Below are 72,089 nucleotides of genomic sequence, written 5' to 3'. Positions count from 1 at the left end.
TGATTACAAGGTTAAGGTAACTGACAGGTCTCAAATGCAATGATGAGGTAGGGGTAAAGTCTACCCCAAGCATGTGAAGACAGTCTTTGGGGGAGTGGATGGAATCCAAGATGAGGATAATTTGTTCCAATGGGACACGAAGGCAGCTGAAGCAGGAGCTGTGGAACACTTAGAGCTTTGTCAGGCATTGAGGATGTGAATGATATGCACTGAATCCTGAACCATCACCAATCATCTTGACTTTTGCCCTGCTACTGGATTTGGATGACTCTGGAATAGAGAATGAGACTGATGACTTCTCACCATTCTGCCTCATTTAAATCCAATTACATGCAAGTCAAAAAGACATACATCTCTGAGACTCGGTTCCCTCATCTATAAAATGGGAACAACAATTGCCTCACAGAGTTCTATGGAGGCTAAAATGAAATAATAAATATAAGATGTTTTACCAATGTTAAATTGACCTAAAATGTGTCCTGTTATTTTTCTACAAAAGTATGTAAATAGCTAATAAAATATACAAGTGGATTATTATACAATTTATGTATTGAAAATGAAATCTTGCACAATCTTGTGAAAATCTTCATGAGCTTTAAAACTTGATAGGCTAGTTATCCAGAACTATTACCAATGTAGAAACATTGAGCTCTGTGCCTTCAAAGAACTGTGAGGCTGCTCTGGCATCAGGGAAGGTAAGGAGAAATGGAGACATCAAGGAATTCTGAGGGAGAAGAGATGACAGGTAGGTCTTAAGGCTGGGACCCATAGCCTTCCTTCATTGCTTTCTAGGTATAGTTTCTAGTTAAGTCAGCAAGCATGAATTACTATTTTCCAAGCACTGTGTTAAACATTAGGAATAAAAATATAAGTCAAAAAGACATTCCCTACCCTCAAAGAGCTTACATTCTAATGAGGGAAGACGAGCCATAAAATGATGTAGTAAATGATTTGAGAGGGATGACAGGTTATCATTTTGGAGACATGGTAAAGTCTGAAGACTCAGGACTGGAGTCTGGAGAGGAAGGAAGACATGACCTGGGCACTTTATTAAAATGGTGGTCCTGCCACAGTGTGCGAGAGTTTTTTCTGGTAGACTTGGAATTTCATAATAATGCAAGTTCTTAAAAAAAAAAAAAATCCCAGTGGTGGTTTTCTAAGGCAAAATGCCTTCCACACTCAGAGAAAGAAATATGGAAGTCATTCACAGAATGTAGCAGATCATGTTTGTGTGTGTGTGTGTGTTTTTGTGTATCACGTTTTGATTTGTTATATGATTTCTTCCATTTATTTTAGTCCGACTACATAGTATGACTATAGTGAAAATGTGCTCAATAGGAAAGTATATGTAGAACCTATACAAAATTGTATGCAGTCGTGGGGAGGGAGGGGGGTAGTGGGGGGTAGGTGTGGGGGGGGATAAAATCTCAATTGTATGGCAGTGATTGTTAAACATTAAAAAATAATAATAAAAAAATAAAAAAAATAAAAAAATAAATAAAATGGTGGTCCTGGGAGAAAGCAACTATTCAGAGGAAGGGACCCTTCCTGTGGGAAAGTTATTCTAATTTGAGAAGTCTAGAAGTGGAAAAAACTTCCAGGATGAAGAGGCTTCTGTAGAGGCATGGTAGAGAAGGTGCAGAAAGTCAGGAGTAGAGCAAATGGAGAGGAGAAGAGTAATGAAGCTTGTTCACTGTTATAATTGAGAGCATAATATATTCTCTTTAGTTATTTTCTTCTCAGCAGCAGAGAGTATTCCAGGGTAGTAGTATTCCAGTAGAGAGTATTCCAGGCTCTTATTGGTCAACCAATCTGACCAACAACAAATATCCCTAGAGATCAAGCATTAAGGTTTTTCTTTAATGCAGTTCTGAAATCTACCCTTTCACTTCTCTTCTTTTTCTGTGGGCTGACTCTGGATCCTCTCTATAAACAATCCAACCTTCATTTATGGTTAGTAACCAAATTCTTATCTTCTGTCTATAATCAGGTAAATGTCTTGTTTCATAACTGTGGAACAATTCTGATATTCCTATTTTCCCAGTTATTAACCTAAAAGTTCTCTTATCCTTCACGTTTTCATATGTGCAAATCACTGAAGAATTCTGTGCTTTCCATTCTACAGTTTTCCAGTCCACTGTTCTACAGCTTGTTACATTCAAAAGAGCAACTTCTCTCTCACAATTCCGCATAAGATTGAACTACAGCAAATGCTTCTCTTAGAACTATAGGCAAGACTGTGACCCAGACAAGTGAGTTATCATGACCTATTTAATTCTCAGCAACTGGTTTTCTCAGGCATGCCCCAGAAAAATGATTTGACTCCCTTAAAAGAATCACTTCATTAACTATATTTACTTATCATTATGTTAAATATGATAGCAGAGATTAGCCATTATTATTATTATACTTGGCAGCTTTAATAAGGCAATTAATACTCCCTTCACATTTCAGCACTATACTTAATTGAGAATGTTTTCGTAATGAATAAGGGACCTGTGGAATACTTTCCAAATATGAGATATTATGATTCCAAGACTTTTATTTCACTTCTTACTGAATCTTTGCTATATTTTACTATTACTTGACATTAACTTACTTTTACTTTATTCCAATTTTCATTTTCTTCCATTACCTGATCAGATGAGTATATGACCCACTGTGGCTGCTCCTGGACACTAATTTAGAGTGTGGTGAAGGGGAAATGTGGCCAAGGGGCATGGAAATGATTTTTGCCCTGGTGATAAGGCTATAGACATGAGTATCCCCATGTCCTAAATGTCCCCAAGCCAAAGGAGTGTTCCTTTCCTTTCCCTGTTCCCTTATAACTCTTAGGTTGCAGTTTTGTAATTTTTTCCCTTCCTTTATGGGTAATATACATGAAGAGGCTGCTATATATATATATATAACTATTCAAAGCAGCCAACAGAGAATGTTCTTAGCACCAGTTTCTTTCATGAAACTAAAGTGGGCCAGGCTGGTGATCTGGGATTTCACCAAACCATTGCCCATACTTAAGTTGCTGTATAGTTCTCTACAGCTTATATCGTTGCTCATCTGATAGGAAGCCCCCTTGTGCCCAAATGACAACAGATAGACTCAGTCTTTACTTCAGACTAAGTATGAATTCGAAACTGTGACCCACGTAGCATTTTGAAGTGTCAGACTTTAATTAGGCTATTAATCATTTCATAGGGATTAAAAACCATGGCATATCCCACAGATTGGCCTACAGTAGAATAAAGAACCCATAATGCAACTCTTAGGCAAGATTGCTCATTCTTCTGAATAATAATAATAATAATAATAATAATAATAATAATAATAATAATAATAAAATGACCACTGAGTTATGTTAGTAGCCTTATAAAACAATCTGACCTTTCTCCCGTATGTTCCATTGTTCACTATCAGGACTCATAAAAAAAGGCTATAGAGTGTCTACAGGAGATGCAGAGGACTACAGGAGGATGACTAGGACAGTGAGGGAACTGAAACAGCTGAAGCAAGTAGGTGGTGATCCTAGAGAAGAGGGGTGGCTTGGGGAAGCATGATAACTGTACTCCAGTATTTGAAGCACTGTCCAGTGGAGGAGGCATTTGTTTTGTTCCCCTTGGCCCAAGAGGGCAAAATGAGAAGCAATAGTTGGAAACTACAGAGGCAATTTTTGTCTCAGTATAAAATATGTATATATGTATATACATATATATGTTTGTGTGTGTGTATTTCCAATGCTGGAATTCAATGCATCAGAACATTATTGGTTCCCCTTTACCAGAGGTATTCAAGCAAAGGGGACCTGAACACTTCCATATTATAGATGGAATTCTTCTTCAGGTATGGGTTAGACTAAATATCCTCAGAGGTCCCATCAGTTCTGAGTTTATTTGAATATCAGTGGCTTAATTCTGCAGGGCTCTTCTGGACAAGACGTAGTTCAGAGACATAGTATACATCCTAACTGGGGGATTTAGGATTATGAGCTGATATTGGAGACTGAGTCCCAGGCCATAGTTCTCTTCTGATGGATCCCAAGGTACCACAGACCACTCCCTCCCTCCATGTTTATTTTGTGATTTATTCCTTAACTGCCTGCTTAATTGCAGAATCTGAGGATGCCCTAGCACATCTAGACCTAGCAGTTTAAGAAGTGTTGGTTCAAACAATTGCAAACCTTCCATCCTTTGCCATTGTGATCCCAATGAAGTAGGTAAGTTCTTGGTCCCCAAACCCCCTAAACACCCCCTCCCTAAACCACAGGGTCACTAACCTCTGCTTGGGGAACCTCAGTGTCTTCTTCCCAGACTGGCATAAGACAGTTTTGGAGGTTATTAGGTTAAAAAAAAATTCACCCTATTTTCAGAGAATGGCTCAATAAAAGTTTAAAAATTTCTTAATTGTGATCTAGATAAGTCCCTGACCAATGCAAAGTTTCCCTCTTCAAGACCCCTCACAGGTTCTCATCCAATCTCTATTGACAGTGATGGGTAACTCACTATTAAAGGAGTCAATCCCATGCACAATAGTAATAATTACTGGGTTACTCTCATGTCAGACAAAAAAACAACCTTCTCACTAGGACCCACAGGTTCTATTTCTCATATCCAGAGCCTCAGAAAATGTCAACTTCCTCTTTCATATGAAAGCCCTTCATATATTTGAAGGCAAGTATCATGGACTCCCAAGGACTGATCTTTTCCAGTTTAAGGCATTCCAGGTCTTCAGTGTTGTCTGGTTCATGGACCTCTTTTCCATAATTTCCCTCCCTTGGTCATATTAGTTTGCCACCAGCTCTTTTAAAATGTAGTGGCCAGAACTGAAAACAGTACTCCCCAGGGCTCTGTCCAGGGTCAAGTACAATGGGACCTGGGATCTTATAGACATGAGTCTAGCCTGCTGGTTCTCTCAGCAGACTCCTCTAGATTGTAAGTTCTCTGGTACTGTGGGAAGTTTTGTACATGTCTAGATGACAATGACAGAATTGAGTATATGAGATGATGGGTGAAATGATCCCTACTTCACCTCAGGCGAACTGACTGTAGCAACTGATCAATCAATAAACATTCATTAATTTCCAAGTATGTGCCAGGCACTGTGATGGATATACAAATGCTATAGAAGTTAAGGAGAATTCAATTCATTAGTACTTGTACATGAAGAAAAAGGAAGCTGGAAGACTAGGAATCTTCCACATCCCTCATAGTCCAACAACAAGAAATATTCTTCTGAGAACAAGAGAAATTTCTGTCTTGTTCCATGTCATTGGACCTTTTCCTCTAAACCCCAATCCTTTCTCCACAAGATTAGCATCCTTCAGTCAAGAAACCACCTTTTTCAGAGTCATTCCAGGAAATAGAGAGAACCTACTATTTAAAGCTATATCTGATCTCCCTACTTTAATTCCTGAGGAATAATAGGATGAAGTGGTTCTCATTTCCCTGACTCTCTGACTCTCTATCTCTGTTTCTCTCTTTCACATGCAAGCACACATGCACACTCCCACACATGCACACACACACACACACACACACAAATACACCAGGTAGGAAGAATGTAAACATTTTTTTGTATGCCTGCTTCCTAATACAATTTCAGATACATAGCGTTTGCTTAGCATAAATTAGGGTTGATTTGTTGATTTCCTAATGTAGTTAAGCAATATTATAACTTGTACTACTGTCCTGCTAGTCAAGAGATTCCAAATCTCAGGATTGTCTTTTATAGCTGTCCCTCCACCCCAACTACATGACTTCCCCCTATACATCCTCCCTTCTACATCTTTATTGCCACCACTGCTACTGACCTGAACCTCTGGGATGTTCTCCTAACAAGTATCCTTGGCTCCATTCATTCTTCTTTCACCTCGTCAATACACTCTGATACTTTACCTGAACTACCTTCCGAAAGGACAGGTCTGCTTATTCTGGCATCTGAAGGATTTGCCTTAATTAACACTGCAGTTCCTATTATGAGAAAGGACTTTTGAACTCTAATGTGCTGGGTAAATGTGAGATGATGATGCCCATATACAATTCAACAACCAAGTTAGAGTTGTGAGGAAAACTTTTTGTAAACTTTAAAGCATCATAAAAATGTGAATTACTATTAACAATCACTTACTCCCTGTTCAAAATTTTCCATTGAGTTCTCTGTATGTATTGTCCTTTGCTGGGCACTAGGGGAGATTGAAAGATATATAAGAAATGGTCCCTATCTTATAGCCTAGTGGATGGGAGAAAACAGGAATAGATTTTAGGAGAAAACAGGGAAAGGTATGATAAAAAGTCATAATTAATGGAAAGACATATGAGAGAACATAGAAGGATAAGAATACTTTTGGTTAGAGAATCATTGAAGGTTTCAAAGGTAAAAGAACATTTGAACTAAGACTTAAATAAGTCACTGATTTTAACCAGTAGGGAAGTGAGTAAGAAATGTGGGCTTTCCAGAGATAAGGAATAGTTGGAATAAAGTCCAAGGAATATACAAGAATAAACTAGGTTCCTAGAATTTAGAGTTATCCTGTTTGATTTGTGTTAAAAATTAAAAGCTTTTCCTGATGTCTTCCAAGTAAGGGAATCATAGCAAAAATTGGCTCTGAATCTCCAAAATACAGTTCCTTTTTATGTCCATATGAAGCAGGCAGAGGCAATGGTGAAATAATACTTAGAGGAAAAAGAGGCTGAATCTTGCTTAGAAATGAAGATGAAACCTGATCTACATTCTGTGAATACAGAGAAATACTATAGGTCCAGCATGAAAGAGAGACAAGGAGGTGGTAATGAGATTCTGAAGACAGAGTCAAAGAATAGTTACAGGAGAGGAAAATGTCTATGTTTAAGTCTTCATTTCTGGGCACCATGTTCAAGAAAGAACATTAAGAAAATGGAACATATTCACGTGGGGATGAAGTCTAGTATAATGAGGGCACTAGCAACCATGATATGCAAGGATTCATTGAAGTAAATATGAATTTTGAGGTTGGAAAAAACTTGGGGTGGTGGGAAAAAGGTAGAAAAGATTGCTTTATGTAAACATTAGAAGTGTTATTCTGTGCAAAAGATTAGATTTGATTTATCCTCTTTGATTGTACAGGACAGAACTGGAAAAAAATTGGTGGAAGTTGCAGAAAGAAAAGGTGATTTCAGTTCAATATAAGGAATACTTGCAAACAATGATAATTGTCCCAAACTAGAATGAATTGACTCAGGAATTAGTCATTTCTCTATATTCGGGAGTTTTAAGAAGATGTTTCATAGCAACTTGGGGTCATTCTGGAGGTGATTCTTGTTCATGATCGAATTACACTAGATTACTTCTAAGACCCCAGAGAGTTTAAAACCAAATGAAACAAGGGCAGGTAACATACCAGGAATACAGATACTAAAAAAAAAAGAGATAAGTGGACTCACACCCCAAATGAGGTGAGCATGATGAAGAAAGCTAAGGACAACAAATGAGTTTTTTTTTTTTTCTCCTATGGTTAGATTTGTGTATTTTGGATTATATTGCAGGAAAAAGGAGGATCAAGGAAGGGATAACTGCTAACAGAGAAAACTCCAAGATGCTCAGTTTCAGTTTTGCTTACGTTTTCTCTGTCAAGGTGAATATCTTTCAACAGGAATAAAAAAGAACAAAACACGTAGGGAGATAGAGAGCACTTAACTTCCATTTATGAATTCAAGGTGCATGCCACACTTAAGAGAAGGTAAGATTAGTTTGACTGAATTGTAGAGTATGAGAAAGGAAATGATGTGCTGATTAGGTTGGGGATAGGTTATAAAGTACTTTAATTGTAAAACAAAGGAGTGTATATTTCCTGCTAGAGCAGGGACTCTTAACCTGGGAGCCATGAACTTATTATTTTAGGAAATCTTTTCTAACTATATTTGAGTATCAGTGGTTTTATTTGTAATCCTACATTTTTAAAAGTTTTCTGCATTTAAAAACATCACTCACAGAAGTGTCCATAGATTTTACCAAAAGGGTCTGTGACAGAAAAACGTTAAGAATATCTTTTCTAGATGTATTGGTTGATCAGTGGAGTTTAATGATAATAAAAATGGCATGCTTAAGAATGAATTTTAGGAAAATCATTTTGATAAGTAAGGAGAGAAATGAATTATAGTGGGAAGAGATGTGACACAAGGAAATCAATTAACACGTTGTTGCATTAGTTCACATAGTCTAAGACGTGTCCAGGGAAGTGATCAATGGATCTCTGCTTGGCTCTGTATTGTTTGCCATTATAATCAGTGTCATAAGATAAAAGCGTAGATGAAATGATTATTCATTGTACAGATGACACAAGGCAGGACAGTATATAACAGTATGCACAAGTCAGAATCCAAAAAAAACCTGATGGACAAAAATGTTGATCCAAATGAAATAAGATAAAGATAATAACCAATTATGAATAAAATATGATAAAGCAAAATAATTTAATAGTGAAAATAATTTCACACTTGGTTAAAAAAATACCTTTTTAAGTATATTATTGATGAAACATCTTTATACAGAAATTCATATGAAAAGGTCTGGGGTTTTAGCAGACTTCAAACTCAACACAAGTCAACTGTGTGATACATTATGAGGGGCATAAAATACTAGGAATGAAGAGGTGATGTTCCTGTTTCCTGGTTAGAGTACATCATGAGTACTGTGTTCAGCTTTGTCCATCATAGTTTACTAAAGACATTAATAAGGTATATCTTGCCTCCAGAAAAAGACAGCTAGGATGGGGAATGGCCTCAAGTTTAGGTCATGGATGATTCAGTTTAAAATCTAGAGGTGTTTACTTAGAGAAGAGAAAACTTACAGATGATGTCTGCCTTAAAATAATCAAAAGACTGACTGTCATTTGGAAGAGGCATTAGCTTTGCTTGGCTTAGCCCAGGAAGCAAGAAATAATGGATAAAAACTCAATGCTTGCTGAAAGGAAAAAATTCATCATTGAAGTCATCCACAAACTGCTGGAGCTAATGGGGTTTTCCCCATTAGGCAACTTCAAGTAACATTTGGATGATTACTTTTCAAGTATTGTGAAGAGGAAATTCATTTGGGGCTATGTCTTGAGTAAAATGGTTACTAAGGTCCCTTCCAGATTCTATGATGCCAACTCTGAGACTGAATAACTTTAATTTTCTGAACCTTACTTTTGAGAGTATTTCTTATAAGTTAATGAGTAAAGCTTTTTAGACATAACTAAGTCAGTTGACTAAAGAGTTTTTACCATGTCCTAGTTTTGAAGATTGCTGAAATTCAGGCAGTAAAGGAAACCTTCACTCCCCTCAATCTCAGAGAGGATTTCAAGTAAAGGATTAATAAGGAAACAGTCATGGTATGGTTTTCTGTGGATCTGGGAGGAGCAGAGTAACGGAGGAGCAGAGTAAAGAAGGAGGAAAAGCAGAGAAGGAAGAGGAAAAAAGGAGTAAAGGAGTATTAGAAGGAATAAGAGACAAGGAGGGCATAGGGAACAAGGAAAAAGTGCTACCTAGGAGAAAAGGGAAAAGAAAGGAGTAATCAGGAAGGCCATAAGATCCACAGAGGTTAAATAGCATTAACAAGAGAGACTTCCTATATGAGTTGCATTGTAAATCTGCCTTAAACAAAGTAATGAACAAAGATTAGCTACAAGAGTTAGGAAAATTATTGTAAGTGTTGGTAAGCAGTGAAAAATAGGAGATAATGTGGTAACTGATGTCACTAGAATAGAAGATGTATGCTGAACAACAGAATGAGGTATAACTTTGGATAGAGTAGTTTTAGATTGCAGCAATCTTGAATGCCAGACTGAGGGATCTGATCAACAATGACCTACCCCTTCCTTTTATTTCTGTGAAATTTGACTATACAGCCTGGACAAAACTGCCAACATGGGAAGTTCTTCCACTAGTGGCACAGGGTTACGTCCCTTCACTCTGACTGGCCTTCCTGGGCTTGAAGACTCCCACCACTGGATGTTCCTGCTGCTTGGAGCCCTCTATAGTATCTCTGTTGTGGGTAACAGCCTAATTATCTTCATTGTCAAAGAGAACCAAAGTCTGCACCAACCCATGTACTATTTCTTGTCCCTGCTTTCAGTCAATGACATTGGTGTCTCCTTGTCCACACTACCCTCAGTATTAGCCACTTTCTGCTTCCATACCCAGGAGATTTCCTTTGATGCCTGTATGGCACAGATGTTCTTCATCCACCTCTTCTCTTTTGTGGAGTCTGGGATCCTACTAGCCATGAGCTTTGATCGTTACGTTGCCATCTGCAACCCACTGAGGTATTCTACCATTCTCACTGATGCTTGAGTTGTACAAATGAGTCTGCTCATTGGTATCCGAAGTTTCTGTGTGGTTTTTCCATTACCCTTCCTCCTGAAGAGTCTTACCTTCTGCAAAACCAATATCTTGTCCCATGCTTACTGCCTACACCCAGACCTGATCCGTCTACCCTGTGGGGACATCACTATCAATAACATCTATGGTCTGTGCCTTGTTATGTGTACCTTTGCTCTGGATTCTGCACTCATCCTCCTTTCTTACCTTCTCATCTTTCGCTCTGTGCTGGCAATTGCCTCCCAAGAAGAGAGGCTTAAAACACTTAACACTTGTGTATCTCACATATGTGCAGTACTTATTTTCTATGTGCCCATGGTGGGTGTATCCCTGGTACACCGGTATGGGAGATATGTACCACCATATGCGTTTTCACTAATGTCCCTTGTCTACCTCTTTGTCCCTCCCATGCTCAATCCTGTCATCTATTGCATCAAGACAAAGGAGATCCATAAGAGGCTCATCAGGTTATTCTGTATGACTAAATTCTGAACAATAGAAGCTAGGGGAAAACTGCAACAACACCAGTTACACAAATTCACTGTGACTTTAAGTGTTGGTTTTATAAGATTGCATAAAGATACTGGTGGCTCTCATTTGGGCAAGCTTTAAAATATACTGGGTGTTTTGGAGAAAATGGGTCATGAAACTGTGTTCTGAGCAGCCATATTTCTCATACTATGACTCACTGAGTGATAGTCTCTTAAAACTCATTTCCAATAGATTCTACTTTGCTTCATGTACTGTGACTTTCACAACAGTTTAGCTTTTATAGTAACTTGATCTTAGAAACATTGATAATATGAATTATATGATAGACCAAATTGCATTTTCCCATAGATATAACATTCCTAGCAGTCAAGTTCCTAGGCAGGGACATGCTTTCAAATACATTGTAATAATTGACAACTATTTTTTCTTTTAAGCAAAAATATAATGACTATCAACTAGTTTAAACTTCCAAATGCCATGCTTACTTTAGGAATTAGAGGAGTGACAGACATCTTGGAATTTATAGGTCAAAGGGACAAGCATTTTTCTCCTAGTTTTGAGAACCATTGGGTACTATGGCGATCCTTGAGACAGATGGCAGAATACAATCATATACTAGTTCTCCTAAAGAGATACACACAGGCAAGGGAATTAACTAAAAGGAATCAATCAATCAATCAGTCTATCAATAAACATTTATTAGGTGCCTACCATGCTCCAGAAACTATGATAGTGGCTAGAAGAATGGTGATCTCAAAGGTTGGCTTTCAGCAACAAAGCATCAATCTTCTCAGTCCTGCCCAAGCCTTAGAGAATTTAGTCAGAAACCTCCTGGTATAGGGGGAACAAGGAAAAGATGAAAGAGAAAGTCAGGTTGAGCTGTGGTAGAAAAGGGAAAAATCAAGGAGAACCATTGGCTTCTATAAGGAAGGAGCCAAGAAGCCTTAGGTAGAATCCACCCATTTTACATGCCTCTTCAATGATTGAGGGAAATTCCAGGAAAAGGCATGCTCTTTCCCCAACTCTCCCTCATGATACCTCTCTTTTAATATACTCTATGAAATATTTGCTGACTTTTTACCCAATATTTCTATAACATGAAAGTTCCTTTATCCTTTATCAAAGGATGATAGGTTATTTGAAAATAAATATAAATTTAAATCTAGATAGAGCAAAATCTCTATGTAAACGTTAGTATCTTATCTTAATTGGGACTTCTAAACTACTTCCACTATACTCTTGACTTTTCCTAGAATAGAAACTTTGGAAAGTAGTAGAAGGCTTATAGTAGGTAATTTAAAAATGATTATTGACTGACTAACCACATGGAGCTGAGAGACCTAGGCTAAGAAAGGAGCATACCATACATTTGTAGTATCATGATGTGGCTAGATAAAATCTATGGATTAAAAAGGAGAAGGGAAAAGAGGACAGTGATAAGAAGTGTCTACAGTCCAGTTACACCTTCCACATCAACACTACCCAACCACCATTGATTGTTACACAGTTATAAACCCAGGTACCTAAAATGGACATAAATACAATAATATATGTGTAATGAGTAGAGTATTGGACCTGGAGTCTAAAAGACCTGGATTTTAATCTGTCTCTGACACTAACAACTCTTAACTGTTTTACCAGGAGTGATATATTATACATCTCTGAAATGTTTAGGAGGACTAGCATCTCTGGTATGAGGGTTTATTGAGCCATTTTCAGAGGTTCTTTCCACCTTTGTTCTCCACCAGCTGTCACTCAATGCTCACTTATGGCTCTGAAGAGCTGTAGCGTGTGTATCAGCCACACTCCAATAAAACCATTTCCCCCAGTTGACTACAGGTTGAAGATAACTGACAGGCCTCAAACCCAATGATGAGGTAGGGAGAATGTCTACCCCAAGCATGTCAAGACTGTCCTTGAGGGAATGGATAGAATCCAAGATGAGGATAATTTGTTCCAATGGGACTTGAAGGCAGCTGAAACAGTAGCTGTGGAGCATTTAGTACTTTGTTGGTCATCAAGGATACAGAGGTTATGTACTGCATCCTGAACCATTACCAATCATCTTGACTTTTGCTCTGCCACTGAACTTTGATAACTCTTCAATAGAGAGTGAGAGTGATGACTTCTCTCCATTCTGCCTCATTTAAATCCAGTTACATGCAAGTCAAAAAGACATTACACATGTCTGAGACTTGGTTCCCTCTTCTATAAAATGAGAACAATAATCACCTCACAGAGTTTTGTGGAGACTAAAGTGAGATAATAAATGTAATGAATTTTACAAATGTTAAATTGACCTAAAATGTATCCTATTATTATTCTACAAAAGTATACAAATAACTAATAAAATGTACAAGTGGATTATTATACAATTTACATATTTAAAATGAAATCTTGCACAATCTTGTGAAAATCTTCACAAGCTTCAAAACTTGATAGACTTGTTATGCAGAGCTATTACCAACATAGAAACATTGAGCTCTGTGCCTTCAAAGAACTGTAAGGCAGCTCTGGCATCAGGCAAGGTAAGGAGAAATGGAGACATCAAGGAATTCTGAGGGAGAAGAGATGACAGGTAGGTCTTAAGACTGGGACCCATAGCCTTCCTTCATTCCTTTCCAGGTATGGTTTCTAGTCAAGTCAATAAGCATGAATTACCATTTTCCAAGCACTGTGTTAAGCATTAGGAATAAAAATATAAGTCAAAAAGACATTCCCTACCCTCAAAGAGCTTACATTCTAATGAGGGAAGATGAGCCATAAAATGGTGCAGTAAATGATTTGAGAGGGATGAGAAGATATCATTTTGGGGACATGGTAAAGTCTGAAGAGTCAGGAGTGGAGTCTGGAGAGGAAGGAAGACATGACCTGGGTACTTTATTAAAGTGGTGGTCCTGGGAGGAAGCAACTATTCAGAGGAAGGGACCCTTCATATGGGGAAAGTTTTTCTAATTTGAGAAGTCCAGAAGTGGAACAAACTTCCAGGATGAAGAGGCTTCTCTAAAGGCTTGGTAGAGAAGGCCCAGAAAGTCAGGAGTAGAGCAAATGGAGAGGAGAAGAGTAATGAAGCTTGTTCACTATTTTGGCCCTGAGTCTATTTCTGGCCCACTGTGTGACCCAGGAAGTCACTTTTCCTCTTCTGAACATACTTTCCTCATTTGTACATGTACAATCAATGAAAGTCTAACTATTTGAGTTCTGTGGTCATTTTTAGCTCTTACTATTTAGGGTCTAACATGGCATTCAGTACTGGAAAGAAGTCTGAATTTGTACTTAGATAACTTTGTTTCTCTTTCTATGATGCTTACTACCTGTATGACCTCATGCAAATCCACTCACCTCTCTGGATATCAGTTTCCTTATCTGTAAAATGAAGGCTTTGGGTTAAGTGTAGTCTAAGGTCTCTTCTGTCTCTTAACCTGTGAACCTATAAACCTCTTACTTTGTTACTTACTGTGTACCCTGGGACAATTCACTTCATGTCTCAGGTTCTCAGTTTCTTCTTATACAAAATGATATGGAAAGACTATAAGAACTCTCATTCTTTGTTTATGATCCAATGACAGATATTGTTACAGAGGAGAAATGGAAAAAGATGCACCTCCTTTCCTCTCTCTGAAAAGGTGGTGAGCTCTTTGGATGGGTCCGAAATATTGGGTAAGATGTCAGACATAGTTGCTGGGTTGGTTGGTTTGTCTTATCTTTTTTTTTTAAGTTACAAGGAATAGTTCAAAGGGTTTGGGGTGAGGAGAAGGGTATATCAGAAATGACTATGATATAAGAAACACAGTCTATCAATATTTTTTGGAAGAATGATACAGATTGGGCATAGGTTGGCAGCTACCTATTACCAGTGAAAATTTCTGTGCAAAAAAAGTAGAATATGAGATGTAGGTGGAATGTGTAACTGGGAAAGAAAATAAACCAGTTCTGTGTTGTCATGTTTGCATTTAGTAAATAGCCATTATTCCCATGTCACTGTGATAGATATCAGAAGGGATATAATGTTTAGTTATGACAAGCTTTTATCTGAAGTGGAATCATAAATTCAGCCATTTCAGAGAATTCCTCATGCAGTGGAATCCTATCCATAGTAGAAAGAAGAATTGGTGTGAGACACATGTTGGATTTTTAGAATAGTCACATTAAACATCCAAGTAGGTATTATAATGGCTTTTGTTATGGAATAATTCTATTGTTTGTTGTTCAGAATTCAAAATAACAACAACAAAAAAAATGAGATGTATTTATCTTTCCTAAAACTATAGAAAGCACTTCATTATACCCAGCCATCTACCACAATGGCATTGCAACAAGGTGAAGATGACTGAAAGAAGTGGTTTAGAAATAATAAATTCCAAGGTATGGCATTGTAAGCTCAGCTCTGATCATCTCTTCTGTATTTTGTTGCTAACACTTCTATATTTAATAACTGAACTTCTTTATAGGACTAGTAATTTTGTTGTGCTCAGTAGGGCCTTTGGGCTTAGTGTCAGTTATTTATTTAATGCCCTCTCATTATCAAGGTATCCTTCGCTATAATGCCATTACCTGTGATAAGACTGTTCACATTTAAAATCTTTAGAAATTTAAATCCATGCCTGAAATATAGTAAGCACTTCATAAATGCTTGTTTAATGTATAAGAAGTCCATTAAAAAAACACAAACTTTCCAATGCACTTTTTTGGTCTCCTTCCATAGTAGGATTTCTACTTACATTAGTTCACTTTATGTGTCTTCAGCATATAAATCCATATTTATATCTTTGCTAATGAGCTTTGGAAGTATATGAAGAATAGGGTCTGGGTTATTTTTTTTTGTAACAGATCCAACATTGTCCTGCAGACATCTGTCGGCCCTCAGTGATGCTGGCGCTAATTGTGGTATCAATGAATGTGGTGATCATTTTAACAAGTGATAGTGATTGCACAGGGATGGCATAAAAGAGGTCATGGAGGAAGAAACTCTTCAGCACATTAATCACAAGGGTGAATCATTTAGTGGATATAGTAGAGAAAGAATACAGAAATATTTGAGACCCATTCTGAGTTCCATGATATTCAACTCTTGTGCACATCCTGTACGTACAGTACATCTAACTGGGGGCAGAGAGTGGGTGCCTACATTTTTGACTCAAAAATTTGGAATGTAGTAAGTCTATCCCTTTGTTCGCCACTATTAAAATCTTACCAGAGGGAAAAGTATCCATCTGGGAAGCATTTATTCATCAAGATTGTGGATTAGTCCATTCATTACAATAGTGACTGGTAAATCTCTAAAGGATTCATAATCTTGAACTCCATGCCCTATGCTGCCTCCATATAAAGACTTTGTCTAAGCATATGCACTGAACCCTAGGCCAATAGGAGAAGTGGTCTTATTCCTTTCTTCTGGACAGCCAGATGAGTATATACATAAATCACTTAGTTTTATTACTTAATATAAATGAAAAGGTACAAACTTTATGAAAATGGAAAAATGACATTGGAATATTGAACACTTATCAACTGAACAGGAATAGTGTTTGTTCCTCACTACTTAGGGTAGCAGTCATAGAATCCTAATAACAATAGGCCCCACTGAACAGCCAACTCACTGCCCCTTCCTAACCACTCACCCCCACATACACACTCAATATCCTAACTTCATATATACATCACTGCTCACTAGAACAAGAGGTATGTCCATGAACCCATATTTTTCATAGAAACAGCACATGTGTCCATGTGATTGGATCCCAGTCACTGCCTCTAGCTAGCCACTGCCCCCAGATCCATTCTTCATATTTCTCACAGAAACAGGAAGTGTTTCCATGCACTCAACCATAACCATATCCATCTAACCTTAGACAGGACCACAATACTCAGCCAATCATAGAGCAGCACCACTAGGATGCCAAAGCAGGATGTGGACCCTAAACCAATAGGTTTACCTAAGTAGGCACCTGCACAGTAATAGTAAAGAAGTGACCTAGAGTGAACTTATGACATAGAGAGACCTATTATAATATCATCATCATACATACATACCCCCACCATGGGTTTTTCTGTATGCATTGTGGGTAATCGTATTGCAGTTCTACTGTGGCTGGGACTCCTCCCCTATTACTTAATCCCTTAACAACCCCCCCCCCCCGCCTTTTTAATATTCTCAATTTCTGCGAATTTGCCCTTTAAAAATCCATCTTGTTTTCACTAAAGTTACTGGTTCCTCTTGGAACTTAGCCTGTTTCTTGAGAGGCATCAATCTCAATCAATAAAGAAGCCAATCAATAAATGTCTGTATTTGAATTAAAGGTAGTCTGACTGAATTCTTCTACCACAACACATCATGAAACCACAAAACCAGTGTCTCTTGTCACTAAATGGGTACATTTCACAAAGGGCTGTGGTCATAGAATGTATCAACAAGGATGCAGGCTCCCATGCTTGAATAGCCACATCAACCTGTCAGGATTAGATGAGACATGACTCATGGGACACCACTCAACATTGTCTACTGTTCTTTATACCAAATATCAACTTTTCTTTTCCTCCTCTGCCTCCTCTCTTTAAAAACTACCATAAATAGAGATATTACTCATGTACATCCCCTAAGCAAAGTCACCTTTAGTTTCTTTCTAAGTGATCATGCCCTTTAACCTAAAGCATTCTGGGAAATGTAGTCCAAATAATCCTTCTCTACTTAGACACAAATGTGTCTGGAAAAGTCATATGAACTCCTTACAGAAGTAGAGGAGATGAAAAGGCATATGATCATAGAGGGTCAAAGAGGTATAGATTTTGAATTGGAAGAAATCTCAGAGGTCTTTCAGTCCAGGCTTTTCGTTGTATAGATAAGGCAACTGAGACCTCAGAAGGATAAGTGACTTGCACAAGGTCCTAAAGATAGTAACCTTCAGAGTCAAGTTTGGAATCCAGGTCCATTACCTCCAATAGTGGTGCTCATTCCATTAGACTTTGTAGTACAAACCATAGATAAATAAACTAAATCTGAGGAAAATAAAGAAACTTGTCCAATATATATGGCAGGACCAAGAGTAGGACACAGGACTCTTGATTCCCAATTAATGAACTTACTTCACTAAGTGTCTAATTGGAAAAGGACATTTAATCAACTTACTAAGTGCATGGAATGCTTTATAGAATACCTTGAGTTACTGAATTCAACACCAGCTCCAAGAAAATAGAGATCCAAGCAAGGTCCCCACTTCACTGATAAATCATGGTTACTTTTTCTATCTGAGCTTTTATCATAATCAACCAATTACCTCACTTGAACACACACACACACACACACACACACACACACACACACACACACTTCCCTATGGCCCTCAATACTTGATATTCTATCACTGGAATCAAAGAAAGTCTTCAGCCCAGCATCCCTCCTACTTCTTACTACTGCCAGAGCCAGTTCTCAGGAGATAAAATCTTTTCCTCTCCAGGAGCGTTCAAGCTCAGAATGCAGGTGCCCTGGGAGAATTAGCCCAATGACAGTCATTAAATCTCCAGTGTTGGATAATAGCTTAAGAATCTTTTCTGAAAGCAGAGTTAGATTGTGGAGGGACTTCTTAAAATGAGTACCCTAGGAGTACTATGGTAGTCAAACAATAATAAGTACTTTGCAATCTTCTCTAGCATTCTCCTTTATGTAAACTCTACCATCTACATTGTCCAATTTGATATTCTTTGCCCTCAGTATTCCATTTCTTCCACTCTATGCCTTTTTACTAACTTTCATGATAGAAATGATTATTTTCCTTGTATTTTAATAATTAATTATTGAACTAGGAGCAGGATTTTTTCAGAAACTTATGGGTTGTTCAATCTCTAAAGGACATTGTTGATGGATAAGATTGTCCAAATCTCTGGGTTACATGTTTTAAGATCTTGAGTTGGAGACTCTGCTCAACTAAAGAATGTTACATAGACTTTAATCTAAGGCAAATTCTGGCCCATTGTGTTTCACTCAGGCAGGCTCCAGTAAGAATTTCTGGTAAAGGTAAGAACCTTTGTCTATGTTGTCCTTGGTCAGGGGGTATTGGAAAGTAGTCTAGGAGTGAGAATGATCAAATTCACATTCCCCAGCCCTGAGTAGAATGGGTCTACTTCTCACTATAATATTCATTCTCATTAATTGCTAACAAATCAGAGTTGATTAATACCCTCAGGGAAACCTACTCTTTCAGGGGCATGAAAGGACTGACTGAATGTGTTTCATGAGGGGTTTTTCAGCATTTGAGAATGTCACTGACTCGCCCTGTTATTAATTATCTATGAGCATAATTAATAAAATGATTAATTACTCAGAAATGATGTTTCTTGAACATTTTATACATTGCAGTCACATGTGCCTGGAATGCTCTCCTACCTCACCTCAGTCTTCAGGCTTCCCTAGTCTCCTCAAAGATTCAGCCGAAATCCCACCTTTTGGAAGAGACCTTTCCCAGTCTCTCCTTTCCCTCTACCACAAACACAGTAGAGCCCACTGCCAGTCATCTGCCCTCGAAGATTATCTTCCATTGACATTGTAGATATCTTGTATGTATGTGGTTATTTGCATTCTGTCTTCCCCATTAGAATGTGAGCTCCTTGAGGACAGAGTCTGTGTTTTATCTTTCTTTATATTCCTTGTTCTTACCACAGAGAGGAAACATCTAGTAAACACATCATAAACGCCTATTGATTGACTGCTTGAACAGAGTTCAGGGGTTTAAAAAAGACACACTTTGTTAGAGTCAAAATGTGACTGTCCACATGCATGTATCTCAGCTATGACTTGGTGTATTACTGCTAAGTTCATGGGAAGGAGAGGACTTGTGGTTTGACAACCAAATATCCAGAAGGTACTAATAAGCACTTTCTCTAGAAAATCGGTTTGTGTTGCTGGGTTCTTTATATCTAGAAGTGAAGGAGTAATTTGCCAGCAGGAATGCAGGGTAGGGACCATAAAAAGAGAAAACTAAACGTTTCACACTGCATCAAAACTGGAAGGTACCTTAGGAACATCTAGATAGAGCAGGGGTTCTCAAAATGTCTTCTGCATGTTGAAGGTCTGCAAGATCCTTTCAGGATGTCCAAAAGGTCAGGACTATTTTCCCAATAATACTAAGATGATTTCATTTCTAATATATTTTATTTTCCTAATGACACTAAGATGTTTTAATTTCTAATACATTCATTCTCAATAGATATAACACACACAAACAATAGCTTTTTTGGGGAGGGGAGATGAATAATTTTTAAGAATATAAAGTCATGCTGAAACAAAAGAAAATGAGAACTACTGATCTGGACCAATCTAAGAAGAAAGTAATGCCCCCAAATCATGCAACTAAGGTATAGCCAATTCAAGATATGAATCCTGACCTCCTGACCCCAAATGCCATGCTTTCGTGCCATACCAAGCTGCCCTTTTCGAGTTCCATCCTACCAACTCACCCAGGGTCTATCCCTGACTCCTCCTGACCTTTAGTGGAAGTTATCTTAGGAGTGATACAGGAGACTACCCCAGAGGGAAACCTAGGACTTAGGAACCTTGTAAAGAATGAATCAGGATGAATGAAAGATCAGTTAATCAATCAACAAAGGAATTTCCAGGGATTTTCAGTTACTAGACATGCAAAAGCACAAATAAAGCAGTCCTTGACTTTAAGGAGCTCATATACATGTCTCTTCCAAAAGAATAGAAATATATCCAAAATATCTACAAAAAAAATACAAGGTAATTTCAGGGTGGAGTTAGTAGCACATAGAGAGGGAGGTGGGAATAGAAATAACCCTGGATGGGTTATGAATCAAGACATCTGCCTAGGTTTCTTTTTCTCTCTAGGCCTTACTTTCTTTCTCACAAAAATGATGGTGATATGATGATCCCTCAGCTGGGCAAAAGTCACCAAATATTTATTAAGCATTTACTATGTACCAGGACCTATGCTAAGTCCTGGAGATACAAAATAAAACCCAATATACGTGGATTAACATAATTACTTCTGGATTTTCCTTCATTTTAAATTCTGTCATTGGATTCCCTATTCAATGGTGCCTCTACTAAATCAGTCAAAAATGTCTGAGTAATATCCAAATTACGAGTTCTCACTAATTTTATTAGGTCTTTTTGTTTACTTAGAGAACTAGTCTGTGCCTTATTCACTTCTAATCTGGTCATACTACTCTCTTATAAGTTTTTGCCTGGGCCACCACTAAGAGGGAGTTCATTTAGAGTGAATTTCTATTCTCACTGAACCAATGTCTGCTCCCTGGATATTGACCCTCCATGGTTGTCTGGGCATTTTCCTGAAGAGGCATGGTAGAAGATGAAAGATGTTCATTAATAAAGGAGGAGATCATGAAACATTTTTACAAGGTGAATTCCCTCATAGATATTGGCATTGTTGGAATCACTGACTCCAACATTAGTTTTAAATTGGAGCAAGCTATTGTTCTTTGTTGATGTTTCTTTCACTCTTCAATAGTCCTGAATATTAGCTGGCATTTAAAAACAAGCTTGTCATATATTCCAGTGTACATATATGGGTAATGGAGCACATATCTGACACTAAAATCTATTACCAACGGAAAATACTCCATGTAATTTTCCAGAAAATATATCCTCTTTGATATCAGTCAAGAGCCAATTTAGATTTAAAATCTAATTTTAAAATATTAAAACTATAACTGCCTAATACTAATTCTAACTATATCACCAGTGCTTTCTAAATCTATTTATCCTTAATCCTAAAATTCTTCCATTAAACTTTGCCCTTGCCCTAAAATAATCAATCCTCATTAATTCTATTCTTTCCCTAAACCTAGCTGCTCATAAAACGTAGATATTGCATAACTATCTTAACCTCAGCTATATACTACATTTACATATTTGTATATATGCATACACATATAACAAACTTTTTTTTAAACAAAGAGGAAATTAGGAATAGGGAAAAAATAAGATAAAATCTAGTCTAACAGATGTGGTGTATGGGTGCTATTTTGTTTTTGCCCTTGTATGTTATGTTTGCCCATCTGTGTAGGTGTGGCCCATAGGGAGGCAAAAATATTTATTTTTAGCATCCACTCTGTGCCTTCCAATCCTTCCCAAAGGAAGTATAGTAAAAGTAAATTTTCAGTTCCAACTTCCTCTGATCACTGCTCCTTACAGAGAAAAGGAGTATTCCAATCTGTTTATTTAAGGCTTGACTCCCTTTCTACCAAATACCAGTTCCACAATGAACCCACACATAGCAAATAGCAAATAAACCTATTTTTCCAAGTCAGTAACAAAAAAGAAATCAGAGGAACAATATAAAAGAGAATATATACCAGACAACATAGAGTGAATGAGCTGTCCCATTAGGAGCTAGATAACATAGCTTAACCAAGAGACCAAGTTTCAAATCCTACCCAAAAAGAAATTCCTCAAAGTCTCTAGTACAATAAGCTGAGGAGAGGAATGATATAGACTGCCAACTATTCTATATGTTGGCTTCTTCCCAGAGTGCCCTTCTGTCCTTTAAGGGACCTAAAGGGAAATTGGAATTTCATATTTTATCTCTCCAAGCTGAGAAAAATAGAGCTCTGTCTTCTCTAGCTCTCACTAACTTTTGTCGGCGCCTGTGAAATACACAGGATATTGACTAATCAGTCTCCACCAATGAGGATAGAGGCCCATGCAATTGGTCCTTTGAGCCAAAGTTTACGCTAGAATGGGATACAGCTACGTAGTAGCATTATTAGGCATCAGAAGGGAAGAGTACCAACATTTTGAAATAAAGTAGGAAAAAATGTCATGAATTAAAAAAAAATCTAGGAAATAAAAAAAAAAGAAACCTTCAGTCACTGTTTAAAACCACATCTTGAATAAGATAGTCAACCAGGAGAAGCAGATTTGAAAAAGGAACAGAAGTAAAATTACAGAATCATTTTCAAAAAAGGAGGGGGTAGAAAAGATATTGACCAGAGTAATCAGTAAAGAAAAAAAAAATCTTTCCACCACAACAGTAAAGACTCCAAAATAAATAAATAAATAAATAAAAGGCAAGGGAAAGGAAGAGGCAGAAACCATAGGTTCAAGGTGGTGATGGTAGATCCAGGATACAATGATGGGTCCAGAGCAGAATTCATTGTTAAATATAGCAACTATAAATATTTGAAATAAATACAATTAAAAGATAATAAAAAGGGTTTTGAGGGAAAAAAAAAGCTTTTGTGAAGCACAACAATGCAGTGGCTACAATTGACCATAGTACAAATAGGCTGAGAAATGACTTACAAATCAATTTAGAGGCTCTTATAGAAACCTAGTAGGGAAGCTCATGAGGGAAGAAAATCTTCCTGTCTCTGGAATTATAAGGTTTGGTGTCCACTTTCTGACACACAAATGTCCATAAAAGTTCCTTGATGAACGTTAGTAGCTTCTGTTTTAAATAGATATTTCCACTACTGGGTTGAATAGACCCATGCTGTAACACCTATTTGGGCATGACATCTCAGCCAGCTAGACAATCTGCTAAGTGACTTTTCTGGTTTCCTGCTTTCAAGTTTCTCCTCCGCTCAGCTAGTCTTACTGAACAGCAACTAACTTCAAGCTTAGTTGATGCGTTTAGCTGTCATTGTGGTAAGTTTTTAGGGGAAAAGTGGGCAATCTTCATTCTAAAGCAGCCCCCCAACCAAAAAAGGCATCAGTTGAGAGAAATGTCTCTTTTCTTTCTTCTTTTCATTTTCTTTAGCAAAAGTTCTTAATAGAGAAAATATGTTTTTGTTCTTTACCTCAAGCATCAAGTTATAATTGAGAGCATAATATGCTTTCTCTAACCATTTTCTTCTCAGCAGCAGATGGTAGTAGAGAGTATTCCAGGCTCTTATTGCTCAACCAATCTGCCCAACAACGAGTGACCCTAGAGATCAAACATTAAGGTCTTTCTTTAATGCATTTCTGAAATCTACCCTTTCTCTTTTCTTTTTCTGTGGGCTGACTCTGGATCTTCTCTATAAACAATCCAACCTTCATTTATGGTTAGTAACCAAATCCTTATCTTCTCTCTATAATCAGGTAAATGTCTTGTTTCATAACTGTGGAACAATTCTGATATTCCTATTTTCCCAGTTATTAACATAAAAGTTCTCTTATCCTTCACTTTTTCATATGTGCAAATCACTGAAGAATTTTGTGCTTTCCATTCTACAGTTTTCCAGTCTACTTTTCTACAGCTTGTTACATTCAAAAGAGCACCTTCTCTCTCACAGTTCTGAATGAGTTTGAACTATACTAAATACTTCTCTTAGAACTATAGGCAAGGCTGTGACCCAGACAAGTGAGTTATCATGACCTATTTAATTCTCAGCAACTGGTTTTCTCAGACATAGACATGCCCCAGAAAAATGATTTGACTCCCTTAAAAGAATCACTTCATTAACTATGTTTAATTATCATTATATTAAATATGATAGCAGAAATTAACCATTATTATTATTATTATATTTGGTAGTTTTAATAAGGCAATTAATTCTCCCTTCCCATTTCAACACTATACTTAATTGAGAATGTTTTAGTAATAAGTAAGGGACCTGTGGAATACTTTCCACATATGAGATATTATCATTCCAAGACCTTTATTTCACTTCTTCCTGAATCTTTGCTGTATTTTACTATTACTTGACATTAACTTACTTTTACTTTATTTCAATTTCCATTTTCTTCCATTATCTGATCAGATAAGCATAGGATCCACTGTGACTGCTCTTGGACAGTGATTCAGAGTGTGAGGAAGGTGAAAGGTGGCCAACGGGCATGGAAATGATTTTTGTCCTGGTGATAAGGCTATAGACATGTCCCCAAGTCCTAAATGTCTCCAAGCCAAAGGAGTATTTCTTTCCTTTCCCTGTTCCCTTATAACTCCTAGGTTGCAGTTTTGTAACTTTTTCCCTTCCTTTATGAGTAATATACATGAACATGCTGCAATATATGTAACTATTCAGAACCAACAAACAGAGAATGTTCTCAGTACCACTTTCTTTCATGAAACTAAAGTGGGCCAGGCTGGTGATCTGGGATTTCACCAAACCATTGCCCATACTTAAGTGTTGCTGTCAGATGAGCAAGGATATAAGCTGTAGAACTACAGCTTATATCCTTGCTCATCTGACAGAAACTCAGCTGTCTTGGGCCCAAATGCCAACAGATAGATTTAATCCTTACTTTAGACTAAGTATAAATTCAAAACTGTTACCCACGTAGCATTTTGAAATGTCAGGCTTTAATTAGGCTGTTAATCATTTCATAGGGATTAAAAAACCATGACATATCCCACAGATTGGCCTACAGTAGAATAAAGAATCCATGATGCAACTCTTAGACAAGATTGCTCATTCTTCTGGATAATAACAATAATAAAAATAATAAAATGACCACTGAGTTATGTCAGTAGCCTTATAAAATAATCTGACCTCTCTCTCATATGTTCTATTGTTCACTATCAGGATTCATAAAAAAAGGCTATAGCGTGTCTACAGGAGATGCAGAGGGCTACAGGAGGGTGACTAGGACAGTGAGGGAACTGAAACAGCTGAAGCAAGTAGGTGGTGATCCTAGAGAAGAGGGGTGGGTTGAGGAAGCATGATAACTGTACTCCAGTATTTGAAGCACTGTCCAGTGGAGGAGGCATTTCTTTTGTTCTCCTTGGCCAAAGAGGGCAAAATGAGAAGCAACAGTTGGAAACTACAGAGGCAATTTTTATCTCAGTATAAAATATGTGTATATGTGTGTGTGTGTGTGTGTGTGTGTGTGTGTGTGTATTTCCAATGCTGGAATTCAATGCATCAGGACATTATTGGTTCCCCTTTACCAGAGGTATTCAAGCAAAGGTGACCTGAACACTTCCATATCATAGATGGAATTCTTCTTCAGGTATGGGTTAGACTAAATATTCTCAGAGGTCCCATCAATTCTGAGATTTTTTAAATATCAGTGGCTTAGTTCTGCAGGGCTCTTCTGGACAAGACACAGTTCAGTGACATAGTATACATCCTAACTGGGGGATTTAGGATTATGAGCTGGGATTGGAGACTAAGAAGTCTCAAGCCATAGTTCTCCTCTGATAGATCCCAAAGTACCACAGACCCCTCCCTCCCTCCATGTTTATTTTTTGATTTATTCCCTAAGTGCCTGCTTAATTGCAGAGCCTGCGCACTCCCTAGAAGCATCCCCATAAAACTCAGGGCATCTAGACCCAACAGTTTAAGAAGTGTTGGTTCAAACAATTGCAGACCTTCCATCCTTTGGCATTGTGGTCCCAATGAAGTAGGTAAGTTTTTGGTCCCCAAACCCCCTAAACACCCCCTCCCTAAACCACAGGGTCACTAACCCCTGCTTGGGGAACCTCAGTCTCATCTTCCCAGACTCACATGAGACAGTTTTGGAGGTTATTAGATTAAAAAAACTTCCCCTACTATTGCAGAATGGCATAATAAAAGTTCAAAAAGTCCTTGATTGTGATCTAGATAAGTCCCTGAACAATGCAAAGTTTCCCTCTTCAAGACCCCTCACAGGTTCTCATCCAATCTCTAATGACAGTGATGGGTAACTCACTATTAAAGGAGTCAATCCCATGCACAACAGTAATAGTTACTGAGTTACTCCTATGTCAAGTAAAAAAACACCCTTCTACCTAGGACCTAGAGGTCCTATTTCTCACATCCAGAGCCTCAGGAAATGTTGACTTCCTCTTTCGTATGCAAGCTCTTCACATATTTGAAGTATCATGGACTGCCAAGGACTGATCTTTTCCAGTTTAAGGCACTCCAGATCTTCAGTGTTGTTTGTTCCCACCACGAAATTATTTTCATGGACCTCTTTGCCATGATTGCCTTCCCTTGTTTAGTTTGCTACCAGCTCTTTTAAAATGTAGTGGCCAGAACTGAAAACAGTACTCCCCAAAGCTCTGTCCAGGGTCAAGTACAATGGAACCATTTAGCAACCTGGATCTGGATCCTATGGACATGAGTCTAGCCTGCTTGATCTCTCAGCAGACTCCTCCAGATTGTAAGTTCTCTGTTAGGGTGGGAAGTTTTGTATGTGTCTAGATGACAATGACAGAATTGAGTATATGAGATGATGAGTGAAAAGATCCCTGCTTCACCTCAGGGGAACTGACTGTAGCAACTGATCAATCAATAAACATTCATTAATTTCCAAGTATGTGGATGGATCCACTGTGATGGATATACAAATGCTATAGAAGTTAGGGAGAATTCAATTATTTAGTACATGTACATGAAGAGAAAGGAAGCTAAAAGACTAGGAATCTTTCATATCCCTCATAGCCTAACCACAAGAAATATTCTTGTGAGGACAAGAGAAATTTCTGTTGTGCACTATGTCAATGAGAGGGGACAACATGGTTGATAGCTGAAAGAACACTAACTTTGACATCAGAGGCTATTGGTTCTAATTCTGCCTCCTATGCATACTACCTCCTTGACCCTGGACAAGTCAGCTTGACTCCTTGGATTTAGTCTCCTCAGCTATAAAGTAGGAGTAGATTAGATGGCTTCTGGGGTTCCTTCTAAATTGAGATCTATTATTCTATGAAATAACTTATGTCATACATCCTCTCTTATTTGCCTCCAGCTCTCCTAGTATGCTCAAGATGGGTGGACTTGGAGGCAGGAAGATCTGAGTTGAAATGCTGATTCAGACACTTAATAGCTATGTAACCCCGAGCAAGATACTTAACTTCTCTGGGTCATAGTTTCCTTATCTGTTAAAAGGTATTTAAGATCTCTCTCAGTTCTACCTCTAAGATACTATGATCCTCCAAGCAGTTAACCCTGTGATATTCTTCTTTAGTAAAGCACTGGACCTTTTCCTCTAAACCCCAATCTTTCCTCCACAAGATTAACATCCTTTAGTCAAAGAATCAGAGACCACCTATTGCACAGTCATTCCAGGAATTAGAAAGAACCTCCTATCTAAAGCTACTTCTGATCTCACTACTTTAATTTCTGATGGCTAATAAGATAAAGTGGTTCTCATTTCTCTGTCTCTCTGACTCTCTGTCTCTGTCTCTCTTTCACATGCACCCACGCGCACACACACGCACCAGGTAGTAAAAATAAAAACATGTTTTTTGCATGCCTACTTCCTAATATAATTTCAGATATGTAGAGAAGACTTGGGGTGGTGGGAAAAGGTAGAAAAGATTGCTTTATGTAAGCATTAGAAATGTTGTTGTGTGCAACAGATTAGATAAGATTTATTCTCTTTGTACAGGATAGAACTGGAAAAAAACTGGTGGAAGTTGCAGAAAGAAAAGGTGATTTCAGTTTAATATAACGAATACGTGGAAACAATGATAATTGTCCCAAACTAGAATGAATTGACTCGGGAATCAGTCATTTCTCTATACTAGGGAGTTTTAAGCAGATGTTGCATAGCACAATTAATGTAAATTAGAGTTGATTTGTTGATTACCTAATGTAGTTAGCAATCTTGTAGCTCGTACTACTGCCCTCCTAGTCAAAGAGATTTCAAATCTCAGGATTGTGTTTTATAGTGGTCCCTCACCCCCGAGCTTACATTGCATTAGGCTACATGACTTCCTGCTATGCCCATGTATCCTCCCTTCTACATCCCTATTGCCACTACTGCTACTAACCTGAACCTCTGGGATGTTCTCCTAACAAGTATCCTTGGCTCCATTCATTCTTCTTTCACCTCATCAATACACTCTGCATACTCTACCTGAACTATCTTCCTACAGGACAGGTCTGCTTATTCTGGCACCTGAAGGATTTGCCTTAATTAACACTGCAGTTCCTATTATGAGAAAGGACTTTTGAACTGTAATGTACTAGGTAAATGTGAGATAATTATGTCCATGCATAATTCAAAAATCTCATTATAGAGTTGTAAGGAAAGCTTTTTGTAAACCTTAAGGCATCATAAAAATGTGAATTATTATTAGTAAAGCATTATATCACTTACTCCCTGCTCAAAATTTTCCATTCAGTTTTCTGTATATATTGTCCTTTGCTGGGTACTAGGGGAGATTCAAAGATATATATGAAATGGTCCCTATCTTATATCCTAGTGGATGGGAGAAAACAGGGAAAGGTATGATAAAAAGTCATAATTAATGGAAAGACATTTGGGAGAACATAGGAGGATGAGAATACTTTTGGTTAGAGAATCATGAAAGGTTTCAAAGGTAAAAGAGCATTTGAACTAAGTCTTAAATAAGTCACTGATTTTAACCAGTAGGGAAGTGAATAAGAAATGTGGGCTTTCCAGAGAAAAGGAATAGTTGAAATAAAGTCCAAGGCATGCACAAGTACAGACTAGGTTCACAGAATTTAGAGTTATCCAGTTTGATTCGTGTTAAAAATGAAAAGCACTTTCTGAAGTCTTTCAAGTAAGGGAATCATAGAAAAAATTGGCTCTAAATCTCCAAAAAATATTAGTTGGTTATGTCCATATGAAGCAGGCAGAGGCAATAGTGAAATAATACTTAGAGGAAAAAAGAGGCTGAATCTTGCTTAGAAATGAAGATGAAACCTTATCTACATTCTGTGAATACAGAGAAATACTATAGGTCCAGCATGAAAGAGAGACAAGGAGGTGGTAATGAGATTCTGAAGACAGAGTCAAAGAATAGTTACAAGAGAGGAAAATGTCTATGTTTAAATAAATTGAAATATCTTCATATTGGGGCACCATGTTTGAGAAATGACATTGATAAGACAGAACATCTTCAAGTGGATATGATGTCTAGGATAATGAGGGCACTAGTGACCATGATATGAGAGGATTCATTGAAGTAAATGTGAATTGTGGACTTGGAGAAGACTTGGGGTTGTGGGAAAAGGTAGAAAAAGATTGCTTTATGAAAACATTAGAAGTGTTGTTGTGTGCCACAGATTAGGTTAGATTTATTCTCTTGGTACAGGACAGAACTGGAAAAAAATTGATGGAAGTTGCAGAAAGAAAAGGTAATTTCAGTTCAATATAAAGAATACATGGAAACAATGATAATTGTCCCAAACTAGAATGAATTGACTCTGGAATCACTCATTTCACTATGTTAGAAAGTTTTAAGCAGATGTTGCATAGCAACTTGGGGTCTTTCTTAAGGTGATTCTTGTTCATGAACAATTAGACTAGACTGCTTCTAAGACCCCAGAGAGTTTACGTTTGAATGAAACAAGGGCAGGTAACATACCAGGAATACAGATACCTAAAAAAAAAAGAGATAAGTGGACTCACACGCCCAAATGAGATGAGCATGATGAAAAAAGCTAAGGACAACACAGTTTTTTCCTCCATGGTTAGATTTGTGTGTTTTAAGTTATATTGGAGGAAAAAGGAGAATCAAGGAAGGGATAACTGATAACAGAGAAAACTCTGAGATGCTCAGTTTCAATTTTGCTTATGTTTTCTCTGTTAAGGTGAATATCTTTGAACAGGAATAAAAAAAGAACAAAACAAGTAGAGAGAGAGAGAGCACTTAACTTCTATTTATGAATTCAAGGTGCATGCCATACCTAAGGGAGAGTAAGATCAGTTTAAGTGGAATGTAGAGTGTGAGAAAGGGAATGATGTGCTAATTAGGTTAGGGCTAAGTAATAGAGTACTTTAAATGTAAAACAAAGGAGTATATATTTCCTTCTAGAGCAGGGGTTCTTAACCTGGGAGGTACAAACTTATTTTAGGAAATATTTTCTAACTATGTTTCAGTATCAATGATTTTATTTGTAATCCTACATTTTAAAAAGTTTTCTGCATTTAAAAATATCACTCACAGAAGTGTCCATAGGATTGATCAAAAGTGTCTGTGACAGAAAAAAGTTAAAATTCTCTTTTCTAGATATATTGGTTGACCAGTGGAATTTAATGATAAGAAGAATGGCATGGCTCAGCATGAGTTATAAGAAAAACATTTTGATAACTATGAAGAGAAATGAATTATAGTGGAAAGAGATGTGACACAAGGAAATCAATTAACAGGTTGTTGCATCAGTCCACATAGACTAAGAGGTTTCCAGGGGAGTGATCAAGGGATCTCTGCTTGGCTCTGTATTGTTTACCATTATAATCAATGTCATAGATAAAAGCATAGATGAAATGCTTATTCATTGTACAGATGACATGAAGCAGTAAAGGATAACTATCAATATACACAAGTTCGAATCCAAAAGAAAATACGATGGACAAAAATGTTGATCCAAATAAAATAAGATAAAGATAACTAATTATGAATAAAATATGATAAAATAAAATAATTTAAGAGTGAAAATAATTTCACACTTGGTTAAAAATACCTGTACAAGTATATTATGGATGAAGCATTATCATACAGCACTTCATATGAAAAAAATCTGAGGTTTTAGTAGACTTCAAACTCAACTTGAGTCTACTGTGTGATACATTATGAAGGGCAAAAAGTACTAGAAATAAGGAGGTGATGTTCCTGTTCCCCAGTTAGACTATGACATGAGTACTATATTCAACTTTGTCCATCATAGCTTACTAAAGACATTAATAAGGTATATCTTGCCTCCAGAAAAAGACAAGTAGGATGGGGAATGGCATCAAGTTCAGGCCATGGATGATTCAGTTTAAAATCTCAGGTGTTTACTTAGAGAAGAAAAAATGTACAGATGATGTGTGTCTTAAAATCATCAAAAGACTAGCTGTCATTTGGAAGAGGCATCAGCTTTGCTTGACTTAGCCCAGGAAGCAAGGAATAATGTACAGAAGGCTCAATGCTTGCTATTAGGAAAAAATTCATCATTCAAGTTATCCAAAAACTGCTGGCATTAATGGAGTTCTCCCCATTAGGCATCTTCAAGTAATACTTGGATGATTACTTTTCAAGTATCGTGAAGAGCAAATTCATTTGGGGCTATGGCTTAAGTAAAATGATTACTAAGGTCCCTTCCAACTCTAAAATTCTGAGATTCTATGATGCCAGCTCTGACATTGAATAACTTTAATTGTCTGAACCTTACTTTTGAGACAATTTCTCATAAGTTCATGAGTAAAACTTTTTAGACATCAACTAAGTCAGTTGGCTAAAAAAGTTTTTACCACATCCTGGTTTTGAAGAATACTGAAATTCAGGAAACAAAGGAAGCCTTCACTCCCCTCAGCCTCAGAGAGGATTTCAAGTAAAAGACTGTTAGTAAGGAAACAGTCATGGTATAGTTTTCTGTGGATCTGGGAGGAGCAGAGTAAAGAAGGAGGAAAAGCAGAGAAGGAAGAGGAAAAAAGGAGTAAAGGAGTATTAGAAGGAATAAGAGACAAGGAGGGCATGGGGAACAAGGAAAAAGTGCTACCTAGGAGAAAAGGGAAAAGAAAGAAGTAATCAGGGAGGCCATAAGATCCACAGAGGTTAAATAGCATTAACAAGAGAGACTTCCTTTATGGATTGCGTTGTAAATCTGCCTTAAACAAGGTAATGAACAAAGATTAGCTAAAAGAGTAAGGAAAACTATTGTATGTGTTGGTAAGCAGTGAGAGACAGGAGATAATGAGGAAACTGATGTCACTAGAATAGAAGATGTGTGCTGAACAATAGAATGAGATATAACTTTGGATAGAGTAGTTTTAGATTGCAACAATCTTGAATGCCAGACTAAGAGATCTGATCAACACCGACCTACCCTTCCTTTTATTTCTGTGAAATTTGACTATACAGCCTGGACAAAACTGCCAACATGGGAAGTTCTTCCACTAATGGCACAGGGTTACCTCCTTTCACTCTGACTGGTCTTCCTGTGCTTGAAGACTACCAACACTGGATGTTCCTGCTGCTTGGAGCCCTCTATAGTATCTCCATTGTGGGAAATAGCCTAATCCTCTTCATTGTCAAAGAGGAGCAAAGTCTGCATCAACCCATGTACTATTTCTTGTCCCTGCTTTCAGTCAATGACATTGGTGTGTCCTTGTCCACATTGCCCTCAGTATTAGCCACTTTCTGCTTCCATACCCAGGAGATTTCCTTTGATGCCTGTATGGCACAGATGTTCTTCATCCACCTCTTCTCTTTTGTGGAGTCTGGGATCCTACTAGCCATGAGCTTTGATCGTTATGTTGCCATCTGCAACCCACTGAGGTATTCTACCATTCTCACTGATGCTCGAGTTGTACAAATGAGTCTGCTCATTGGTATCCGAAGTTTCTGTGTGGTTTTTCCATTACCCTTCCTCCTGAAGCGTCTTACCTTCTGCAAAACCAATATCTTGTCCCATGCTTACTGCTTGCACCCAGACCTGATCCGTCTACCCTGTGGGGACATCACTATCAATAACATCTTTGGTCTGTGCATTGTCATTTGTACCTTTGCCCTGGATTCTGCACTCATCCTCCTTTCTTACCTTCTCATCCTTCGCTCTGTGCTTGCAATTGCCTCTCAAGAAGAGAGGCTGAAAACCCTAAACACTTGTGTATCTCACATATGTGCAGTACTTATTTTCTATGTGCCCATGGTGGGTGTATCCCTGGTACACCGGTATGGGAGATATGCACCACCATATGTGTTTACACTAATGTCCCTTGTCTACCTCTTTGTCCCTCCCATGCTCAATCCTGTCATCTATTCCATCAAAACAAAGGAAATCCGTAGAAGACTCATCAGGTTATTCTCTGTGACTAAATTCTGAACAGGAGTAGCTGGGGGGAAACAATGGCAACACCAGCCACACAAATTCACTGTGACTTGGTTTTATAAGATTGCATAAAAATACTAGTGGCTGTCCTTTGGGTAAGATCTAATATACTGGGCATTTTGGAGAAAATGGGTCATGACATTGTGTTCTGAGTAGCCAGATTTCTCATACTATGACTTGTCAAGTTATAGTCTCTTAAACTCATTTTCACTGGATTCTACTTCTTCTCTTCGTGTATTTTCACATCAGTTTATCTTTTACAGTAACTTAATCTTAGAAATGGTCATAATATGAATTTTATAATAGACCAGACTGCATTTTCCCATAGAAATAAAGTTCCTAGCAGGGAATTTCCTAGGCAGGGACATGGTTCAAAGACATTTTAATCATTGACAACTATTTTTTCTTTTAAGCAAAAATAGAATGACTATAATATAGTTTAAGCTTCCAAATACCACGCTTATGTTAGCAATTATAAGACTGCCTGACATCTTTGAATTTATACTTTAAAGGGACAAGAATTCTCCTCTTAGTCTTGAGAACAATTGGGTACTATGGAGAACACTGAGACAGATGATGGAATACAATCATGCATGAAAGTTCCTAAAGAGATACACATACGTAAGGAAAGTAACTAAAAGAAATCAATCAGTCATTCAATCAGTTTATCATTAAACATTTATTAAGTGCCTACCCTGTGCCAGATAGTTTGGTAATGGCTAGAAGAAAGGAGATCTCAATGCCTGACTTTCAAGAAGAAAGGGTCAATCTTCCTAGTCCTGCCCAGGTCTTAGAAAGCTTAGCCAGAAACTTCCTGGTAGAGCAAAAATAAGGAAAAGTTGGAAGAGAAAGCCAGGCTGAGCTGTGGCAGAAAAGGAAAAAATCAAGCAGAACCATTGGCTCCCATAGGAGCTAAGGAAAGAGCCAAGGAGACTTAGGTAGAGTCCTCCCATTTTACCAGCCTCTTCAGTGACTGAGGGAAGTTCCAAGAAAAGGTCTGCTCTTTTCCATCTCTCCCTCATGATACCTCTCTCTTAATATATTCTATGAAATATTTGCTGACTTTTTTATCCAAACATTTCCATAACCTGAATTCTGATTTATCCTTTATCAAGGGGTCATGGGTTATTTAGAGATAAATACAAATTTAAATCAGGACAGAGCAAAACCTCTATGTAAACATTAGGAATTTTCTTAATTGGGACCTCTAAACTACTGCAGCTATTCTGTTGACTTTTCCTAGAATAGAAACTTTGGAGATTAGTAGAAGGCCTATAGTGGATAATTTAAAAGTCTTTATTAAAGGAGCATACTACACACTTGTAGTATCATGATGTGGCTCGATAAATCTATGGACTAAAAGGGGGAAAGGAAAGAGGGCAGTGAGAAGGAGTGTCTACAGTCCAGCTACACCTGCCACATCAAAACTACCCAACCACCATTGATTGGTACACAGTTATAAACCTAGGTACCTAAAATGGGCATAAATACAACAATATATGTGTAGTGAGTAGAGTATTGGACCTGGAGTCTGAAAGACCTGGATTTTAATCTGTCTCTGACACTAATAACTCTTAGCTGTTTTACCATGAATGAAATATCATATATCTCTGGAGTGCTCAGGAGGATTAGCCTCTCTGGTGTGAGGGTGTGCTAAGCCTTTTCCAGTCTGCATTCTACCTTTGCTCTCCACTTGCCACCCAGTGCTCACCTGTGACTCCAAGAAACTGTAGCATGTATACCAGCTACACTCCAGTAAAACCATTTCCACAGATTGACTAAACTTGGTTGAGTGTAACTGACAGGCCTCAAACCCAAGGATGAGGTAGGGGGAATGTCTACCCCAAGCATGTGAAGACTTCCACTGGGAGAGTGGATGAAATCCCAGATGAGGATAATTTGTTCCAATGGGACATGAAGACAGCTAAAGCAGAAGCTGTGGAACACTTAGAGCTTTGTCAGTCATTGAGGATGCCGAGGTCATGCACTGCATCCTGAACCATCACCAATCATCTTGACTTTTGCCCTGCCACTGGACTTTGACAACTCTGAAACAGAGTATGAGACTGATGACTTCTCACCATTCTGCCTCATTTAAATCCCATTACATGCAAGTTAAATAGACATTATACATCTCTGAAACTTGGTTCCCTCATCTATAAAACTGGAACAATAATTACCTCACAGAGTTTTGTGGAGACTAACATGAAATAACAAATATAATGTATTTTACAAATGTCAAATTGACCTAAAATGTACCCTATCATTCTACAAAAAGTATGTAAATAACTAGTAAAATATACAAGTGAATTATTATGCAACTTTATGTGTCTAAAATGAAATCTTGCACAATCTTGAGAAAAGTTTCATGAGCTTCAAAACCTGGTAAGCTAGTTATCCAGTATTATTACCAATGTAGAAGCATTTAGCTCTGTGCCTTCAAAGAACTATGAGGCTGCTCTGGCATCAGGGAGGACAAGGAGAAATGGAGGCATCAAGAAATTCTGGGGAGAAAAGACAGGTAGGTCTTAAGGCTGGGACTCATAGCCTTCCTTCCTTCATTTCCAGGTGTAGATTCTAGTCAAGTCAACAAGCATGAATTACTTACTATATTCCAAGCACTGTATTAATCATTGGGAATAAAAATACAAGTCAAAAAGATGTTCCTTACCCTCAAAGAGCTTACATGCTAATGAGGGAAGACAAACCATCGAATGAAGCAGTAAAGTACTAGAGAGGTATGAAAAGGTATCCATTTGGCAACATGGTAAAGAAAGTCTGAAGAGTCAGTAGTGGAGCCTGGAGAGGAAGGAAAACATGACCTGGGCACTTTATTAAAAGGGAGGTCCTGGAATGAAGCAACCAATCAGAGAAAGGACCCTTCCTCTGGGGGAAATTATTCTAATTTGAGAAGTCCAGAAGTGGAACAAACTTCCAGGAGTGGGAGACTTTGGTTGAGGCATGGTAGAGAAGGTCCAGAAAGTCAGAAGTAGGGTAAATGGAGAGGAGAAGAATAATGAAGCTTGTTCACTGTTTCAGCCCTGAGTCTATTTCTGGCCCGCTGTGTGACTCAGGAAAAGCCATCTTTTCTGTAAAATCAATAAAAGTCTGACTACATGAGTTCCAAGGTCCTTTTAAGCTCTTTAGGTTCTACCACGGCATTCAGCGGTGAAAAGAAGTCTGAATTTATAATTAGATTAACTGGTTTCATGTCCTGGCTATGCTACTTACTACCTGTATGACCTCAAGCATATCTGCTTACCTCTCTGGGTCTCAGTTTCCTTATCTGTAAAATGAAAGCTCTGGTGTAAATGGAGCCTAAGGTTCTTTAATACTCCAAATTTGTGAACCTATGGCTTTGTTTCAAATCTTTGTTACTTATTGTGTAATCTGGGACAAATAATGTATCTCAGGTTCTCCGTTGCTTCTCATATAAAATGAGAGGGAGAGACTCTAAGACCTCTTAGTTCTTGATTTTTGATTCAATGGCAAATCTTGTTACAGAGAAGAGATAAAAAATGCAACTCCTTCTTCTCTGTGAGGAGATTGTGAACTCTTTGGTTGCATCCAGAATATTGGGTAAGATGTCAACATAGTGGTTTTGTTGGTTGGTTTTCCTTTCTTTATTTCCTTTTTTAATGTTACAAGGAATAGTTCAAAGGGCTTTGGGGCAGAGAAGGGTATATCAGAAATGACTATGATATAAAAAACATATTATATCAATAATTTTTGGAAGAATGACATAGAATTAACGTAAGAAGGCACCTACTTATTACCAGTGAAAAATTCTGTGCAGAAAAGTAGACTAGGAGACATACATGGAATGTGTGTTTGGGAAAGAAGATAAAGCATTCCTATGATGAGTCATGCACACATTTAATAAGTATCCATCATTCTCATTTCATTGTGATAAGCACTAGAAGGAAAATCAATTTTAGTGTAACAAGCTCTTATCTAAAGAAGAAATTATGAATGCACCCATTATACAGAATTCCTCATGCAGTTGAATTCTATCCATAGGAGCAAGAAGAATTGGTGTGAGACACATGTTGAGTTTTTAGAATAGTCACATTAAACACCAAGGTAGATATTATAATTGCTTTTGTTATAGAATAATTCTATTGTTTATTGTTCAGAATTCAGACTAACAAGAGCAAGCAAAAACAAAAAAAAGCAGGATGTGTTTGTCTTTGCCCAAACTATGGAAAGCATTTCATTATTTCCAACGAGTTACCGCATTGGCATTGGCAAAAGGTCAAAGTGACTGAAAGATATGGTTTAGAAGTAGTCAATTCCAAGGGATGGCATTGTAAGCTCAACTCTTATCTTATTGTCTGTATTGTCTTGTTAACATTTTGGTGCTTAGTAACCCAACTCATATAGGGTCAATTTTTTTTTAAATTTAGTATGTCTTGGTTATGAAGGAATCTTTCACTGTAATGCTATTACCTATAATAACATTGTTCATATTTAAAATCCTTAGGAATTTAAATCCATGCCTGAAATATAATAAACACTTTATAAATGCTTATTTGCTGAATAAGGAGTGCATTAAATAAAAAAAATAAAAAAAATAAAACTTTCCAAGGCATTTTTGGTCTCCTTTCAGTAGGAGCATTTCTACTTACACTGGTTCAATTTCTATCAGCATACAAAAATGTATCTGTAGTTTTGCTAATGACCTTTGGAAGCAAATGAAGAATCAGGTCTGGATCATTCTTTGTTAAAAGTTCCAGCATTGTCCTGCAGTCTGTCAGCTCTCAGAGATGCTGGAGCTAATTGTGGTGTCAATGAATATAGTGATCATCTTGACAAGTGATAGTGAATGTATAGGTGTGGAATAAAAGATGTCAAGGAGAAAGGAACTCTTCAGTACTCTAATCACAGTGGTTGAATCATTTAATTGAATCACAGTACAAAAAGGATACAGAAGTATTTGAGACCCATTATTATTCATATGATACTCAACTCTTGTGCACATAGTAGCTACATCCAACTGGAGACAGAGAGTGGATGCCTACATTTTAAACTCAAAAAAAATTGGAGTGTAGTAGCTCCTTCCTTTTGCTCACTACTACTATAAACTTACTAGAGGGAAAAGTACCCAACTTGGAAGCATTGATTAGTCCAGATTGTGGGTTAGTCCACAATAGTGACTGGTAAGTCTCTGAAGGACTCACAGTCTTGAACTACATATCCTATACTGACTTCATAATAAGCCTTTGTCTAGCATGTGCATTGATCCCTAGGCAAACAGGAGAGGTGGATTTCTTCCTCTCTTTCTTCTTGCAGCCAGATAAGCATATACATAAATCATTTGGTTGTATTACTACAAATGAAAAAGTACAAACTACATAAAAATGGAAAAAGACAATGGAAAAGGGAAATAACTACATAAGTATGTATAGCTAACTACATATCATATAGGTTGGAATATACTTTAGAAGTGAATTGAAGAACATGATTTACTCCTGTTTCCACAATTACATAGTTAATCAAATATATATTATATGTGTAACAATGTAGGAAAATTGAATCACTTGCTAAAAGGGGAAAAATATATGTGTTCATCATTTTAATCAAAGATTCATCGAAGACATCTTGATTTGTAATGGAACCTAGTAAGTATGTATTCATTTTATGTTAACGGACAATTTTCCTGACACAGCCTCTAAATTTCAACACTTGTTATCCACATCACCAGAAAGATGGTGGTATTGATGTGATGATAGTAATTATGATAGCCAATGGTATTGATGATGGTAACAGTAATGGTGATAGTTGACAGCTTTTCTCATTCTCCAGAAGATCTGCCCCTACCATTCCTGTCTTACTTCTCTGAAGACTTGAGATACCTATTTTTTTTTTTTGTCACTCATGCAACATTGTTGTATTCTCCCTTTATGTTTAAAGACTAATTTATAAATATATAACTTGTCTCTCCTATAGGACCGCAAGCTCATTCAGATCAGTCTATATTATATAGCTCTTTCTTTCCCAGTAATTGATTATAATGAGAACGTGATAATAATGACTTCAAGAGTAGTACCACACTTCCTAAATCCAAATGCAGTACCACAACACCCAAATCCATGTAGGTCACTTGCCTAGTCTGTGAAATATGCGGATAATACCTCGTCTGATCTCCTTTGTTTTGGCACTATAGATAATGGGGTTAAGAACCGGGGGCACAAAGAGATAGATATTTGACATGAGCACATGCACATACCGAGGAGCATGTTTGCCAAAGCGATGCACAGTGGAGACACTAATCATGGGTATGTAGAAGATGAGCACAGCACAGATGTGTGACACGCATGTGTTGAGAGCCTTGAACCTCTCCTCACGGGAAGCAATGACCAGCACAGAGTGAAGGATCAGAACATAGGAGAGGATAATAAAGAGAAGGTCCATGCCAAAGGTGGATACAAGCACAAACATCCCATAAATGCTGTTGATAGTAATATCAGCACAGGCTAACTTCATCATGTCTGGGTGCAAGCAATAGGAATGGGAGAGCACATTGGATCTGCAAATGGGTAGCCTCTTGAGGAGGAAAGGTAAGGGAAAGAGGGTTGTGAAACTTCGGGCTGTCACAGCCAGGCCCATTCCAGCAATCACTTGATTGGTGAGGACAGAGGCATACCTCAGTGGGTTGCAGATGGCTACATAGCGGTCAAAACTCATGGCCAGCAGAATGCCAGACTCCATCATGGAGAATGAGTGAATGAAGAACATTTGAGCAAGGCAAGCATCAAAAACAATGGCCCGGGCATTGAGGCAGAAGGTTCTGAATACAGTGGGAAGTGTAGCCAGGGACATGGCCACATCACTGAAGGAAAGCATGGACAGGAAATAGTACATGGGTGCATGGAGACTGGACTCCCCCGACACTGCCAACAGGATCATCATATTACCCCCAAGAGCCACTATGTACATCAAGCAGAGGGGCCCAGCCAGCCACTCCTGAGTGCTCTCTAGGCCAGGGATCCCTGTCAGGAGGAATACAGAGGGATGTGAGACATTGAAGAGTCCCATGGTGAGAGACCAGGAAATTCTTCTCTGTCAGATCTTCAGTCACAGAGACATTAGAAAAACCCTTTTAGGGGAGAATTAAGAGATAGAGAAATTAAAGGCTTACATTCAGAGTTATGGAGCTCTAAAGAATTTAGCTATTCCCTAACTTCTTGCCCACCTGCAAAACCTCATCAGGGCTTATTTTACTGCATGTAGTGGTCACAAGTCCCCTGTCCCCTTTGATTCCCCTCTCCCCATCCAAGGGTTACAAAATCACTTGACTTTATATCTTGTAGTAACAGAAAAATTCAGTCAAAAGACAAAGATTCATGATATTGAGAAAATACTGTAACAAAGAGCATAAAATATACTCACAACACAATCTCTTCAAAATGTTCCTGATTACCAGATAACAAGGACTATGAGTTCAAAGCTCCCCAGAACTACTTTCTTATGTAGGGCTGTGGAATAGGGGACTGAAAGAATGTTGGATTCAGTCATCAACTCAACACAAATGGTACTTCTTCTCACTACTTGGGGTAACACTGCCTGTTGTCACTGGTACATTCCATAAAGGGCTGTAATCATAGACCACATCAGCAAATGTTCAGGCTCCCATGCTTTATAGTCATATCAATCCCTCAGGCTTACATGAGATATGATTCATGGGTCACCAGTTAATAATGACCAGTGTTCTTTCTGTCAAGTTCCATCTATTTTTTTCCTTCCTCTGTCTCCCATGTTTTAAAAACTCCCATAACTAGAGACATTCCTCATGTATAGCCCTAAGAAAAGTTACCTTCTGGGTTCTTTCTCAGTGACCATGCTCACTGGCCCAATGCATTCTGGGAAATGTAGTCCAAAGAGAATTCTTGTCTACCAAGACACAAATCTCCCTGGATGCCACATGGAACTCCTTATAGAAATAGGGAAGATGAAAAGAAATATGACTGCCTGAACAGAGAGTAGAGGCTTGAAGAAGATATCTTTACTAGAGTCAAAATATGGCAGACCACATGCTGGTCCCTCAGCTATGGGACTATGTATTACTGTTTATGGGAAGGGAAGGGCTTGTGGCTTGACAATCAAGCATCCAAACGGTCCCAGGTAATGCTTTCCCTAATAAATCTATTTATGTTGCACAGCTGTTGATACCTAGAAGTTAAGGGGTGTTCTGCCAGTAGGAATGCAGAATAGTGGCCACAAAAGGAGAAAATTAAAAGATACACAGTATATCAGTACTGGAAGGTACTTTAGGAGCATCTAGAGTAGGGACTCTAAAAATATCCTCTGGGAAGCCCTGAAGGTGCTTAAGATTCTTTCATGATGCGCAAAAGATGAAAGCTATTTTCACAATAATATTAAGATGCTTTAATTTCTAATACAGTCACTATCAATAGGTATAACACACTCAAACACAAGCTTTGTTATTTTTGTTTTTTTATGGAGGGGTCAATAATTTTTAAGAGTAAGTTGTCTGAGACCTAAAATAAAGAACTCCTTATCTAGATCAATCTACTCATTTAACAGAGAAGGAATGTCATGCCCTCAAATCATGCAGCTAATTTGTAGCAGATTCAAGATTTGAATCCTGGCCTTCTGATCCTTTATTTGCCATGCTCCTTGTGCCACACTAAGCTTACCTCTTTGAGATACCATCTTACCAATCTAGGAAGGTTCCTGACTCGTCAGGGCCCACAGTGGAAGTTATCTTAGAAGTGATGGAAGTGACCAGCCCAAAGGCAAACCTAGGAGTTAGGAAGTCTGTGAAGAAAGAGTCATAATGAAGGAAAGATCAGTTAATCAATCAGCAAGAGAATTTTCAGGCACTCTTTGGTGTTAGAAATACAAAGAAAAACATAAAACGGCTCCTGTCCTCAAGGGATTTATGTACATTTGTCTTTCAAAAGGTTAGAAATATGTCCAAAATATTTACAAAATAAATACAAATAAATTTCAGAGTGAAGTCACTAGCACCTGGGGGTGGGACACTGGGGCAAGGGTAAAAACTGGATTGCATTTATTCTACTTACCTTGTTAAGCTTTGTAAGGAAAGTGCTTTGTAAGCCTCCAAGAATTATGGCAATAGGAGTTGCTCGGTTAAAATCTCTTCTTGCTCTGGTTATGGATAACTGAGAAAAAAAGAAGTAAAATGCTGTACCAGATTGTACTCATTTGGTCTAAAGTGTCTCTGATCCCCAGACTGACAGAGGGCCTATATTTGTAGCATATTCCTGGAGTTGCCAAATACCAGCCCCTGTGATTGTTATGATGACAATAAAGAAATGGAAATACATTCCCCTCCACACACACTCCATTCTTTATCTGACATCTTCTCTAAGCCCTCAGGTGGTAACTGAAAAGCAGGGAACATTAACTTGAAGTCAGTCCTCTGTAGTTCTAGCTTTCTAGGAGTATTTCTCCCTATTCCCAGGTCTGTGTGTGTCTCTCCTGTTCTTGTCCATCCCACTGCCTCTATGCTGAACAGCCTTACACCTGACGTGGACTCCAGTCTTTATAAAAGAAATCCCATAGTCCCGCTATGTGGTCGTAAGAGCCAACTGTGGTATGACGCAAATGTTCCTGAATGCTGAGTCAAGAACACATGGATTTAAATCCTGGCTCTGACATTAACTAGCTGTTTAATCATGGACAAGTCACTTAATCTCTCATTCTCAGTTCAGTTGTAAAATGAGAGTAATAATATCTCTACTACTTACCTTACAGGAGTGTTATCGTGAAAGTACTTTGTTTTAGGGTAATGCAAATGTCTTTCATTAAAGATTCTGGGAGGATGGATTTCATACCCAATCCCCTTTCCACTTCTAGTTCCTTCTCTCTGGGAAACTGATGCCTTCAGAACCTGAATTATCCTCTGGATGTTCATCCTTCTCTGCCTAATTTCCTCCTCAGGCTCTTTCAATTATATCCCAGCTAGTAGGAATAGTAGAGATCATCTAATCAAATTCATTCATTCATTTTCTATCTCTCTCTTTCTCAACACATATACACACATACACACACAAAGGGATTTACCAAAGATTACACAATTAATTGGTGACAAAATTGGAGTTTTGCCAGGTTTCCCAGCTTCCAATCTAATGTTTTATATCTCCTTTGAGATATCCATTTCTGTAACATTTCTCTGTCCCTATGTAGTCATGGAACCAGAATAAAATAGAAGAGACCATGGAGCTCACTAGCCCAGGAGATTCCCAAAACTCACCAGACCCATCCAGAAAAGTAGATGGACAGAAACAGCATCATACACAGAACTGTGTATGTCATTTTCCTGTCTGTCACAATGTGGGCAAGTCTGTCATTAGTATTCTTATAGCCTGATCTGAGACTCCAGGGAAGAGACAGAGTGGGAAAAGGTTAAAGTTAATGATGAGATGAGGCTCAAGACCCTCTTGGGGATTCATGCCCTTCTTCCTCAGTGAAGAAGTATCCTCTAGGCTAAAAATTCCAAATGCAAGAGTAGAATGTGATGGAGATCTTTATGGCGTCATTCCTTTCCTGGTTCTCAGTTTGGAGCAGAATGTAGAATTAATTCTTTCCAACTTCAATTTTAAGCACGTCTTGAGTTCTCTTTGAGGCAGAGAAAAGAACGATAAAATACAACACTCATTTCCATTAAAAACACTTCAAAGTACATAGAAATAGATGTTTCCTTAAGTTGATAAAAAGCATTTCTCTAAAACCATCAATGAGCATTTTTTGTAGTGGGGATAAAGTAGATGCCTTTCCAGTAAAATCTGTTGTGAAATAATGATGGCCAATGTCACCAATATTTTTCAATATTGTATTGGAAATCCTAGCAATAGCAACAAGAGAAACAGAAGGAATCTGAATAGATTCCTATAAATAAATAAATAACTAAATAAATAAATAAAGATAGATAGATAGATAGATAGATAGATAGATAGATAGATAGATTCCTATAAATAAAACTAACTCTTTTTGCAGATAATATGATGATATGCTTGGAAAATTCCAAAGACTCAACTAAAAAATTAGCTGAAAGAGTTAATAATATTAGCAAAGTAGTAAGGAATAAAGTAAACACACATAAATCACCAATATTCCTATATATCACAAAGAAAACCCTGCAAGAAGAGATAATAAGAGATAGCCCATTTAAATAACTCTAGAAAATATAAAATACCTTTCAAAAACAAACCCAGAAACTATAGAAATAAAATTTTAAAAAATTTTATACTAATTAAATCAGATTTAAATGATTGGCAAGATACTAATTTTTCAAGGGGAGGGGAGGGTCAATAAAATAAAAATGACAATTTTACCTAAACTAATTTATATATTCAATGCCATGCCAATGAAATTACCAAAAAGATATTTTACTGAATTAAAAAAAAATAACAAAATTTCTTTAGAAGAATAAAAAGTCAAGAATGTCAGAAGAACAAATGAAAAAGATGTAAAGGAAGGAGGCTTGCTATTCTTTCTCTGAATTTCTGAAGCACTTATTAATATTAAGTTACACATCAGTAATCATGCAAAACATATCAATAATAGTCATGTTGTGAAAGAAAATAGAGAAAAAACTTAAGAAAAATAAAGTAATGAAAAGTATACTTCAACCTGTATTCTGACACCATCAGATCTTTCTCTGGGGATGAATATGATTTTCCCTCATAAATTCTTTAGAGTTGTCTTGGATCATTGTATTGCTGAGAATAGCTAAGTCATTCACAGCTGATCATCTTACAATTTTGCTGTTACTTTGTACACAGTACATTTCACTTTGATCAGCCCATGCAAGTCTTTCCAGTCTTATCTGAGAGCATCCTGCTCATAATTTTCTATAGTGTAATAGTATTCCATCATAATTATATGGTGTAACTTGTTTAGCTATTCCCCAGCTGATGAGCTTCCCCTCAATTCTAATTCATTACCCCCAGAAAGAGTTGCTATGAATATTTTGTACATATTTAGGTCTTTTTCCTCTTTGTTTTTTAAAATATCTTTTGGGATACACATCTGGTAGTGGTATTACCAGGTCAAAGGATTTACGGTCCTTTATGCACACTTCAAAATTGCTCCATAGAATTGTTGAATCAGTTCACAACTACACCAACAACGCATTAAAGTCTCATTTTTTCCCATATCCCTTCCAACATTTGTCATTTGCCTTTTCTGTCCTATTACCTAAACCTAATTATTACCTAAATAATTACCTAATTATTACCTAATAGGTATGAGATAGTACCTCAGAGTTGTTTTAATTTGCATTTCTCCAATCAATAGTGAGTTGAGTATTTTTTCATATGGCTAGTGGTGGTCTAGATTTCTTCATCTGAAAATTGATCATATCTTTTGGTCATTTATCAATTGGAGAATGACCTTTATTTTTATAAATTTGACTCAGTTGTCTATATGTTTGAGAAATGAGACCTTTATCAGGGAAACTTGCTTCATGTTTTTTCATCACTGTTATTATTGCTAACTATTTCCCTCCATCCTATTCCCAGTTTCACATTTATTCTGTTCTCTTTCTCTTTTCATCCTGTCCTCCTCAAAAGTGTTTTGCTTTGACTATTTCCTCCTTCAATCTGCTCTCTCTTGCATCAACCCCCACCCCTCCTTATCTCCATCTGCTCTTACTTCCTATAGGGTAAAATAGCTTACTATTACTACCAATCAACTGTGCATTTTATTCCTTCTTTGAGTCAATTCTGTTGAGAGTAAGGTTCACTCGTTCTTCCTCCCTGTCCCTGTCTTCCTCTCCACTGTAAAAGCTTTTTCTTGCTTCTTTCATGTGAAATAATTTACCCCATTCTACCTTTCCCTTTCTGTTTCTTTGACTACTTTCCTCTCTCTCACCCCTTAATTTTATTTTTTCAGATATTATCCCTTCATATTCAACTCATACCTCTGCCCTCTCTATATTTACTCTTAACTACCTTAATAATGAGAAAGGTCTTATGAATTACAAATATCATCTTCCCATATGAGAATGTAAACAGTTTAATATTATTCATCAAGAATGCTTGAAAGTCTTCTATTTCATTAAATATCCATTTTACCCCTGAAAGATTACACTCATTTTTTCTGGGTAGGTGATACTTGGTTGTAATCCTAGCTCATTTGCCCTCTGGAATATCATCTTCCAAGCTTTAAGGTAAAAGGTGCTAAATCTTGTGTTATCTTGACTGTGGCTCCAAGACACTTGAATAGTTTCTTTCTGACTGCTTGCAATATTTTCTCTTTGATCTGGGAATTCTGGAATTTGGATATAATATTCCTGGAAGTTTTCATTTGGGGATCTCTTTCAGGAGGTGAGAGGTGAATTCTTTCAATTTCTATTTTACCTCTATTTCTAGAATATCAGGGGAGTTCTCCTTGATTATTTCATGAAAGGTTATGCCCTAGATTTTTTTTTATCATGGCTTTCAGGAAGTCCAATAATTTTAAAATGATTTCTTCTGTCTCTCTTCTCCAGGTCAGTTGTTTTTCCAATGAGATATTTCGCATTGTCTTCTACTTTTTGGGGTTTTGTTTTAATGTTTCTTGATTTCTCATAAAGTCATTAGCTTCCATTTGCTCCATTCTGATTTTTAAGGAATTGTTTTCCTCAGTAAACTTTTCTATCTCTTCCACTTTGACAATTCTGCCCATTAAGGCATTCTTTTACTCATTGGCTTTTGGAACCTCTTCTTATTTGGCCTAGTCTGTTTTTTAAGGTATTATTTTCTTCAGCATTTTTTTTGTGTCTCCTTTACCAAGCTGTTGACTAAGTTTTCATGATTTTCTTTCATCACTCTCATTTCTCCTCCCATTCTTTCCTCCACTCCTCTTACTTGATTTTCTTTTTTAAAAATTAATTAATTTTTAATTTTTAACATTCACTTCCATAAGATTTTGAGTTCCAAATTTTCTCCCCATCACTCTCCTCCACCCACTCCAAGACATTCTGGTTAACCCTTCTTCCAGTCTAAACTACCTTCTATCACACCCCTCCCTTCTCTTATTCCCTTCCCCTCTATTTTCTTGTAGGGCAAGATAGATTTCTATACCCCTTGCCTATATGTCTTATTTTGTAGATGCATGAAAAACATTTTTTAACATTCATTTTTTAAAATTTGAGTTCCAACTTCTCTCCCTTCATCCCTCCCCACCAACTCCATTGAGAAGTCAAGCATTTCAATATAGGTTATACATGTGTAGTCATGCAAAACATTTAAAAAACAGTCATGTTGTGAAAGACTAACTATATTTCCCTCCATTCTATCCTGCCCCTATCATTTATTCTAGCCTCTTGTTCAATCCTGTTCTCCTCAAAAATTTTTACATTTAATTACCCCCTCCACCCATTTGTCCTCCCTTCTATCATCCCCATACCACACTTATCCTCTTCCCTCTACTTTCCTGCAGTGTAAGATAGATGTTCATACCAAATTGAGTGTGCATGTTATTCCTTCCTTAAGACAAATCTGATGAGAGTAAGGTTCACTCTTTGCCTCTCACCTCACCACCTTTCCCCTCTATTGAAAAAAACTTTGCTTGCCTCTTTTATGTGAGAGATAACTTACACATTCTATTTCTCCCTTTCTCCTTCTCCCAATATATTCCTCTCTCAACCCTTAATTTTATTTTTTAGATATCATCCCTTCATAAACAACTCATCCTGTGCCCTCTGTCTATATATATATATATATATATATATATATATATATATATATATATATATATATATATATATATATATATATATATATATATATATAATCCCTCCAATTACCCTAATACTGAGTAAAGTCTCAAGAGTTACAAATATTACCTTTCCATGTAGGAATTTAAACAGTTCACCTTTAGTAAGTCCCTTATGATTTCTCTTTCATGTTTACCTTTTCATGCTTCTCTTGATTCTTGTGTGGAAAGTCAACTTATCCATTCAGCTCTGGTCTTTTCATTAAGAATGCTTAAAAGTCCTTTATTTCACTGAATGATCATTTTTATCCTGAAGTATTGTACTCAGTTTGGGGGGTAGGTGATTCTTGGTTTTAATTCTAGTTCCTCTGGCCTCTGGAATTTCATATTCCAAGTCCTCTAATCCCTTAATGTAAAAGCTGCTAGATCTTCCATTATTCTCATTGTGTTTCCACAATATTTGAATTATTTTTTTCTGTGTGCTTGCAATATTTTCTGCCTGACCTGGGAATTCTAGAATTTGGCTAAAATATTCCTAGGAGTTTTTCTTTTGGTATCTCTTTCAGGTGGTGATCAGTGATTTCCTTATTAATTTATTTATTTAACTTTTAACATTCATTTTCACAAAATTTTGGGTTCCAAATTTTCTTCCATTTGTCCCCTCCCCCACCCCAAAATACCGAGCTCTCTAATTGCCCCTATCACCAATCTGCCCTCTCCTACTAACATCCCTCCCTTCCCTTATCCCCATCTTCTCTTTTGTCCTGTAGGGCCAGATAACTTTCTATACCCCATTACCTGTATTTCCTATTTCCTAATAGCAAGAACAGTACTCAACAGTTGTTCCTAAAACTTTGAGTTCCAACTTCTCTTCATCCATCCCTCCCTCCCTACCCATTCCCTTTGGGAAGGCAAGCAATTCAATATAGGCCATATCTGTGTAGTTTTGTAAATGACTTCCATAATAGTCATGTTGTGTAAGACTAACTATATTTCCCTCCATCCTATCCTGCCCCTCATTGCTTCTATTATTTCTTTTGATCCTGTCCCTCCCCAAGAGTGTTGACTTCAGATTGTTCCCTCCTCCTATTGCCCTCCCTTCCATCATTCCCCCCCCACTTATCCCCTTCTCCCCCACTTTCCTGTGTTGTAAGATATATTTTCATACCAAAATAAATGTGCATTTTATTCCTTCCTTTAGTCGAATGTGATGAGAGCAAACTTCATGTTTTTCTCTCACCTCCCTTCTTTTTTCCCTCCACTAAAAAGTCTTTTGCTTGCCTCTTTTATGAGAGGTAATTTGCCCCATTCCATTTCTCCCTTTCTCCTGCCAATATGTTTCATTTTTTAAGATATGATCCCATCCTATTCAATTCACTCTGTGCTCTCTGTCTCTGTGTGTGTGCGTGTGTGTGTGTGTGTGTGTGTAATCCTGCCAACTACCCAGACACTGAAAAGCTTCAAGAATTACAAATATTGTCTTTCCATGTAGCAATGTAAACAGTTCAACTTTAGTAAGTCCCTTATGACTTATCTTTGCTGTTTACCTTTGCCTGCTTCTCTTCATTTTTGTGTTTGAAAGTCAAATTTTCTTTTCAGTTCTGGTCTTTTCATCAAGAATGCTTGAAAGTCCTCTATTTCATTGAAAAACCATTTTTTCCCCTGAAGTGTTATACTCAGTTTTGCTGGATAGGTGATTCTTGGTTTTAGTCCTAGTTCCTTTGACTTATGGAATATCATATTCCATACCCTTCGATGCCTTAATGTAGAAGCTGCTAGATCTTGTGTTACCCTGATTGTATTTCCACAATACTTGAATTATTTCTTTCTAGCTGCTTGAAATATTTTCTCCTTGACCTGGGAATTTGGGAATTTGGCCACAATGTTCCTAGGAGTGTCTCTTTTTGGATCTCTTTCTGGTGGTGATCGGTGGATTCCTTGAATACTTATTTTGCCCTCTGGTTCTAGAATCTCAGGGCAGTTTTCCTTGATAATTTCGTGAAAGATGATGTCTAGGCTCTTTTTTTGATCATGGCTTTTAGGTAGTCCCATAATTTTTAAATTGTTCCTCCTGGACCTGTTTTCCAGGTCAGTTGTTTTTCCAATGAGATATTTCACATTATCTTCCATTTTTTTCATTCTTTTGATTTTGTTTTGTGATTTCTTGGTTTCTCATAAAGTCATTAGCCTCCATCTGTTCCATTCTAATTTTTAGAGAACTATTTTCTTCAGTGAGCTTTTGAACCTCCTTTTCCATTTGGCTAATTCTGCTTTTGAAAACATTCTTCTCCTTATTGGCCTTTTGAACCTCTTTTGCCACTTGAGTTAGCCTATTTTTCAAGGTGTTATTTTCATCAGCATTTTTTTGGGCCTCCTTTAGCAAGGTGTTGACCTGCTTTTCGTGCTTTTCTTGCATTTCTCTCATTTCTCTTCCCATCTTTTCCTCTACCTCTCTAACTTGATTTTCAAAATCCTTTTGAGCTCTTTCATAGCCTGAGCCCACTGAATATTTATTTTGGGTGTTTGGGATACAGAAGCCTTGACTTCTATGTCTTTCCCTGATGGTAAACATTGTTCTTCCTCATCAGAAAGGATGGGAGGAGATATCTGTTCACCAAGAAAGTAACCTTCTATAGTCTTAGTCTTTTTCCCTTTTCTGGGCATTTTCCCAGCCAGTTACTTGACTTCTGAGTTTCCTCTCCACACCCACCTCACCTCGAGTTCTGCCCAGCTAGTGCTTGGGGTCTGAGATTCAAATGCTGCTTCCCAGCCTCAGGGCTTTTGGCAGTGGTGGGGCTGTTATTCAGTGTGATATTAAGTTCAGGTGCTCAGGTAGGGGCAGGGCCATCACACGGGGCTCAGTTCCTTCAGGGGGTTTATGCAGAGACCTTCAACAGTGGATCTGAGCTCCTGCTTGCTTTGCGAGCCCCTGTCTGCTGCTGCCTCTGCTGCTGCCTCCCTAGGGGGCCTGAGTTATGGGGACACCCTGCTCCCCTCTCAGCAAGCTGAAATGACCCTGTCATTGACCTTTGGTGTCTGTGGGTGGAGGGATTTGTGCTGCTGCTGGAGATTCTGTCCCTGAAGCTTGCTCAGATCTGCCCCTCTTGGTGCCTTGTGGCCAAGGCAGAGCTGGGCTCTGCCTTGGGTACGGTGCATGACAGACCTTTGGTGTTGGTTTTTCAGGTCTCTCTGGAACAGAAATCTCTTACACTCCCTTTTTCCATGGCTTCTGCTCCTCCAGAATTTGTTGGGAGTTCTTCTTTACAGGTATTTTATGGGCTGTGGGTTAGGAGCTAGCATATATGTATCTTTCTACTCTGCCATCTGGGCTCCTCCCCCCAGTGATTTCTTACAATATCTGTTTTATCCTCTGGTTCTAGCATATCAAGGCAGTTTTCCTTGATAATTTCTTGAAAGATGATGTCTAGGTTCTTATTTTGATCATGGCTTTCAAGTAGTCCAATAATTCTTAAATTGTCTCTCCTGGAACTATTTTCCAAGTCAGCTGTTTTTTTCCAATGAGATATTTCGCATATTTTGCTGTTTTCAATGATGTTCATTTTGTTTTACAATTTCTTGATTTTTCATAAAGTCATTAGCTTCCATCTTCTCCATTCTAATCTTTAAGGAACAATTTTCTTCAGTGAGCTTTTTAACCTCTTTTTCCATTTGACCAATTTTGCTTTTTAAGGCATTTTTCTTACTGGCTTTTTGGATCTCTTTTGCCATTTTGCTTAGTCTGTTTTTAAGATGTTGTTTACTTCAGCATTTTTTGCTGTCCTCTTTAGCAAACAGTTTACTTGATTTTCATGATTTTTTTACATTACTCTCATTTCTCTTCCCATTTTTTCCTCTACTTCTCTTACCTGATTTTCAAAATCTTTTTTGAGCTCATCCATGGAATTCATATTTTTTCTTGGAGCCTTTGGATGTAGATGCTTTGACTTTGTTGTCTTCTTTTGTTTTTATATTTTGGTCTTCCTTGTCACCAAAGTCAGATTCTGTAGTCTGGTGCTTTTTCCAGTTTTTACTCATTTCCCCAGCCACTTACTTGACTTTTAATCTCTTTGTCAAGTTACTTCTCTGCTTCCATTGGGGGTGGGGACGTGTACTGGTATCCACTTGATCTCCCCACAATCTATGGGCCTAGAGGTCCAGTAACAGCAGCTGCCACTGCCCTTGCTGTTGCTGGGCTGCTGCAGGCTCCTCAGACCCCTTCAACACCATTGGGCTAGGGCCAGATCACTCTACCCTCTCACACAGGTTACAATGACATTCCAATTTATTCTCATCATTTTCGTTTGTGAAGTCTGGAAACTGCCATGGGTATTGTGATTCAGTCCACCTGAGGTCTTCTCAGGTCCCATGTGTGTCTGCATGGCCCGTGCTGGACTGCACTCTGCTCCCAGCATGGTGTGATGGATGCTTCCTGTCAACCTGCCCGACTGTCTTCAGCTGGAGATTTGTTTTAGTCCATCATTTTGTGGGTTCTGCATCTCCATAATTTGTGTAGAGTCATTTTTATAAGTATTTGGTTGGGTTTGGAGGGAGAGTTATATCAAGTCCCTGCTTTTACACCACCATTTTTGCTCCCCATCTCTTACTTGAATTTCAAAATCCTTTTGAAATTTTGAGCTCCTCTATGGCTTGAGTTATTCCATGGCCTGAGACCAATTTACATTTTTTGGAGGCTTTCATATATGAGCTTTTTGACTTTTTGTTGCCTCCTTCTGAGTATATATCTTGATCTTCCTTGTTACCACAGTAACTTTCAATAGTCAGAGGTTCTGGTTTTTGTTCTTTTTTTTTTTTTTTTAATGTTGTTTGCTCATTTTCCTAGCCTATTTAACTTTTAACTCTTAGATTAAAGTAGGGCTCTGCTTCCAGGGTAGAGGGTATGCTGTCCTGAGCTTCAGGAGTTTTGTGCAGCTATTTTCAGAGATGCTTCTAGCGAGCTGTATGTTTTCAGTTGTTCCAGTGTGGTATGATTTAAGGAGAGGTGTTTACTACTTTCTTGGCCTGTGGTCTAGTTTGTGATTGGCCACATGCACTCTTTTCTGCCCTGGAACTGAGAAGAGGGTCCTTCCTCTACTGCTTCCATAAGCTCTGCTATACTAGTGCTCCTCCTCATCCTAGGTCTGGCACCTGTGACCCACATCCAAGTATGTGCAAAGCAATAGAGTCCTGCCTCAATGCTGGCAAAAAGATCTCTGTCATCTCTTTCTGACCAGTTGTTTCACCCTCTTACCCTATGTGGACTAAGAGCTCCACAAGTAGCTGCTACCACTGCCACTACTGATGTAGTCACTCTCAAGTCCTGATCCTGATTTGTGTGGTCAAGGCTGTGCTGGTGTGGCATACACTGGACTGTGCACAACTCTCTCCCAAGTGTGACAGCCTTTTTCTGCTGACTTTCTAAGTTGTCTTTGGCATCTGTGGACTAAGAGGTCTGGAAACTACCACTATTGCCACTGATTCAGTCTCCTCCTGCTCCCTCCCAAAGGCCTGCTCCTCATTTCCTGGGGCCAGGTCTGTGCTTCTGTGACATGGGTTTGATTGTGCTTCTTTCTCATCCTGGTGCAACAGACCTTTTCTGTCAACTTTCTAGGTTGTTTTGGTCTGAGAATTTGTTTTATTCTTTTTGTAGGTTCTTCTGTTCTAGAATTTGTTTAGAGTCATTTTATAGAGGTTTTTGGAAGAGTTAGGAGGAGAACTCAGGCGAGTGCCTGCCTTTACTCCACCTTGGCTCAACCTGAAGCACTTACATTTTTTTAATATACTCATGACACTTTCTTATGCTCCCTTATATGGTTAAGTATCCATTTAAATGTGTATCCTGCCTCTCCTATTAGATTATAAGCCTATCCAAAACAGTCTATATTGTATGACTCTTTCCCCAATATCCTACACAGAATAGATAATTAACAATATTTATGGATTATAACGATGACAATGGTACTAATGACTTCTAGAGTCAAGGGTAACCCTAACCCACAACAACTGAATCCAAGTAGGTTACATACCTAGTAAGTGAAACACGTATGTTATGTGTTCCCACAAATATCTGTCTAGATGTGGCTCAAAGGGAGCCAAAAAATATTTATTTGTGGGGGGAGGGGACAGAGCCAAGATGGCAGTGTGAGAGCATAAGCTCTCACCTAAGCTCTTAGACAAATTCCTTCAGATACCTCTAAAAAGAGAAACTGACCAAATTTTGGAGGTACAGAATCCAATAGAGAAAGACTGTGGCAGATTCACAGACCAGGACAGAATGGAAGATCGACAGGAAGGATCTGTTCCATGAGCATCAGTCCACAGCACACAGTGAAGTGTGTCCTGCAGCAGTGCAGCAGAGTGGGAAACCCCCAGGGCAGCCTCAGGCAGCAGCAGCACTTAGGAAAGGTGGAGTGTCAGCCTAGGGCAGGAGACCAGCCTGAAAGGCTCACAGGAAAGGTCTATCACACCAGGCTCAGAGCACAGTGCATCCCAATTTGGCCCATGCAGCACAGATAGGACTGGAACAGACTTCAGGATGCTAAATCACAGGGAACTGCTGTGTATCCCATATTTCTCAACCCACAAACACCAAAGACAGCTTCAAAGGTCAGTGAGAAAGCTCTTTCATCTGGGTGAGAGGGAAGAATGGCCAGGCTCCATCCCTGGCTCCAGTATGGTGGCAGCCACTGCCACAGGAGCAGCTGTGGGGGAATTGAGTGCCTGATCTGGATCTCAATCCTGCATGGCAGTCCTGGGGTGCCACTTTGGAGGAACTGAAAACTTCCAGGTCCCTAGAGATATCTGAGAGAATAGCTGCACAAAACCTCTGAAGCCTAGGTTAGTATATTCTCCACTTGACAAATGACACACAGGTCAAGTAATTGGCTGGGAAAATGCCCCAAAGGGGAAAAACTAAGACTATATGAGGTTACTTTCTTGGTGAAAAGGTATTTTCTTCCATCTTTTTGGATGGGGAAGAGAAAAGCATATAATCAGAGGAAGAGAGCAAGGTCATGGCTTCTACATCCAAAGCCTCCAACAAAGATACAGAATGGTCTTAGGGTATGGAACAGTTCAAAAAGAATTTTGAAAGTCAGGTAAGAGTGGTGGAGGAAAAATTGGGAAGAGAAATGAGAGCAATGCAAGAAAATGATGAAAAATGAGCCAACAGCTTGCTAAAGGAGATCCCTCAAAATGCTGAAGAAAATAACACTTTTAAAAACAGACTAACCCAAATGGCAAAAGAGGTCCAAAAAGTCAATGAGGAGAAGAATGCCTTAAAAAGCAGAATGGGCCAAATGGAAAAGGAAGTCCAAAAGCTCACTGAAGAAAATTGTTCGTCAGAAATTAGAATAGAGCCAATGGAAGCCAATGCTTTTATGAGAAATCAAGAAATTATAAAACAAAACCAAAAAATCAAAAAAAATATAGAAAACAATGTGAAATATCTCATTGGAAAAACAACTGACCTGGAAAATAGATCCAGGAGAGATAATTTTAAAATTATTGTTCTACCTGAAAACCAGGATAGAAAAAAGAGCCTAGACATCTCCCAAGAAGAATTATCAAGAAATTATTTAGGAAAACTGTTGATATTCTAGAACTAGAGGGTAAAATAGAAATGGAAAGAATTCACTCATCACCTCCTGAAAGAGACCTCAAAAGGAATACAATCAGGATAACACAGGATTTAACAGCTTCGACACTAAAGGATAGAAGGGCTTGGAGGTAGGATTAAAATCAAGAGTCACTTGCCCAGCAAAACTGAGTATAATGCTTCAGAGAAAAAATGGGATTTCAATGAAATAGAGAACTTCCAAGAAAAGACCAGAAATGAATAAAAAATTTGACTCTCAAATACAAGAATCAAGAAAATTATGGAAAATAAAACAGGAAAGAGAAGCCTTAAAGAACTCATTAAAATTGAACTGTTTACGTTCCTACTTGGAAAGATGTTATTTGTAAGTTATGAGACCTTTTTCAGTATTAGGGTAGTTAGAGGGAATGTATATATGTATCTATCTATCTATATGTAGGTGTATATGGGCATGTATGTATGTATATATTATACTATATATGTGTTGGTATATATATGTACATGGGTATATGTGCATATGTATATATGCGTGTATGTACACATATATACATACATGAATATATACAGAAGGCACAGGGTGAGCTGAATGTGAAGGGAGAATACCTAAAAAATAATATTTGCTGTTGGGTGGAACATACTAAGAGTAAGAGAAAGGGAGAGGTAGAATGTAGGAAGTCACCTAATAAAAAAGAGGCAAGAAAGAGATTTTACAATATAGGGGAAGATGAAAAAGAACATGTAAGCTTAACTCTCAGGGGATTTGGATTAAGAAGGGAATAACACACTCGATTGGATATGGAAATATATTTTATCCTGCAGGAAGGCAGGGGAGAAGGGGATAGGAGAGGGGAGATAAAAGAAGGGACAGCAAATTAGGGAAAGGGATAATCAGAAGCAAACACAACTGTGGGAGGATAGGTCAATGGAGAGAATGGAATAAATGGAGGGCAATACAAGACAGAAGGAAATGTGGTTAGTCTTTTGCAGCATAATTGTTATGGAAGTGTTTTGCATGGCTACACATGTATGACCTATATTGAATTGCTTGCTTTCTCAAAGAGGGTGGGGAGGGAGGAAGAGAGAAAATATAGAACTCAAACCTTTAATAATGAATGTTAAAAATTATTTTAGCATGCAACTGGGAAATAAGATGTATGGGAAATGGGTATAGACATCTACTTTGCCCTACAGAAAAACAGAAGGAGGAGAATGGAAGAAAGAGAGGGTAATAGAAGGGAGAACAGACTGGAGGAAGGGATGGATGAGATGCATTCTGTCCTGGGGTGGGGGTGGGGAGAGATGGGGAAAAATGCTGAATTCAAAGTCTTCTGGAAGTGAATGTTGAGAACTGGAAAATAAAGACATTATGTGTATATATATATATGTATATATACATATATATATGTGTGTGTGTATGTATGTATGTATGTATGTATATATTGTCATTGATAAATTGGAGAGCTTGGGGAGACAACCTAGGAGTTAATGTCAGAGAAAAGCTTCATCATAGCTCCTTAAAAGCAGAATGAATGATTTCAGAAAGCATTAGGCTTTTCTGTCCTAAAAGGTCATTGAGAAGGTTGGGAACCTCCACAGATGGCCAATTAGAATGGGGAAGGCACTCAGGCTCACACCACATGAGGGAGGCATCTTGATGCAGTGGAATGATCGCTGATTCTGGAGTTAGAAGACCTGAGTTTCAGAATGAAGCAGACTATTGTCCCATTTGTTGTATTCTGTTCTGTTTTTCATATGGTTTCTCCCATTCTTTTTGATATTTTTATGCAACATGACTGATGTGAAAATATGTTTAATAAGAATATATGTGTAGAACCCATAGGAGATTACATGCAGTCTTGGGGAGAGAAAGGAGAAGGGGGGAAAATTTAAAACTTATGGAAGTGATTGTTAAAAATTGAAAACAAATTAATTTGGGAAAAAAAGGTTCATTCCAAGTTCTTCATTTCCTTTATTGGCAGGATTGCTAAAGTCTTAGAAAAGGGGAATGCTGTAGATATTGAGTATGCAGATTTGAGCTAAGGATTTAACAAATAATTTCATGTGCTTTGTGTGGAAAAGATAGAGAAATGCCTATTAGAACAAGAAGATGAATTCAGAACTGGTTTAATGCTTGGATTCGAAGGGCAATCATCAAAGATTTAGTCTGCTTGGAGGAAGACTTCAGTGGAATGTCTTAGGGAGCTATGCTTGGCCCTGTTTGGTTTATTACTTGGTAGGGACAGTTAATTCACAGAATGACAGAATAGGGATTAAAAATTTTTTGGTTTTTTTAAAGACCCTTAAGACCCTAGAGAACTGAGCTGAATCTAACAAGATGAAATTAAGTAGAAATATTTTTTATTTTAGACTCAAACATCAGAACTCAAGTACAGAATAGAGAACAGAAAAAGAAATATACCGTAAATTTAAGTGCTGAAGTTAAGCATAAAGTAAGGGGGAAAAGCTGTCACTGCAGAATATCAGAGAGGATTCAAAATATATAGCAATAAATGTTCATTTCAAGAAAGCCTGTATGATAAATACTACACATTGTGTTGACAGCTGTCCATTTTTTGTTTGTTTGTTTTGCTTCCTTGGTGAGTGTTCTTTTGTTCTTTGCTATGTACTTTTTAGTTTCTTCTTTTTTCTCCCCTTCCTCCCACCACCACCATCCAAAAGATTGCAATTAACTTTGATATATTTATATATAGATATAGATATATACATACACATTTAAATATGTACACATACATACATACATACGTACATATACAGAGATATACTTTCCCTGACAAAATCTACTCTTGATCTTTGCTTTTAGGCTTTGTGTATCTCTTATTTCCCATCCTTCTGACTTCACTACTTTACTTCTACCTGCCATCTTCTCCTCCTGTTACCTCCCATACCTCCTCTTCTATCTCCCCTCCAAGGAGTCCTCCCCTATCTTCTCATTCCCATAAATCTAATCCCTCTTCTATAACCCTATTTAAATTATTCCCTCACCTTCCTCTCTAAAGATCCCTCCCATATTTTCTCCTGTCTATCCCCTTTCCCATTTATTTGTTCTGAATTTAGAAGACTTTTTTACTTTTATATACATATATATGCATACATACACACGTATACATGTATATGTATGTTTGTATGTATTATTCCCTCTTAAACCCATTCCTGATGAAAATAGGTTACCACAATGACCAACCCTCCTCGCTTATCTAATTCCTCTGTGTCCATTTTCCCTCTTGAACATCATTTGTATAAAATAATTACTTTTTTTAGTTGTTCCTAAATGGTTTTACTTTTTAAAGTCCTATCATGTGCAGGTCTACCCAAAACTTTCTTATGAACTACCCAATTATTTATAAAATCTTAGAAACACATTTTACATACCTAAAAGGTAAACGGTCTGTCGTCATTGAATCCCATGATCATTGTTTAGTATATACCTTATGTTTCTTTTTGGCTCTTGTTTGTCAAATCTAATACGTTCAGGCTTTCTTTGTTTGTTTGTTTATTTTGAACAATATCTTGAAAATCTGATAGTTTTTCCAATGTTGATTTTTTCTTTATTCAAAATTACGCTTAACTTTTCTGGGTATAATTTTTTTGGCCAGAATATGAGATCTTTTTCTCTTTGATATAGGCAGCTAGGTGGTGCAGTGGATAGAGCACCAGTGCAGGAGTCAGGAGGACCTGAGTTCAAATCTCACTTCAGACACTTGACACTCATTAGCTGTATGACCTTGGGCAAGTCACTTAAGTCCAATTGCCTCATCCTGGGTCATCTCCAGGCATCCTGATGAATATCTAGTCACTGGATTCAGATGACTCTGGAGGAGAAGTGAGGCTGGCGACCTGTACAACCCTCCCTCGCTCAAAACAAAGTCAAGTGCAAGTCATGTCATCATTTCTCTGATGGCATGGTCTTCTTCAGCAGAGAAAGATGAACACATACATACAATATGTAGTGTTCCAAGAGAAGCAGTTCTTTAGTGTCTCTGTTGTTTTGTCTTGTGTGATGCTAATTATTACACTGTCATGTTTATTTTTTTTTTCTTGTGGACCTTAGTATTAATCCTTGCGCTGGAAGTTTCAGGATTTGACTATAATACTCCTATGAGTTTTCCTCTTAGGATTTCTTTCAAATGGTGATCAATGAATTTTTTCCCCCGTGTTTCTACTTTCCCTCTTGTTCTAATGGTTTAGGGCATTGTAAAAAATTATTTCTTGAATTATTGCATCAAGATTCTTTTACTGATCGTAGCTTTCAATAGTGTGATTATTCTTATGTTTTCTCTTATTTATTTGTTCTCCAGATCAGTTGTTTTTCTCATATGATGTTTCACTTTCTCTTATTTTTTTTCATTTTTATATTTAGTTTTTATTATTTCTTGATCTCTTGTAATTTCCCTGGTTTCCCCTTGGCCTTTTCTAATTTTAAAATTGTCATTTTCCTCCTTAATATTCTGGATCTCCTGTTCTAATTGGTTGACTTCCTTTTTGTAATCTTGTTTTTCTTGGATTTTTCTTATTTATTTATTTGAAGTTTTTACTCAATTTCTCTCATTTGATTTTTAAAAGCTTTTTAAAGCTTTTCTATAAATTCTTTTTGAGCAGGTGACCACTTGATGTTACTCTTTGGGGGTAAGGGAGGATTTCTTTGCTTTATATCTTCATTTGAAGATGAACCTTGGTCTTCTCAAGTCCCATAATCACTTTCTTTGGTTGCATTCATTTTCTTTTGCTTGTGTATTTTTTTGTAGTAATGTCTTAATTTTTGTAATTATCTCTAGTCCTAGGGTATAGGGGGTGGTACCTCTTGCTCCAGATCTGCAGTTCTTCCCTCTAGCCTGGAACCAAAGCGAAACCTCCAGTCTCTTGTAAGCGCCCGCAGTCGGAGGCAACCCTGCCCCACTGCTTCTGCACTCACTGGATGTGTGGTGGATCATTCTTGACGCACTACTCTCTACAACTCAACTAGGTATGTCATTCCTTGTAAGCAGAGATTCTCTTGATCTTCCCTGACTCAGATGCCCAACTCCCCTCACTGCCCCAAGGGTAAAAGTTTCTGTGGCTGGGGCTGAGGTAGCCTCCTAACTCAGTTAATCTTAGGACTTCCAGCTTATTGTTTTGGTGGTCCCTAGCCTGGAAGTGTTTACTCTTCTCAGGGACCAAACACAGTCTTGGGATTTTTCTTTAGATGTTCTAGGATTGTCCCAGGAGGATCTCTTTTGTTCCCCTTTTCTTATTTATTTTTACCCACACTTTTTTTTTTGCCGTGAGGGGCTATTTTGTCTATTTTGTGGGGTCAAATCTTGAGAGCTTGGAATTTTCTGACCTATTCCACCATATTCCCAAATTCTTCTCCAAGATTCTTTAAAGTCTTAAACTTGGGTTAGTAAAACACAGCTTCCCAAGTGCACGATGAGGTAGGTATAGATAGAAATTTGTCTGAGAATTAGAAAGAAAGGATCTAAATATTTAGTGAATTTCAAGCTCAATAAGGTATAGGTGGCACAGTGGATCAAGCACAGGGCCTGGATAGAGCACAGGACCTGATGTCAGAAAAAATCATCTCCCTGAGGGAGATCAGATCTAGCCTCATACACTTACCAACTGTGGGACCCTGAGCAAGTCACTTAACCTTGTCTGCTTCAGATTTCTCATCAGTACAATTAGCTGGAGATAGTAATGACAAACCACTCCTGTATCTCTGCCAAGAAAACCTGAAATGAGGTCACGAAGAGTTGTATCCTACTGAAACAACTGAACAACAATAAAAGTCATCAGTGTGGTATGACGGTAAAAAAAAAAAAAAAAGAGATAACACAATGTTGGACTGCATCAAAATGAGTCATACACTCCAGGAGTAAAAGGGTGATAGCCCCCTACCTTGATCCAACCTCATCCAGAGTACTGATTAAGGGACCATAGGTATAAAGCTGAAGGGATTTTTGTGCTCTTGTGGTCATTTCCTATTCTTTTTATGAAAAAAACATTCAAATTGAGGTCCAGAGAGGTTATTACTTACTAAAGTCCACACAAATTAGAGGATTCAAACTTAGGGCATCTAATAAAAACATGCCACTCTTTCTACTGCTCCATGTTGCCTCTGGCTTATGTACGCCTCTGCTTAAGAGTAACGTAGGCAAACTAGAGAGTACCTAGAGGAGGGCAAGATGAATCTTAAGGGTCTTGGATCTGTGCCTTAAAACAATCAGTGGAAAAAGCTGGAGATCTTTATCCAAGAGGAGAAGAGAAGGGAAAGAAATGGGAAAGGAAAGGAAGGAAGAAGGTAAGGGAATAAGTATTCATATAGCTATGTGACAGATACTGTGCTAAACATTTCACAAATATTATCTCATTTAATACTACCAACATCCTTTTGAGGAAGATGCTAGTATTATTATCCTCTTTTACAGTTGAAGAAACTGAGACAAACAGAGGTTAAGTGACTTGCCCAGTGTCACACAGCTAGTAAGTGTCAGATGCCAGATTTGAACTCAGGTCTTTCCCAGAAAACTTGGCTTGGGATGTGGAACAGAAGGGTTATCATGTTCCAGTATTTGAAAGGCTATCATGTGGAATCTTGTTCTGGTGATCATAAGGACAAAAATCATAGAAATAGATATGATGGACCTTGAGTGCATGAGCTTGGACCCCAATTTTAAAATTTCATTTCTCTCTAAAAATCACATTTCTCGCTAGCCTCAAAATACTATTCCAGGCAGTTTCTCCCCAGCCCAAGGACACAGCCTGCCCTAGCAAAACTCTTATCTTCCTTCCTGCTACAATAGTCAGCTGTACTTAAAGAAGTTATTAATCTGAACCAGCTGTGTACTGGCTGAGCTGGCTGTGTACTCTGTCATAGCAACATTTACTATTCACTGACCAATCATATGTATCCTAGTCTTAGACATATGTATAATCTCTTACATTCATCTTGTCCAACAAGACATTGTTGAGAACAGGCTGGTATTCCTTAATCAGTCCTAACCACTAGTTGATTTAGTGATGTTTCACATCTAAAACCACACCTCCAGGTAGATTCCTCTTTGGGCTATTTCCTGATGATCTCTGGATAAAATACCTGCACAGTAAATACCAAAAGTGCATGTTCCTTTAAGAACTAACCACTTCTTAACCACTCTCTAATCCCACCCTGGATCATGTAGTTAACATATTTGGCACATATTTTGCTATAGAATAGTCTGTATAAACTTTACCTGTACACATTTATGGTTGCAGGTTTCCTAAGAACTCTTGCCTACTGAAAAGCATAATAAATCTTTACCTTGACCTCAACAATATTTGAGTCCATGAATTCCTTCCCAGATGGACTATGCAGGGAACTCCAGTCTTAGAGTTCCTATACCCTTATCTCATACACACCCCCTTTCCAACCCTCATCAGGTAGAGATTTCAAAAATGAAATTTCTTTCTTAAGTGAAGATATTTTTTTTTTCTAACAATGAGGTATGTCCTTCAGTATAGTGAACTGCTTCAGGTAGTAGGGGAGTCCTTGCTGATTCAAGCTCTTCGAGTATAAGTTAGACTTGTCAGGAATTCTGGAGCAGGAACTTTCTTTTATTTCAATAAGGGTGGGACTAGACAGCTGCTGAAATCCCTTCTAACAGGAAAATCCTGGTTAAATATTAGGAAAGCCATAAGCATAATTGACCATCTCAAGAAGAAAATTAACAAAAATTATCTATTTCAACAGATGCAGAAAAGCTTTTGATAAAATACAGCACCCATTCCTTTTAAAAAAAACACTAGAGGGCATAGGATTTTAATTGAGTTTTCCTTAAAATGGTAAGTGGTATCTACCTAAAACCATTAGCAAACATTATGTGTAATAGGGAAAAGCTAGAAGGATTCTCACTAAGACCAGGAGTGAAAGAGACATGTCCATTATCATCACTGTTATTTGTTATTGTACTAGAAATATTAGTGTTAGCAATAAGACAAAAAAAAAGAAATTGAAGGAATTATGACAGTGAGGAAGCAAAGCTTTCAGTCTTTGCAGATAATATGATATAATATTATAATTATAATTAGGGAATTCTAGAGAATCAACTAAAAAGTTACTTGAAATAATTAACAATATTAGCAAAAGTTGTAGGATATAAAATAGACTAGCATAAAGTATCAATGTTTCTATATATTACTAACAAAACCCAGCAGCAAGAGAAAGAAAGAGAAATTCCCTTTAAAATAAATAACTGTAGACAATATTGAATACTGGGGAGTCTACTTGTCAAGACAAATACAGGAACTACATGAGCACAATTAAAAAAATAAACACTTATCACACAAAGTCAGATGGAAATAAATGGAAAAAATATCAGTTGCTTATGGGGAGATTGAGCTCAAATAACAAAAATAGACAATTCAATCTAAATAAATTTGTTTATTCACTGCCATACCAATTAAGCTATCAAAATATTTTACAGAGTCAGAAAAATCATAACAAAATTTATCTGGAAGAAAAAAAGTTCAAGAATATCAAGGGAATTAATGAAAAAAATGCAATGGAAGGTGACCTAACTATACCAGATCTAAAGCTGCATTATAAAGCAGCAATCACCAAAACTATTTGGTAGTGGCTAAGAAACAGAGTAGTGTATTGGTGCAATATATTAGGTGCACAAGACATAGTAGTCATCGACTATAGTAATCTTCTGTTTGATAAACCCAAAGATGCCGGCTTCTGGAATAAGAACTCATTATTAGACAAAAACTGCTGGGAAAACTGGAAAAGAATGTGGCAGAAACTAGGCGTAGAACCAGATCTCACACCGTATACCAAGGTAAGGTCAAAATGGTACATGTTTGAGACATAAAGGATGATACTATAAGCCAATTAGGAGAACAGAGAAAAATTTACCTCTCAGATCTATGGATAGGGAAAGAATTAATGACCAAACAAGAGACAGATAACACTATGAAATGAAAAATGGATAATTCTGATTACTTTAAATTAAGAAAGTTTTTGCACAATGTCAATGCAACCAAGATTAAAAGGAAATCAGAGAGCTGGGAAATAATTTTCAGAGGCAGTATTTCTGATAAAGGCCTCATTTCTAGAATATGTAGAGAACTGAGTCATTCAAGTCATTCTCCTTTTGATAAACAGTCAAAAGATATGAACAGGCAGTTTTCAGGTAAAGAAATTAAAGCTGTATGTAGCCATATGAAAAAATGCTCTAAATCACTATTGACAATAGAAATACAAATTGAAAAAATTCTGAGGTACCACCTCACACATATCAGATTATCTAATATGACAAAAAAGGGAAATGATAAATGTTGGAGATGATGTGGAAAAATTGTGACACTAATTTTTTTTTGATGGAAATGTGAACTGATGCAACTGTTCTGGAGCAGTTTGGAGCTATGCCCAAAGGGCTATATATAATTGCACATCCCCCTTGACCAAGCAATACCAATACTCTATGTGTGTCCCCAAGAGATCTTGCAAAAGGGAAAAGGACCTACATGTGCAAAAATATTTCTAACAGTTCTTTTTGTGGTGGGCAAGAATCGGAAATTCAAGAGATGTCCATGAATTGGGGAAATGGCTGAACAAGTTGTAGTATATGAATGTAATGGAAATACTATTGTTCTATAAGAAATGATGAGCAGGTAGATTTTAGAAAAACCTGGAAAGACTAAATAGGAATTGATGCTGATTGAAGTGAGCAGAATCAGGAGGACATGGTACACAGTAATACCAAATTTTGAGATGATCAACTTGATAGACATAGCTTCCTTCAGCAATACAATTCCAAAGACTCATGATGGAAAATGCCATCCACATCCACAGAAAGAACTATGGAGTCCGAATGCAGATCAAAGCATACTAGCTACTTTTTTTAGTTTACTTGATTCTTTCTTGTGGTTTTTCCCTTTTGTTCTGATTCTTCTTTCCTAAACAATTTTTTCCCAGCTTTCAGAACCTAATGTGGAAATAAGTTTAATAAGATTGTACATGGATAGCTTATATTAGGTTTCTTGCAGTTTGGGGGAGGGAGAAGAGGAAGAAAGAAGGGAGACAAAAATTTGGAACTCAAAATCTTATAAAAGTGAATGTGAAAAACTATCTTTGCACTTAAAAGAAAAAAAAAAGACTATTAAGTGGAAAAGATAATGAAAACACAAAAATAATAAAAAGAAAAGAACTTAAAAGGGGTTCTAATATTGTCTCAGGGTAGTTGGACATAATTCAATTTACCTCAGTGCCTGACTGTAAAATTCTTTAGTCCAGGCTGCCACATACCTGTGTTTTTCTTACAACTTCTGGGAAATGTGTTGGTTATTGTCCTGTCTGAATGTTTTAGCAGTGAGTTCACACCTCTATGGCAGAAGCTTGTGGTTGGAGTGGCTACTGTTCTGGCTCAGAAGTCCCACTGAGACCCTGAGTATTGCTGGGCTGGCCTTTGACTCAGAAAATAACAGTTCCTGGAACCCATTACCTGATGGGGGAGATAGGGAAGTACCATCTGCTGATAATCCTAATCCCTGCACATTTTTTCCAGATCTCTTTCTGAAAGTACATTGTTTATGCTCCATACTTCATGAATCCATCCCTGATTAGTTCTAGGCTCTTCCAGGTAAGCTCATTGGAGGGGCTAAATTATTATGAGCGATAGAAATTTTAACTACGGGGAACAGAGGGAGAGTTGAAATGGATAGATATAGTTGTCTCAGGCCATGGCAACAATGTGCCACCGAGATGTTTGTCAATGTTTGAGGAGTGAACAAGATGGATTGTGAGCAGGGTATTTGAGAGGAAAGTAGAATATGAAGCATGATGAAAAGAGGATACCAGATCTAGAAGGCATCACAGAGGTCATTTAGCTCAAACTCTTCCTACTTCATTTCCTTCCTCTACAAATTCCTGGAAAGTGATTCCACAACCTCCATCCGGTGAGCTCCAGTGATAGAGAATTCTTGATTCTCCATGATAGCATATATCATTTTTGGAAACCTCTAATTATCAGAATTTTATCTTCTTCTTTATATTGATACAAATACTGCCTCTTTGCAACATCTACCCACTGATTATACCATCTGAGACCAAGCAGAACAAGTCTAATCTTCTTACACATGTTAACCCTTCAAATACCTGAAGACAGCTTTCTTATCTACTTTTGACCTTTTCTTTATTGGAGTGATTTCAAATTTTATCATTACGACCTCCTTTTAACACATTTCCATCAATATCCTTCATAAAATATGGTGCCCAGAAATGAACCCTCTACTCTGGATGTAGTTTGAACAAAGAAGAATTCAACAGGTCTATCAACTATCCCTCTCTTGACATTATGCCTTTATTCATTGAACCTAAAATCATACTGTTTCAAGAGTCCTGCTTTCTAAACATACTTCTCTCACCTTACACAGAATTGGAGAATTTCTTAAGTAGAATGAGCCTCAGAGGCTAGCTAGTCCAGTCTGCACTGGATCAAGAATCCTTTCCGTAAACACATCCAACAAGTGCTCTTCCAGCCTTTGCATGATAATCTCAAGGGACACAAATGGCATTGCTTCCTGAGGCACCTTAATTTCCTTTGGGAAATCTTTAATTGTTAGTAACTTTTTTTTCTTTGTATAGAGAACTCTGTTTGCCACTGGAAAGGCCAGTATGCTATCCTTCCCTTCTCCATGACTCTGGATTTTCATGGACCAGGTTTGATTCTGGAGACCTGATACCAGATGGGGTCAGCCTCTCTTGGGTTACATTCCTATGTCTTTGCTCTAAAATAGTAATTCTCAAACTTTTTAATTTCAGGACCTCTAATACTCTTAAAGATTACTGAGTATGCCTAAAAAGCTTTTATTTATATGGATTATGTATATATATATATATATATGTATACAATTTACATTTCTATTTATATGAATTCTACGTGTTACTATTTACTGCATTAGAAATTAAAATATATTACTGTTGTTATTTTTGCCTCACAGATTGCTTGAGAAGGGCTGAGAGAGTCAAAGGAGTTCTCAGACTATAGTATCAGTATCAGATATGAGATCATTTTAATTTTATCCACCACACAAAAATCATAATATATAAAGGACTATCAAACATTCATAGAAAAATACTAGAAACAAAGAATGAAATAAACTCCTTTAAATAGACAATTATACTTATTATCCTCACCTTGGGAGTTAGATACTGTGTGATACTACTGAACAAATATTTCTTATTTACGATGAACTGGTTCTGCTGAAGCAGTTCACAATGACATTAAATAGGCCTCATATATTATTTGCATAGTCAAATATACATATATGTAGAAAATATGTCTATATCTATGTGTTTATGTCTACATCTTGATCTAGATATATCCTGCATGACACCCATTTTTTTTCTATTGTGTTGTTCTTTGTCAGCTTAAGTGTAGAAATTCACATGCATTTCAAATAAGTTAAATTTCAATGAAACTGATTTCATTTAAATTAACATAATTTAGATTTTAGCCATATTTATAGCTAACAAGAAATTCTGAAAACCAATATAATAATAATGAAATGATGACAATAATAACACTAATAATTATGGTATTTATTTAGTACTTTGCCGTTTCTGAAGCATTTTACATACATAATTTTTTTTGAGCCATACAACAACTCTGATTTATGTCATAGGGTATTATTAAGATGATATTAATCATTGAGAAAATGGAGTTTCAGAGAAGTTAAGCAATTTGTCAAGGGTCATATGGCAAGTAAATGACAAGCCTAGAAAACTAGCTTCTATAACATGTGATCATTTAAAGAAAAAAAATTCTATAATTTATCATTTTGACTATTTTTTCCAACATTGTGTAATCTGCAAATTTTATGTTAGTTATTTATGCATCCATCTAATTCACAGGTAAAAAAAAAAAATGTGAAACTGAAGACTCAAAAATAAAGCCCTGAGCCACTCCACTAAAGACTCACTTCTAGGGTAAAGTGGATCCATTAGTCAAATTTTGGGGGAAGTCAGGCTATGACTCCTAAGAATAAAGGTCTAAAGACGGATAAGAAAGAAGTTTCCAACAGGAATAACAAAAGAATTATCCAAACTTATTGATGTCTAAAGAGAAAATTTGCATCAGGAAATAAACAATCAACATAAAAATTCATGCATAAGCAAATAAATGAAAGCAGTTGAACATAAAAGCATGACTTGGTCCTGGAAGAATACTGTTAGGAGATCTAAAGTGTATAGTGAACTAGTTGAAGCTAGAAATAAATACTAAGAACAACAAAGTGATGGGGAATAGATAGATACATAAATACATAGATACATAGATACATAGATGTAGAATTTCTGCTAAAACTGAATGGAATGAGATTGACTGACAACAGAGAAAATCAATCTCTTCAGCTATTGGACTGTGTCCATTTTCTCTGCCAAGAAGCATTATCATTGGTTAGGAAAGGACTGAACAAATATGGATAAAAAGAAGTTGGCATTTCAGATAAGTAAGGAAAGAGTAAAAGAGTATCTAAATACATGACCCCCAAAAATACTGGGGTTTTTTTTTTTGTTGTTTTTGGTTCTGAATGATGGTATAAATGCAATTGCAATGCCACTGTTAGTCAGTGATTTTTGAAAGATGATTATAAATGGGAGATGCAAAAATGTTTGAATTAGGCCAGGGGTGAGAGATCGGTGGCCTCAAATACACATGTGGCCCTTTAGGTCTTCAAGTGTGACCCTTTGACTGAATCCAAACTTCACAGAACAAATCCCCTTAATAAAAAGATTTGTTCTGTAAAACTTAGACTCATTCAAAAGGCTGCACCCAAAGACCTAGAAGGTTTCCCACCCAATTTTGAGGTGGGATACCAGGGAAATTGCTCAGTTTTCAAAATCAGAATCCATATGCCATGCCTCAGTGAGCTTGACTTTGATTTTTGGCAAAATTCTAAAATGTATCAATAAAGGAATGGTTAGGAAATATCTAGAAAAAGAAGCATTGATAAAAAATACTCACTGTGTCTTTCTCAAGAAAGAGTCATGCTAGACTAACATTACTTAGCAACCAGGTTGCCAAACTGATAGATTAGGTCATTGCTGTAGATATAACTGATCCGAATCTTAACTAAGCATTTAAAAGTTTTTCATTATATTTTTAGGAAGATTGAAAAAAAATGTGGGTCACACAATCATACAACTAGATAAGATTTAGAACTGGTTGAATAGCTTGAACTAGGAGAAGTCAACTTGAAAGAGTTTCTACATTGGAGTGACTCAAGGAATAGTACTTAATGTTCTACTGCTTAACAGTTTTATGTAGAGAGAATATGGAGAGAGGCCAGACTGTGAATTTTTCCTAGAGGGAAACAGCATAAAAGTCACTTTTCAGTATTCTCAAATTTGCATGAGCATTACCATTTAGATAAAAAAAGAGGAATACAATGGGTAAGGTAAACTGTAGGTCCTTATCATTTTCATCCAGATCTTTATAATAAGTGTATATGATAAAATATAAGAAGAGTTCCCAACAATAAGTCAGACTGGAGCTGAACTGAGGAAGTCAAAGGAAACAGTAGAGGAGAAAGGAATTAAAAGAATAGTATGTGATGTTAGCCTGGGTACCTGCTACTTTTTCTAGCAAATTGATTAAGAAGAAGAGTGTCATTAGCTATTGACTGCAAGAAGGGACTAAAGAGATATATAGTCTTCCTACCAGTGGGGAGAGGCTTACTAACCATAGTACTCCACAGTGGGTGAAGGAGAGAGCAGTTGGTGGTGCTCTAGATAACAATAAAGTTAAAGATTATAACTTAGGTACAATCAGAAACTGAAAGATCATATAGAAAATAATTGAGATTCTTCCCTGAAGGACAAAAGTATGCTAAAACAACAATGAACAAACAAACCACAGAACTCCTTAGTGAAGAGGGAAAGTGGTTGAATGAGTTGATTAACACATCAGCAGCTTTTTCTGCAGGAGAAAGGACTACTAATCTCCATAGCCATAATGTAAGATTGATGGTGTATTAGGTAAACCTGCAAATAATAGAATAGCTGAGTATACTATATCCAAAATGTGATATTTAATAAGAGCAGCAGAAAGCAACGACAGGAGAGGATATCTAGAGGAGCATAATGAAATGTAATCACTAGAAGACATTGATCAGTTGCTCTCCAATGTTAGAAACATGAATTTTCTAGCCATTCATTTGTGCAGGACCTATGTATTCTCTCTGTGTGCCCCAACTACTTCATTGTGACTATGCAGGATATGTATTAAGTCTCTTCTCAACAAATGCATCTATATTTGTGGAAGAATGAGGTCAAGGTTCAGAAGAAAATGTTTTTGTTGTTGCATTACTGTATTTCACCAATGATTGCTTTGAATTGTATCCTCTGAGCTGAAGAGACTATAATTATCTGACTTGTCTCAAAGAGATGATCCTGATAATAGCCCTGCGAATCTGTTGGGTCTTGATGCTGTAGATGATAGGATTCATCAGAGGTGGGAAGAGGATGTATACATTGCCCATTACAATGTGTATGATGGGTGAGGAATGCCTAGCAAACCGGTGCACAATTGAAAGACCCAGCACTGGGATATAGAAGCACAGAACAGCCAAAATGTGGGACACACATGTATTAAGGGCCTTTAGCTGCTCCTTATGGGATGCAATAGTCAAAACAGAGTGAAAGATCATGACGTAGGAAAGCAAGATGAAGAGGAAATCTGACCCCATCAAGAGTAAGATGACTGTCAAGGCATATAAGCTGTTGAATTGTGTATTAGAACAGGATAGGCGGATCATATCCTGATGCAAGCAGTAAGAGTGGGAGAGGGTGTTATGGTGGCAATAGGAAAACCAGAGCAACCGTAAGCCTGGAGGTATGATAAGCATGGTGCTCTGGAGCCCTAGGACTACTGTGATCTTCACCACCCGGGAACTGGTGAGCATGGTGGGATACCTCAGTGGATTGGTGATGGCAACAAAGCGGTCATAGGCCATGGCAAAGAGCATGGCTGATTCCATGAGAGAGAAGGAATGGACAACATAGAGCTGGAAGACACAGGCATAGAGGTGGATGCTGCAGAAATCAAGCCACAGAACCCCCAGCACTGTAGGCATGGTAGACACACACAGGCCTAGGTCTGTACTTGCCAGCATTGCTAGGAAGTAATACATTGGCTGGTGCAAGGAAGGGTCAGTGCGGACAATGTGGATGATTGTAGCATTACCCAGTATGGCAGCCAAATACACAGTAAAAACAGGGATAGAGATCCAGTGGTGGGCCCACTCCAAGCCAGGGAAACCTGTAAGCAGAAAGC

At 37.5% G+C, this 72,089-nt stretch overlaps 3 protein-coding genes and 1 pseudogene across 3 annotated transcripts in view; 2 read left to right on the top strand and 2 right to left on the bottom strand.

Moving 5' to 3' along the window:
- The first annotated feature begins 9,875 nt into the window (after positions 1-9,875).
- Positions 9,876-10,820, top strand: LOC140508728 (olfactory receptor 51I2-like; annotated as a pseudogene).
- A 21,723-nt stretch (positions 10,821-32,543) lies between these two features.
- Positions 32,544-33,488, top strand: LOC140508727 (olfactory receptor 51I1-like). The gene has a single exon (XM_072616610.1). It carries the CDS (start codon positions 32,544-32,546, stop codon positions 33,486-33,488), a length of 945 nt encoding a protein of 314 aa, XP_072472711.1.
- A 6,105-nt stretch (positions 33,489-39,593) lies between these two features.
- LOC140508726 (olfactory receptor 51I2-like) lies at positions 39,594-40,532 on the bottom strand. The gene has a single exon (XM_072616609.1). The coding sequence runs from the start codon at positions 40,530-40,532 to the stop codon at positions 39,594-39,596; it is 939 nt and encodes a 312-aa protein (XP_072472710.1).
- Positions 40,533-71,178: 30,646 nt separating this feature from the next.
- The window catches only part of LOC140508725 (olfactory receptor 51V1-like), a 948-nt gene continuing 37 nt past the window's right edge, over positions 71,179-72,089 (bottom strand). Inside the window, exon 1 of the mRNA XM_072616608.1 lies at positions 71,179-72,089. This exon is cut by the window's right edge and continues 37 nt beyond it. Coding sequence (XP_072472709.1) covers positions 71,179-72,089 — 911 coding nt within the window.

The sequence above is a fragment of the Notamacropus eugenii genome, chromosome 5, assembly GCF_028372415.1.
Source record: "Notamacropus eugenii isolate mMacEug1 chromosome 5, mMacEug1.pri_v2, whole genome shotgun sequence".
In the NCBI taxonomy this organism is placed as follows: Eukaryota; Metazoa; Chordata; class Mammalia; order Diprotodontia; family Macropodidae; genus Notamacropus; species Notamacropus eugenii.
Note: the sequence above shows the minus strand (reverse complement) of the source record. Positions and strands in the feature narration are given on the sequence as shown.

Coding starts and splice junctions, on each gene's coding strand:
- LOC140508727 (XM_072616610.1), top strand. CDS start 32,544: ATGGGAAGTTCTTCCACTAATGGCACAGGGTTACCTCCTTTCACTCTG.
- LOC140508726 (XM_072616609.1), bottom strand. CDS start 40,532: ATGGGACTCTTCAATGTCTCACATCCCTCTGTATTCCTCCTGACAGGG.